Source organism: Lutjanus erythropterus, chromosome 1, assembly GCF_056507025.1.
Source record: "Lutjanus erythropterus isolate fLutEry1 chromosome 1, fLutEry1.hap2, whole genome shotgun sequence".
NCBI lineage: Eukaryota > Metazoa > Chordata > Actinopteri > Lutjaniformes > Lutjanidae > Lutjanus > Lutjanus erythropterus.
Genome location: NC_139317.1, coordinates 26,929,166 through 26,993,154, shown reverse-complemented (window position 1 = coordinate 26,993,154; position 63,989 = coordinate 26,929,166). Strand labels below are relative to the sequence as shown.

General features: G+C 38.4%; 1 long non-coding RNA gene across 1 annotated transcript; it reads left to right on the top strand.

Moving 5' to 3' along the window:
* Positions 1 to 3,520: 3,520 nt before the first annotated feature.
* Positions 3,521 to 60,440, top strand: LOC146333017 (uncharacterized). Its single transcript, XR_014771297.1, has 3 exons — positions 3,521 to 3,624; positions 4,382 to 4,531; positions 60,184 to 60,440. It is a non-coding gene; the product is annotated as an uncharacterized LOC146333017 (long non-coding RNA).
* The last annotated feature ends 3,549 nt before the right edge of the window (positions 60,441 to 63,989 follow it).

Sequence of the window (63,989 nt, the reverse complement as noted above, 5' to 3'; positions counted from 1 at the left end):
GTTACAGCAGACCTGGATGAATTTAGCCTTTTTTGCATTCTGACTTTTGAGCAAACCCTCCCTCTCTTCTTTTATATTCATGCCTGTTGGTGTGTAAGTAGGTACTGTATAAGGAAATACTGTATGTCTTAAACTCAACAAGAACTTTGTTGTTGCTTGTTTTCCCAAGATTCCTTTTACCCATTATTCAGAGGAGCACTTAATGTCTTAAGAACTGTACTAAATACAGTGAAACCATTTTTGTGTATACCGGAAGTGAACACCTTTCCACATTCTCATGCTGGAAAACTTAGTGATATTAAATAATAAAAGGGGTTTAGGTGGTTTATTGGTTTAGAAAAATGATGAGTATTTATTCTATACAATGAAATATGAAGTGAGCTAAATCTATTAAAAATCAATGTCTTTTTGTCTTCCTGACTGGTTTTCTCATTTCCTTTTCATCTGCTTGATCTTGTTATATTTGATGTTCCTCAGAGATTGATCTGACAGAGACCTTGAGACAGATGGAGAATGAAAGAAATATTAGCCAACATGATTAAAATCAAATAAAAGATTTTATTAGAAGAATCAGTCAATCTGTGTCTTCAATACCTCTTATTTTCTGCATGTCATGTTTCCTGATGAACAATATCAAATGAGTTGATGCTCCACTTCTCTGGTACTTAGCTATGCTACTTCACTGTCATTGAAGACCTATTTAGTCTAAGGTTGATTATGGATGACTCTCTTGTTCCATGAGGCAGAGTAATGGTCCAAGTAAAGGCATTCATAGGCCGGTAGTTAGTAAATTATTTGTTTGTTTTCATCCATGATGATGAACCTTTTTCCATTTGATGACACATTACCAGTGATTCAACTTCTCAGTTTTGTTTTGTTTTTTCTGGCAAGCCCCCTACACATTTTTGTTTTTATCAACAACAATAATGATTGATATTTTTGTACTACATAAATCATTTTAATTCAACCTGGTTTCACTCCATATTTTCCCCCTGGTCATCCATGCAGTCGCTCCATGACCCACCAGTGAGGTCCACCCCACAGTTAAAGAAGCACTGTGCCACACTAAGGTGGACAGACAGAACTGAGACGTAGTATACACACAGACTTTTGGTGTACAACTCATTTAATTGTGTTAATAATAAAAAAATCAATTTTGATCACTCAGCCTGTAAGAACTTGTGTAGTTGAAGAAGAACTGGCAAACATACAGCTCTCAGCTTGAACTTGCTTTTTTATTTACTGTGTACAAACACTCTTGACCGCTAGCATTTTCTTTTGTGCTTCACACTTCTGTATTTTGGAGCCATCAGAGAGAGTCAACTTGTTTTGCCTGTGTGCCACTTGGGGCCAGTTAATAAGCAAACATTATAATGACTTTATTTATCAGACAAAATGAATAAATATTAAATAATCTTTTTTTGAAATGGTTTATTTTCAAATTACTGACTTACTGACTTAATTAGTAACTAAGCTGACTTAGTTCAAGAATTAACAGATAAATCAGATATGAACAGCACATAGTCACAAGTTCCACCTAGCAAACATCTGAAAGAAAGAGAAATATCCGTCTTACCAGAGATAAACTTGTAAATTATCTTTTCATAATTCACATTATGACATTCTTTCCCCTGTAGTCCCCCAAACACAGTAGTATCTCTCAATTCGTAGCACCTGTCAATTCTGATAGATTTCAAAGGCCCCAGTCTAACTACCTCCTGATCTGGAGTCTCTGACAGTGTGTTTTTGTTCCCAAGACAGCTGTCATGAATATTCCCTGAATCCACCTCTGGCCTGTGTACCGTCTCACGTAGACCTATTCTGACTGAGTTGGCGCTCTGTCCCGGGCATTCCTGTCATGATGCTGTGTTTGTATTTCCTGATTCCATTTGACCCTCTCAGTTAGTGAAGGACATTTCCAGCTGGGTCCCAATCCTCCAGTTCATTAGCAGGTCAGCAGGTGTGGCTTTTGTGGTGGTCTGAGGGGTGGACTGATATTTTCTCCAACCCATCTTCAGGATACCATTCTAATGCCTCCCTACTCCCACAGAAAAGTACTGCCGGCATGGCTTGGTTAGATTGTCACGTAAGAAAAAAAATGTCTGACTGCATTCATGTTTCAGACTGATTCTGTAGACTAGATTCACCACTAGTGGTGTCATAAAGACACATTTTACTCGTATGCAGTGGAAAGTCTCTCAAGTACCACCCCTGGATTGTGTAGATAACTAGAATGATCATGCCAGTCACTAAGATATCGTCATCTCTTACAGTATAACCTAGTGAGGAAGACATTGTAATGTATTATCCATGGTGAAATATGCCCCTGAAGACACACCATAGAATATCCTGGAATATTGATCGAAACCCCTGATGTGTATTTATTGTGGTGAACCTCTTGGATTCTTCATCCAATTTATGCCCGCCTTGCAAGACAGCTAACAAGTCTTCCGTTTTGGAATCATTTGTACTTTGCCTCTTGTGCATACTTTACATCTTGCCAAGCACCTCCACCATGTCTGTAGTGTAGGTGTACAATTTTGTGTGATGGATTGCCTGCCCTTCTATCATCCTGCATGTGCTCTCACTCAGAGCTGTCATACCTGCCACAGTATCTATTTCAAAGTCAGTGTCCATTCATTGACATCTACTTTCTGTATCATCATCAGCCTCCAAGTTGTATTAACATGAGATCATACTCATGCTGTGACTTACATGCCCACGGCATTTCCTGGTCAATTCACCCCACCTGCAACACTTAGGCTTACTGAATAAACCGGCAAAGACTTGATCATCTTAAACCTGCAGGAAAAACCTGGAGCAACCTTCTCCTTACTACTAATAAACATTTTCTTCACAGATTAGGCTTACAACGGGGTTCATGGTCCATTGCATTTATGGTACCTTCAAATGTTAAATGGAGTTGCTTGCCTGGCTCATAAACCAAAAAAGTTTCTTAGCTTCCTACTTTATTTCTAGTTATATGGTCCACTGAATATGTGCAGTAGTGTTTTCCTCCCTTGCACCTTCGATCTTACACTGTGACAACATCACAGATTTTTAAATAGCTTTTCTCACCTTGAGAAAGGTTTTACACATTTAAAACTCTGTGGATCACAAAATCATAATAGAAAGTCATAATTGACCTTGTTTGCTGTTTGAGGAGTACTGTCAACAGTTTGAGTGACATCTTTTTTTTTTTCATAATGGTGGCTTATGGCGGAAAGTGCTTTTTGGGCTAGTAGGGAATTTTTCACTGCTATACTGCAAGTCGTCACTGGGAAAAAGGCTGCACTACAATGCTCTGTCTAGTTCATATTATATATCTATGGTACAGTGCAGTAAAGTCTTAAAGTCTTAAAAAAGATTCCTATTTTTAACCTTCTTTCCATAATCTTAATTTCATGAATGCTGAGTGATTTCAATGTTGAGGCTCCTTCTTAAGTAATCCAGTATCACGAGTGGACTGGACTCAAGGCTTTAATTCAGTCAGTGGATTCTGCAAATGACCTGTGGAGGGCAGCAACACGCCTTTGCTGAGTCTAGTCTGTCAGTCTGCCGCAAATTGTGAAGAAGAAGAAGAACGAAGTCACGCGTGTACAGGAATAGAGGTGCACTTCTTCGGTAAAATTATCTCAATATTAGCATTATTACACTTTTTGCATATCTTTGCTTTGGTTAATTTAGTCAAAAACCCAGTATTTGGTGTATTAAACTTAATTAAAATATATTTAAGTAAACGAAAATTAAATTCAGCACTTGTCACTCTTACGTAGTTAGCTAGGTTTTGGCACCTGTGAACACTATTGTGAGTTCATTTTGCATATTGATACTTGGAAGAAGTCAAGTCAAGTCAACGTCAGTGTTTAGACCCAGACTGTTGTTGGCCTGCAACACATCGACGTCGACAAGTTCTGTTTTGACAAGTGACTGCCACTGCATCTCAGTATGCACTTTGTGTTTGCTATGTAGAGCAACTCTGGACCCCAAATAAAAGTGTCACCTGTGACTCAAATAAGCTGTCATCAGGATTTCATACGGTGAGTGCAGTGCATCAAAACAGACAGACATGACACGCGGAATAATAACTCAAAATACCATCCTGATGTGACTGATAGTCTCAAAGCTGCTGACAGGTACTAGTGTAAACACCCTGTTGTATCATTTCGACTTTCGAGAAAGTCCTGTTTACTTTACACTCCATCATACCGTTTATTTGACAGCTGAGCTGCAGGGAACCATATTGTGTGCGTATCAAACCAGATCTAATATTGCATTTTACATGGTTACTGTTAACAGTTTGAATCAATGTAAGAAGCATATTCAGAATGTCTCTTTGTGTGTCTGCTTTATTTACCCCTAACTGTCTATATTTTTTCAGGACCTGTGCTTGGAAAAACCCTCCCAAGTGAAGACTTTTATTGTGTATCAAAGGAAGTGAGTGCGACCGAGGATGTCAACCATCAGCCTCCGCTGTGTTCCAGCAGCTAACCCTCAATTTTGCATCTCATCTTTTTGCATGATCTCAACGGTAAGCAAATAATTTTGCAAAAATATGTTGAAATATAAAGGTAAAATCACCTGTAAGCTTAGTGTTTCATACCTTATGTATTTTTTCTATAAATTCTTAGTCTTAATACGCTTTCATAAGAACCAGTTTTACTGAAGGATTTGGAGAAAATGCAGTTGAAGTCATTATACTTAAACAAATTTGACAAATTTCCTGCATTACCACCTCCACACTTAATATGCGTTGAAATACCCAGATGCTTCAATAAGTTTGCTGGGTATTTTAATGGATTCCTATTCTGAATGCCCACATAAAGAAGAAAAGTTGTTGAGATTAAAGACAAGGTAAAATCACAGAAATGCTCAGTCGTGCAGCCTTGTTTTTCTAAACTTGAAACGAACCAGGCAGCCTATAGGGGACATGTTTTTATCACAAGATCAAATAAGAGGATTTTTTTTTTTTTTACATTAATGCGTGATCTCTATACAAAACACTGGCCATTTCTTCTTTTATTATGTTCATGTTTGTGTTGCCAGCAGCAGTGCCAGGTCTGCTAAATTGTCCCTTCAGTGTTTGTCTCCTCTGTGTGTGTGTGTGTGTGTGTGTGTGTGTGTGTGTGTTTGTGTGTGTGTGCAAATAGTGCAGTAAGTCTGTAGTTCAGCCTTTTCCCACCAGGGCTCAGCCTAAAGCCATGCAACCAAATGTTCTCCCTCACCGAGGGAAGCGTATCCTTGTCTAAATGGCAAATTAGCCAAGTCAGAACATGGCTAATTTGATTTTCCTCCAGAGAGAGAGAGCTGTCCATTCAGTGGGAGCACAGGCTTGTATGAAATGCTGTAGGGGATGGACAAAATAAGGGAAACACCAGTCAATACTGTATGATAAACTTAAATGCAGTAACCTTTGATTAACTACCACCTTTTTGAAGCCGGTAATACTGAAATTTTGATGACTTTCTGTCAGAATAGTGTTTCTTGAGCTGTGCATGTTTGTGAGGCTTAAGTGATGGTGATGTATGGAAAACACATTATATTCAAAAGTATTTGAGCAATTATGTACATATATTGCTATCTCCTGTTTACCAGGGGCAGACTGTAAAGACCATTTACCTATACAAAAAACCTATTTTCATTAGTGATTATTCAGCTGATTATTTTCTTGTTTTAGTTTATAATATATTTTCTTCTTTTGTGCCATCAACAGTCCAAAACTTAAAAGGTCTTCTTTTGCTATTATAAATGAAAAAAGAAAATCAGCAAACATCACATTTAAGAGGCTGGAACCAGCAAATGTTTGACACTTTTGCTTGAAAATGACTGAAATGTTTGTACTGAAATGCAATTACTGTAATTTTCTTTTGAGCAACTAATTGCAAGCTTTAATGTGACACACAGACAATGTTTCTAGCCTGTGGTTAAATGTTAAGATGTTTGCACATGTACAGAAGGGACTATATTTTGTTATTTGACTCCTCCTAACTATTAGACCTGATGTCTGTTACTTTGATGCATTGCCTGGATATAAGAAGACCTAATGTTCCACTTTAACATGTAATGAATAGTCTGAAACTAACTCTTGACATTATTATAAGGCTGCTACATACCAAACCGGAAGAGACAGTGGAAGTGATAATTAGCAATAATAATACTGTAAACACCATGATCTCTAAATGCACAATTATTATATTCCAAACAAAAAGAAACCACTTTGATATTGTCACTTTCATGAAATGCGGCCCTATAGCTGCTCATTATGTACATAATAATTATCATCCATTCACATGTCAGTTTCGCGTTACGCCATGAGTTAAGCCATGTCTGTGCACAGAAGTATGAACAATATGTGTCCAAAGTATTAGTCATCAAATAAAAATAGGGAGAGCTTCAGAAGAAAAAACACAGAAGGCCAAAACTGCTGTATAGATCTGATATTTGTGTCGTCAGGGGAAATTATACATTAGTGTGGCAGCATTATTTTCGAGAGGTCTTTAGTTTGCACTCCTCCACTTGTATACAGACACAGATTGTTGCTTCATTTATATCTGTCTGCTTGTGATAAGTCTCTATTTTAATTAATCGACTGGTACAACACTTGTAAAACTCTCTCAGGTAGAGAATGGATATTAGAGCCTAACTTGGCAGCTGTAATTAGATGTGATCTAATGCTGAAGGTCCATTATCTCTAATAAAGGCTACTTAAAGTAATTATAGTACAGGCTTCTTGAGCGGACATCAGCACAGAGATTAGATAATTACCACAATGGTCAGTGCAAGAACAGGTCAAGGGAGGAAAACTGGCCTGAAAGTAAATGAGTGGACAAATGGTCTGTGACACTGAAAGTGATGTTCCCATACTCTGATACTCAGGATACTTCACATCAGTGTCTCACACTGGACTCAGACTGAGGTGTTGCTGGGTAGTCTGGGTAATTAGACAAAGTTTGTGAAATGAAGCTCACCCACAGATTCTCTGGCATTAGTATGAGTCAGAGGGTCTTGATGAGACAAATGATAAATTACCTAAATGATCTAACGACAGCAGATATCCCAGAAGATAACATTTTCTTCTTCTACCAATATCATTTGACATGGATGAAAATGACACATTGTTTTCCACTGACTGAGCTCTTCCCCAGTGGTACAGTTTTAATATGTGAACTCAGTGGGTGGTGCATTGAAAGTCAGACTCAAAACCAGACTGACTGAGTCTCATTAACAGAGGCGCCTCTGAACTACACAGTGGAATAGAACATTAAAATTATCTTATTGCCTGTTGTGCTTCCGCAACAGATGCTCTAGTTCAAATGAATCATGCACGTATGGTAAATAAAGCTTTGCAACTTGTCTGTGTCAGTGCAGCTGAGCTCTAAATAGACAGGGTTTTCGTAACAGCAGTTCTGTGTGGCTCAGCCTCCCATTTCATGTAATTCTATTGATTATTTCTCTGCCTACTCCGGTCAGTGCATCGCAGCAAAGTCCGGTCCACATGAGTTGTCCACCTCCTCGAAAAATGATCAGGCTGCAGCGATGACCTGGTTACTCTGAGTGTAAAACTTTGTGCAGCTTCTCAGTGCGAGCATTACTGCGCAGTAAGGTAATGGCATGCCATTTTCAGTCTCCCATGTGCTGTAGTGTCTGTTTGAAGACACCAGGGGCTGTCCAAGATACTTAACCATGCAGATACAGCATCACCTCAGTACCACCTAACTGCTAAAGAAAGACAGTCAGTTGGAGGCTTTTTGAATCAATGTTTGGTGTACTGATGCAATGTATCTTACATAGTCAAAGGTAGATATTTATGCTCTGATTAAGCAGTGCACATAGCAGGCTCTGCCAGTATTTTTTTTAACCAAACAAACAGTTTTTGTCAGTTGAGTTAAATCACTCCTTTATCTGGCCACAGTGGCTTTTTATCTCCAGCATGAAATCATCTTTTGATGAAGATCTCTGTAACCAATTCTCACCCACCTGTTTGTTTTGTTGTGTTATTTAGAAAAACAGTCTCTGATTGTCATTTAAAAGCATTCGGTGCTCTCTCAGAGTGAAGCGATTAACTCACTGGGTGTTGGCTGCATTATTGCTAGAGGACAGGACAGTGCACAATTTAACACACAAGCATTTCTCTCAGCAGAGCCCACTGTTTACTTGGCTTGAAGCAGTGCAAACAGTCATTTTTGCAGAATAATACTGATTGGGATCATTGATTGTAGTTGCTCAGGATAGTTTCCACTTTTTTAACATCTGGTAGAAAATAGTTTGTGATGAGAATTGTTCACATTTGACATTTAAACCACAGCTGATCTTCTCTTAAGCATCCACTGATTAGTACTACTACAGTAATTCTTGAGTTTATTCATTTATATTTATAGTTTAAGATAAATCTAATTCATGGAGCAGTGAAGCCTTGTTTATGCTCGTGCAAGTCACATAGATGGTGTGTGACCTACAAGCCGGCAGAGAGATGTTTATGCTCAACGTGTTATTCGTTGCAGTATTCTCCAAAATGCCAGGGGGTGCACAGATAAACTGTTCAAATGGGCGAACGTAATTATTGAACATGGCTGCTCCCGCTTTCCGAAGCTTGTCGCTGTTGAGAAGAATTTATCTGCTTATTACTGTTAAAACTGACAAAGTTGACGCAAGATGAGATGTTCTGACTATTACTTACATGCAGAAAGACGTCTCAGTGGAGAATACAGCCATATTTTGAGGCTGATGCATCCTATCAACAAGGAAATAGAGCTGCAGTTAGATGTAGTAGCTAAAAAGCTTTATGTTTTGATTCAGATGAGTTGGTCAAGACCAAAGACTTGTAAAACAGAGTGAGTAATAGACTCAGAGTCATCAGGTAGACACAAACACGACTAAATGACATTTTATAGAGCTGAATGTATAAATAGTAAACTGCTTCCTAATATATCAAGTTAAGGTGCACTGTTTGCACACCTGTCCATCAAAAATTCAAATGAAATACATACAAAAGAGCACCTGTCTGGTTTATTCCATTAAGTCTGGTGCCTGAATGCTGCTGTTTTAACGTTTTTCTCCATATGGTAATCTTAAGTAAGTTCTCAAAGTACACAAATGCTCAGGTAAACCAAAAATATTTTAGTATTTCAACTGAAATGATCTCGTTGTCATATTTGTCATTCATGAATAAGTCCTGTTGATCTATACTGTGTAAAAGAGTGCAGACATCTGTAAATCTTTCTGTAGTTGAGACATAGTGTCCAATCACTTCACAGCAGTCTTAACATGTGATGTTTGTGAATGTGATCCTGCTTGCCCAGTCTTCCTCCATGTTGAAATGAGAGGTGCAGCTTGCGCTGGGGCTGACACGTCACGAGGTGTACGACCAAGCAATGTGACACCTTGGAGCCCTCGAGCCTGAGCTGACACAGGATATGAGTAAGTTTTGTTGCGCTCCAGCTTTGACTTTAATCCAAAATTTAAGTACAAGTTTTTCTAGCTCTAGCCCAAAGAAAAAAAAGTGTTGTTGAGAGGTAGTCAGTTTTCTAAAAGCCTCTGATATTCCCAATATAATCATTTCCAGATCTGTTACCTGCCTTTTTCTTAATGGCCAACAGGGGATGAGTCCACAGGCCACAAAAAGGTGTCTGATTGTATGTACCCTAAAGATGTACCATAATGATTTTTTTTTTACCTCAATAAATAGTCCTAATGAGTTTATGGCCTCAATCCCTACTTTCAAGTCTTCCTGAAACAGCATGATGTTTGTTTTTTAATGATGGTCCCATTTATTGTAAAATAGACAATAAAGCTAGGTGTGCTTTAGGGCGTGGTAACCCTCTGATTGACAAATGTCTGTCGAGTGTAACACACAGGACTCATGAAACGCAGATCAAACTGTCAAACAAGGCAATGTGTATCAAATATGAATCAAGATTCTATGACTGGATTGTGCATTTCTTGTCTAAAATGTTATTAGAATCATGTTTTAGTGTATTGTTACGCTGTGATGTGAGAAAGATCATGATCAGGCAGCCGCCGCTGTTGTCCAGCTGTTAAACCAGACAGTGTTGATCATATATGGATCAATATTCTGTTACAACTCTTTCCTAAAATGTTGTCAGAAACATATGTTACTGTACTGTTTAGTTGTAATATGACAAAGATTGGAACCAGGCAGGCCGCCATCAAAGTGGTAGTTCACAAACCAATGGGTAGCATCACTTGCAGGCTTGTGAGATATGACAAGGGGTAAAAAAAATAGTTTATACTTTTGTAATGTGTTTAAGCTGATGCTTAGAGACTGATTCAGTGCTGATCCTGATCGTGTTGCTCTCAGATCAGCTATCAGAAATATCTCAGTATGCTCCATGAGAATATTTTTTTAATGCACATTTAAACTGGACCAAGAGGTTTAAATTAATACATATGTAGTTAGTGCAATGCAATTTTTGCATCAGGGGATGGATGGGGAGAAAAGACAGGTACCTGTAGTGTTTAAGTACACCTGGAATGGTTACTTTGTGGCATTGGCATCTTAAAGGAATACTCCACTGAAAACATAGCTTTACTCACAGAGGCTGACGCACACACCTCCCAAGCCTCAACAGTGTGTTGTATAAACCTGTGCGCCAAGTAAGTGGATTGGTTGATTTAGTGCCTATCGGGAGACGGGTCCAAAATGGATGTAAACATTCAACATACAAGCATAAAAGAAACAGCCACACAAATGTCTCTGAGCAACCCTCAGGCATGTTTACTTCGGTGCAGCCTGGAGAAACCTAAGCATAAGCTTTATTCAGCAATGATTTATGGTGGTTGCAATGGATGCTGTCCCAGTGGCAGTTTTAAACCACTCCCGCAGCATAATCCACTTCTACATTTGTATGTTTGGTGTGTTGCAGGCACTCATAATTTCGTTATGATACGGCTGAATACACAGATTCCTTTTTTTTAATCATCAGCATGATAACCTATTAGTTTCAGTGTTGTATGCCTGCCTACATGCTTGCATTTGCAAGTACATGGAGTAAATATTATACATTATGTGTGTTGTTCTGTAAAAGACTCTGAGCAATAGTTCACTTTCATATTTCTGTACAAGTCTACTGTGTGAATGCTCCAGTAAATACAAAACAAAACAATACACAAGGTTTGTACAGGTGCTACACATCCTTGAAAATACTTGAATTGTACTGTTTAAGGTTTGAAATGTTCTTGGATAGTGGATTAAGTGCTTCAAACTGTTTGGAATTGCAATTGTATTACTTGTCATAGTAAATCGCTACATGACTGAATTGTTCATGACAGGTCATAGAAGATACCAGTGTGGTACCAGGGTGGCTGGACCTCCCTGAGGGACACATTATGTTTTACTTTGTGCACATACAGTTAACGTGGTCGCTGAAACAGTTTAGAAGAGTTTATAATTCACAGAGTGACACAGAGAATATGCTGGTCTGATTTTCCAGGCCTTAAATGCTTTTAGTTAATGCTGCTGTCGGTAACAAGTCACATATAAGCAGTAAAGAGCTGATATTCAAGTGATGACTCTGTTCTCTGGAGCCATGCAGTGGTCAACACCCTCCCACCACGTAGCTCATAACCACCCCGCCCTTCCTCCTGACAACCTAGGTGTCCCACCAAAGTGCCTGAATATGACTTTAAAAATGTGTGGCAGCCCTGAATGCAGTAAGCCAGTACTTAGGAGTCCAGACAATAGGGCCTTATTTATTCACTTTAGTGTGTATGATCATTTTGGCCTGATGATGCTCTGGTAAAGGAACAGACTTGCTGTTAATTTACTTGAAGTCATTATTTAACTTTATTTTTTTTTGCCAACTTCTTAAGTGATAATATTTTCAGCTCACTGTAAGTCAAGCAAAGAACTGAGTAGAAGCTGATCACCTGTTAAATATGCACATGTGTGACAGACACACACTCACATGTACACACTCTTCTACCTTGTTACCACTTAATAGCAGACAGAAAAAATGGACTAGACCAGTGCTTCTTCAGTCTGCCCTCGTTCTTTCAAAGCGCTGATGAGGCAAAGCCGCCAAACTTATAATTCTTCTCAACTGCTAACTCTGGCCCGTTCTCCCATGCTATCTGTGGGATGAGTGCCTCGAGAGTCTGATTTGGCTGAACAGACAGTGGAACAGATGTAATGTTTGGGTTCAGATGTGTTATAAACCTCCTGCTGGTGCAGCTGTAATGTAATGGCCCTTTAATTCAGATCCCTGGTCTGTACTATTCTCCATCATATGCTTCTTCTCTTTACGACTTGTCCCTGCTCTGGGATTTTAACTATTTGGCCAGACTGCAAACAATAAAAACCTAGAAGAGTGCTCTCAGTAGAGTGAAAATCCCCATCAGGCAACAGACAGTGAAGCACTTACTGCAATGCCACCACAACTGTCAGATGCAGCAGGATGAGATTTGCAAAGTTCCTTAACATGACCTCCTCCTGTGTTGTCTCTAGCTGAAACAGATTGAAGTAGCCGGTTAAGAGGAGTTAGAATTCAGCTGTAAATAGTTGTATACAACAGAGCAGTCAAAAAGTAGAATTACTGCCTTGCAGTTGTATAACTCCACCAACCAGTGAAGTTACAGTTTACATCCATGTCTGTCTGGACTCATATAACGTATGTAGTGAAGACTCTGAAGAAGTTTAATACAGTTGTGCCACCATACTGACCTGTAACTTTCAGGGAATTTAATAAAAATATTAGGTGTATATAATGGAAGTTATCACTCTACATGTATGATTCTAGTGAATAATTTCCAGTGAGAAGAGACTGTTTTTTACAGAGGAGTACAGATGACTGATAGACAGCTGAACATTATGATGTTGCAGTGAAGTTGATAGTAAATGTCATCACCTCATCATTTTATCCTATTAGACATTTGTGTGTAATTTTGTCATAATTGTTATATGAATTTTTGAGTTATGGCCACAGACGTGTTTAGTGAGGTCGCCTTGACCTTTGACCACTAAAATCTAATCAGTCCAGTGGACGCTTGCACCGAGTTTGAAGAAATTCCCCCAAAGTGTTCTTGAGATATCACCTTCATGAGAATGGGATAGACATGAGGTCACAGTGACTTTGGCCTTTTACCACCAAAATTGAATCGGTTCATCCTTGAGTTCAAATGGTCATTTGCATCAAGTTGAAGAAATTCCTCCATGCCATTCTTTGAGATATTGCCTCCACACAACATAATGCCTGTGGCCATAGTTGTTGCTGGTGTGGAGCCATGAAAAAGGTTTTTCGAGGTTTCTAAAAAAAAAATCTGAATCACAGAGGTCCTTCGGCATACACTCATAGATGTGCACAAAAATCGGTCCCATCTCATAGTATTTGAGATAAGCTGCAGATAAACTGCAGGTCCACTGGTCATGCACGCACACATGCAAAAGATCGCCTGGCAGGGATAATAAGATGATGTCTTCTTTTAAATGTTTGAAATTAATGCTTATAATTATTGTATCTATTTATAGTTATGCTCAGGCACAGATCTATAGATCACAGACCAGTGAGGTACAATTTTGGATTAATTTTAGAGCCATGTTGTAAGCTCTTTTGTGGTGAATAGCAGGCTGGGTTCCTCCTTTGTAGCGTGGTCTTTAAATTACAACTCTGTCCGAGTTCTAATTGAAAGCGTCTTTGGCTGGATGGGATATGCAGAGCTTTGGCTGGAGCAGGAGCAGAGAAGCTGGCAAAGCTTGGCTCTTTTATGTGGATTAATATCCCCAACACCTGTCTTTGGGGAAATTAATGGGTGTTACTGTAAGCAGCTTTCTTTCTTCCTCAAACCTTTTCTGCTGATTTCTTACTTTCTTGACCTCTTCTGCCAGCTCTTTTTCCCTCTCTCTGTTGTCCTTCCCATACTTTCCCTCTGTAGATTAATTGCTCAGTGATACCGTATGTTCAGGACTGCTGTGAGTTTCCATACCCAGCTGTTTGAAAGCGGAATAGTCAGCAGGATTTGGCTGCTTGGTCTTCAGTTGCCACTTCTTATGCACTCCCTCATCTCTTTTCCAGTACTCCTTCAAGGCTCCTCCTCTTGTCCTTTACCCTTCTCACTCATCTGCCTGCTTTCAGTGCAATTTTCCCTGCTGGCACAGTCATGATGTGGCCAATTATAGATTTATCATAGCTATTTCTGTTGCAACCAAATGGTGGCCTAAAATAAAAAGAGCTCGCTCTCTCACATTTTAAAGAATAAAAAGGATTTTCAACCATATTAAATGAACATTGTCGTCTTATTATAATTCTCTTTTCATTATGACCTCCATTTTACTGTGAGGGTGCTTTCATAACCAACCATTTTAGTTCAAATGAAAACTGGTATGTTTACCCATTTGATTTGGTGTGTTTAGGCTGGCGTGGAACCTGTCAGATGAACCTGGGTGCAGAACAAAGCAAAAGGAGGATCTGGGGCACTTTGTTTGTTGACTGAAAGCATAGTAGACAAACAACAAAAAATTCTGATGGTAGCTATAGTTAAGTTCATACTTGGCCATTAACTATCAAGAAAGCAACCTTTTAACAATCTGTATAAGTGAGTTATTTACTATTGAAAATCATTTGGTAACATTTTTAACCTTTAAGACTGCAGGGATTTTCTTTGATACATTAGAAAATGAAAATGAGTTACAACAGATGCAGATTGTTTGTTTCCTGCGACATTGATTTTGGCAGTTCCTCATTAAAAAAGTAAGTGAAACATAGTGACCACACATGTTATCCTCCCATAACATGATGCTAAAAGACGCCTCATCGTTACCTGTGTTTCATTTTTCATAATATGAGGTAACAGTCTCATCTACAATTGCAATCTGGACTAATGAAGCTCATAATCAGTCATTACTTGGTGTGCTCCTGGTGACACCACAGTACATAACACATAAGGTTGAGTAATGTACTGCATGACACACTGTCAGTCACCTGACTTTGATTACAGAAAGAGGATAACACTGAGCTCACTCCAGGCACACTCATGCAGAGCCAAGGATGTAGTTGAAAAGTGTTCATTAGTATGTCAAAGTCAAAGTTTAAAAAAAATCACTCAATCAATCTAAATAAACAAAATGTTCAGTCTCCTTGCTGGTTTTTCCAGTTCATTCAGGGTCATTGCCCCTTTTTGTCCAGTAACATTTAACCGGCGGCTTGCTTCATGCCCCCAAAATATAGTATATTTAAATAATTAAATTAATATCGTAAAGGTGCAACAACTAGTTGACTAATCGCTTGAACTTACAACTACTTTAGTAGTTTAGTTGGGGGCAGCCCTAGTATTTTTATTGTATTCATCTGCTTTGATTTCCTTCTTGTATTTTGTATAATGCTTTTACTCTGAATTACCCATGTTATTATTCTGCAGCTCTTTTTTAAATAGCCAGCGTGAACAAAAATACAAAAGGAAACAGTGTATTTGTTCTGGACTAAATGAGATGAACTACAGGTGTGAAAGCGTCCCAAGTGTTTACAGTTTAGAGTAACTGCCTTGCAGCCTTTTAAAGTTAACTTACTGTATCGCTGAATAACTTTGCGTTTTTTTTTTTACTGAAATACTGGTGCAGAGCAGCCAAAGCAAACTGCCATAACAGCAGGTTCACCTACCTAGGACACTTTGCTTAGCAGATTCCACTTTCCATGCTGTGGCTTTTCTTACTGCTGCTGTCAAGAATAAGGAAGTGAAATGAGGGGAAGGAGGGAATGAAAGCCAGAGAGCCTTATTGAATACATAAATCACTTCCTGGATAGAGGGTATGTTGTTTCATTGCTAATGGATCTCTGCCACTGCTCCGTAAATCACAGTACACACGACCAGACATGGTACCACTTGGAGGCAGGACTCCTATGTAGGGAAAGAGAGATAGAAGACATTACTCTGTTGCTTTCTATTTTGTTTACCTCCTCTCCTCCCATATTCTGTTGCAGGGATTTTAGGTTCACAGAGAATTGCAAAACAAGCAGTATTTAGGTTAGCGCTCTCAGTCCTGCCTCTCTCCTCTCGGGGTAAATGGGCACTTACTCAGCTCAGTTGGGGTGGCATTTATCCCTGACGCTGAGCAAAGTCACTAAAAGTTCATACCTGACCAGGCAGCCATAGTGTCCCGTCACTCGTCCTTGTGATTTTTTTTTTTTTTAACTAAAGGAGACCAGATCTAAATTCGAGTTATTTTCAGAGACCAAATATGCATCTCATGAAAAAAAAAACCCCTCTATCATTAAAAAACACTACAGTTCAGTTTATTTTTTCTGATTGAAGTCCTGAGGCCATGGAGGTAGGGGTGTTTCTTTTGTATGCTAATGTAATCAAGGAGGCCATGTGAATATTACCAACAGTTGTGGTTGCAAGGTGAGAGTAACAGAAGATGCGTTATGTTATGCAGGCCCATATTTGAGTGAGAGCAGCTGAGGACTTAAGCACATGAAAGCAAAGAGTAAGTTGATCGACAAGTGAGTATTTTTTTTGACAGCCAACAGAACGTGGGCGCATCTTACACACAGGACAAGCTTTATATGCATGAAACATATTCAACACCAAGTGGTATGCAGTATATGTATGCAGAGAAAGGAAATATTACCGTGTATAAAATGTAGGGATGTCAAGCTTTTGCTCTTACAGTACATTCAGTGCTTCAGTTATAAAAGTAGCCTTGTTTGGCAAATAATAAGGAAATATCATATCACTGCCAAACCAGAGTCTTTAGGGTAGCCTTTCATATTGGGGTGGTGACATACCAATGAGAAAAATGAGGGGAGAGCATGATTAACGGTAAGGCATGTCCTTAAAAAAATGTAAAGGCCATAGGTTAGGTTAGCAGTTGTACTCACCGCCCTTTAAATCAATAGCCTTACATTTAGAAATCTGCAGATGATTGGTAAACAGCGAGACCTCTGATTGTCTGTCAGCATTTATACTTATTTTGAGCAGAAATCTCAGCAGCTTTACAGATGAGCATCTTATCTTTCATCCAGTATTCAGTACTCCTCTCATTGCATTAATCAACACTCTTCAGGCAAGTCGCCATCTTAAGTGTTAAGTAGCACATTAACAAGCGCATGAATAAATGTGTTTACATGAAACAAACACATTAAAGGCAGCACCAATGGGAAGAGCAGTCGTCCGTACAGGGAAACCACCTCACCGTTTCAACGCAATCATTCAAGATTATTTATGATTGCCTGATGGTTTCAGGAACAGAAATGAAAAATATTTAATATATGAATATGAAGTGTTTTACTGGTTTAAAGTCTGTTGCACCTCTGATCATGACTAACAGTGATGTCACGGTGTACTGACACAATGTGGAGAATCAATTTGCATCACAGTGAGAAGTTAACATCTTGGTGGTCAGCAAAAAGCAGATTTTTAGGGGCCATCAAGATGGACTGTGCAACATATATGGCCAAGTGCAATATCCCAAATAGCATAAGCTGTAATTTTTTGATAAAGGAAAAATGTGTGACAAACAGCATTAATAATGAAGTACTATAGTGCTGCAGAGATGCTCTTGTATACAAATCTTGTTCTCTCTCTCTCTGACCCCAACAAATATCACATCATGATCATGATTTTTTCAGTGAAAATGACAACTGTGATTCAGAACTTATCATTCCCACAAATCGTGTCATTGCAATCGCAGTATCTGTCAAAATAATGGCAGTATGATTTTTTTTTTTTTTTTTACCATATTTTAGACTCTTTCCCAGAACTTTAAATTTTTATGCTCCTTTATCATGCCAATATGTTTCATCTGCTTTGTGAATCACTATGAGCTCTAACTGTGATCTGTAGGTCGGTTCTCTTGATCCTGAAATTCTTTAAACACAGAAATTGAGGCATTTTCTGAACCTTTCTGCACCCCAAATATTTTTAATTAGCTCATGTTTGTCTCTGCGGTGAGGATTTTAAAATAACGAGTCAGATTCAATCAGATGTGTTTAGTTCCTGCCTGCCGCTTTTCAAAGGTTGACGTTGATCCTGACCCAATCTGTCTGCTTTCTGTGAGGGGTGACTTTGGCTTTGTGTTCCTTGGCTCCTGACTGCTCGTGCTGCTGCACTAGCATTACTGCAGCGATTGCTAAAATCTCTCAGCCGGAAAAGGCTTCATTAGAGGGGGGAGCTAGTTAATGAACTCTGACCCCATGTCTACATCTGACATGGTGCCATCACTCCCAACTTTCACTACTAAGCAACCTTTCAACCCTTTTCACCTTTAGGCATCACTCTTCCTTTTCCTTGTGTGGACCATAGCTACCTATGAGGTGGCACTTCTTTAAGTCGGTTGTGTAGACTTTTCTCAGACAGAAATGCTGGTAAAAGGTAAAACGTGACAGTTAATCTTGGTCTTTGGCTGCAAGGAATGTGGCCATTAAGGATGTATGAGTGGAGCTACCTCCACAGCCTTCTACACAGAGTTGTAATGGTTTAGACAATGCTGTGTCCACCCTACAGAGCCTGGCAGGTATCAGGTGTAACATGTTTATCATTTGTATTCCAAATGAGTCATTTGTACACTTAAATAAATGGATCCCCCCCTAAAATTACCGAATTCAGTCCCAGACATTAATATTTGCTCTTTTACATCACTAAAGACACTAAACTCAAATTAATTACTGACTTAATTGCCTCTGATTCATAGTCTTAAGATATTGTGGTTGCTGAGACTTACATTATTGTAGAGGCAAGTCCAATTTGTCAACAACAAGCCAGCAGCAGTGTTTTATTGATGAGGGGAATTATGTGCAAGCAGTTTCCACAAGATCTAAAGAACCTTCAGTCCACTGTTTGTGATGGGCAAGATGATTGTTTCACCCCAAAACTGCTGATTGAGGCTGTCACTAAGATTCATCACAAAAAAACCTCCAAAAACATACACTTAATGGGTGAACTGATTTCGGAGAAACAAGATAACAGAAAAACACAGAGGACAAAAATGAAACAGTTGGACAGACAAGTAAGCCTGACGTTTTGCCTTTTTTCTTTTTCCCTGTGTTTTTTTTTTTTTTTTTTGTAATTACATTTTTAAATCACAATATAGTAAAATAGCCAAAGACTGATGGGAACTTAGACTACAATATATCTGAATTGTACCAGTAATTTTGAAGAGAAGTGATTGTAAGCTCTTTTTTTGTAATTTAAAGTAGTTTTAACAAAGCTGTGATTAAATTTGCCCCCTTAAAAGATGAGTCATCAGTCAAAAAGACCCAGAGTTGACTCGCATCACTGCACTTTCTTTTTTGCAGGTGAAACAGCATGAGGGGCTGTAAACTTGACAAGTCTTGTCTCAAAATGTCCTCTGCACAAAACTAGCTGTGATGGAAGTATAGAAGGTTAATGGAAACTGACTGGCATCGCAGTGCTGGTACAGCCTCCTCTGCTGACGTCCAGAGTGAGTCTTTGTTGTCCTCTGTCAGCCGAACAGTCAGGCTGACAGCAGCCCAGCGGGAGCGGCGTCCCGTGGAACGCTGGGATTATGTGGAAGTCTGATGTTTTCACATCATAGATGATGAGCTAAGGCGTTAAAAAGTGAGTCTTAAAGGTAAAACACAAGACTAATGCAGCTGATGCAGGAGTGTGGGGTGTCTGCTCTGTGGATACACTGAACTGCACCACTGCAACCCTTCAGAGATTATTATACAGTTATGGTTAATGAATGAATGAATGAATTAAAAAACACAAGGCGAGATATTTAATGTTTACACTGATAAGCTTTATGGTTTTTTGTGAATATATATTCATTCATGTGTGCAACTTGTTCTAAAAAAAGTTGGGGCAGGGAGCATGTTTACCAGTGTGTTAGATCACTGTTTCTTTTAACCACATAGGAAATGTTTGGGATTGGCCCGAGCTATAAATCGATGTCTGGCGACAGACACATCATCAATAGGAATAACAATGAGTGAGATAAAATGTTTGATAGTTTCACTTAAATGCATTAAATGCAATCCACCATGAAAACATGAATATATCCCTTGATAATGGAGTGAGCTATGAGTGACACACAAACAGCCAATCATTTAACAGACAAACCTCACATGCACTCCCGCCGGGCTCATAAACAGCCAATTGTACGAGTCAGGCGCTATGAGTCTCAAACACCTAATCTGTGTTGTTCGGTAGCCCCGTCGGCACTTGAGAAACAGTACGGAGTCACAAGTGACACAACAAACAGCATGAGTGACATGAAAGACAACAGCGTGTGAAATGAGTAAAAATAAAAAAGGGCCTGTCAGGTCGCTGGTGTGGCAGCGACTTTTTTTTTTTTTTAGATAACAACTATCAGAGGATGAGTAGCTTGGAGATTTGGAGAGAGCTCGGAGTGGAACTGCTGCTCCTTGACAAATGACAGATAAATATTCTGAATATGATTTTCAGTCAACTGTGGTATATAGTATATATACTATCTCCACACATTGCTGTAGGGTAATTTGTGTTACGTTCAAAGGGAAATGAGTTGTGAAGGGATAACCTTTTGTCCTGTTACTGAAAATACAATGTAAATGGATTTTAATTAACATTTGTTGGGCCAACTCTTGTTGGAAAACCTTTCTTTTGTGAGACCTCAATTTTGCAAAAGTTTTTTCCACAATACTCTAATGTCAGGGGATGGACTAGTGAATGGGTTGAAGAGAGCAGCACATTGAGCCTTTCCTGTCCATTGTAAATCTAGTAGCACTCACCCTTTTGCTTCGCTGGAATGATGATTTATTGAATAAGTAGGCAAGTACAAAGACTTACCTGCCCCTGCTGCTCTTAATTATTACAGTATATTTTACCTCTGCTGTTGCTCTTTCAAAACACCTTTGTATTTTTTGTAAGACTGACATGCACTTTGCTCTTTAATTCATATAGAGACAAAAGCACAAAAGAAGTAATACCTGAGAACGCCTGACATTTCAGGGTTGTCAGAAGGTGAGCCTGATTAGTTCAGCCTTTTTGAGGACACAGTACAGTTATCAGCTCTTTTCAGGGTTCTAGTTTTATTTTGAGTACATGTGTTCTCATTAAGGTTTGTCAAAAACAACAAAAGGTCTAAAGAACTGTTAGGGAGGGAAAAAATTGCTCTGTGTGGACCACACACATCCATATACAAGCATGAATTTGGTTTGTTACTTGTATTTCTTTACAGTTGTACAAATGAAAGTATAAAGTAGCAACTTATGATATTTTTTTTATTGATTATACTGTTGGCCATTTTCTCAATTAACTGATTAGTTGATTAAGCTGTAAAATGCCCCCAAAATAACAGAAAACAGTGAAAAGCTCAAGGTGATGTCCACAAATGTCTTCTTTTTTGTCCCCAAACCTATTGAGTTTACTATCATAGAGAACTGAAGAAGTCAGAGAATTGAAACTTTTTTTTAATTTTATTTTTTATTGATTCTTTGGTAGAAAAAGACATCAACAACAACAACACCACAGCTAACTACAATAAGACAGGACAAAGGAAACAAGGTCAGAGGGAAAACAAGATACAGGGCATTATATACATATATATGTGTATGTGTATGTGTGTGTATATACTCACATATATACATGTCTGATACATATTCTACACAGTACATATCAAGTAAATATCAGGTTGTTTAGCATATTGTGTAGACCAGCACTTCAGATTATAAGAAAGCGTGCAACTCATCAGTAAGTCAGGTAGTAGTAGAATAAGGGCTCTGTATTTTCTTGTGGATGTCTTGCCCCTCTATCATCTTGTAATGCAGTCTTTCACAGGAAGAAATTTTAGCCATTCGTCAAACCACTCCTTAAACCATACATCTCCTTTAGTTTTCCAGTGTCACAACACTATCCTCCACCATGTGATCTGGTGAATATCTAGACCACTTCCGCTCAGATTTACAGAAATGTATAATGAGATTCCTGTCTCAGAATACATTTACTGAAATGAGACATTTTCCTTCTGTATTCAGAATCATGGGTGATCAGCAAAGAGCTGTTACTGCACAGATTTGACTAATTTTTGCATGTATAAACAATGTCAAATGACAGCCTTGAATATTTACTGAAGGGCATTGTGCTGCCACCCTTTTAAACTGAAAAAAATTCCCCTACACTTACAATCGACTGACCCTTCACACCTCTGACCTCATTTGGCCTTTTACTCATTTTGTTGGAGGGCAAGAAAGATGAGTGACTGCATATTACCAGCAACCACTAGAGTCATTTTAAAGTTTTGATTACCAATCTACTGCCTGTGGAGCCAGATGGGTTTGGAGCTCAATGCATGAATTAGTCTATTAGTCTTGAACTGAGTTTTTTTATTAGATGTTTTTTACAGCAAGGCACCCTTCTAGGGCGCACTGTGTGGTCTGACCTTCACATCATCATATTTCCTTTAATTTACTTTAGCCTGACTCATAGCAGGTAACTAGCTAGCTTTTTATAGTTCGGACAAACTCTGCATAGAAGAATGTAGGAAGACGCTGTGGTAAGGTTAACGTTGCATTGCTTGAACAGAAACTCTTCTGTGTCAGTGAACACAATGCATTTACATGATAGTAACTATCAAGCCGCAGCCTGAACTGTTAGATACTTTATAGCTAAAGTTATGTTATGACTTAAGTAACTTAACTACCTGTAATAGCATTGACTTCTCTGTGCCTGTGGCAGCATATTGGTACCTCTCTCAAACACTGGCTCATTTTCCACAGCTAGTCCTGCGATACCAGACGATCGGAGATCTGGACACCTAAGGATAAGATATAGATTTCTAAATGCAAAACAGTTGCTTGAACGGCAGCGAGACTGGCCTCTTACAAGGGCTGGGGGATTTTTCAACATAATTGCTGTCATCGATTAGGGAAACACATTGACCTGCATAATATGCTTTGACATGTCACAGTGAATGGCTAGATTCACCTGGAGAACAAGCTGCCTGTGATCATGTAAAGGGTGGGACTATTTAAGATAGAGTATGGTAAGTATGGTCCTCTACTGTATAAGCTCTGAAAGTTAGACGTGGTTTACCAGCAACGAGACAGCAGCATCCTGTTTACTTTTTGTTAGCAGCCAGGCATGATACATTAGAATTACCAACACGTGGAACGTATTTCTCTTGGTAGTAATGTAATTCACCTATTTTATATTTTCATTAACTGCCATGTGTGAGTGAGAAAATGGCTTAAACTAAGGTTACAGACTGTTGTTACAGTTACGACACAGATCAGTAGTGGTAGGGGGTTCAGGTGACCAGGCTTTATTGTTTTTGTAGCTGAGTAGTAAGACCGCACCGGAGTCATTGTCTTATGTTTAACTGTGTCAGTTTTACCATTTTGTCTCTAATGTTAGTTTGCCATGTAAGAGATGTGCTCCCATTGAAGAGGCAATTCTACGCATGGCTGACTCCCCCTCTCTTTCATGCACCCCCTCCATCTACACCGAACTAAAATGGGAGATAGCTTTGATCCCTCATGAACACATTATTTTCATCTTACACAAATTTTGTCCTTTATTTTCCCCTTTTCTATCTGAACTTAACAGCGTTCCTCTCTGAATAGTTCCAAAATATCTATCCTCTCTCACTACAGTAGCATTTCAGCTGGTCCAGGTTCAGTGATTCGTACAATAGGTGGCCTCTTTCCATAGGGGGAGGAATGATTTCTAATTTCAGGAGAGCCTACAGCTTGGAAATTGCAGTTCTATCACACCACAACCCTCGCTGGTGAATACTGACAAGCCCATATCTTACACTCAGACGAACTGACGTTGCTGCGTAGTGTAGAGAGGGAGGGATGTAGATATGAGAGATTTGTTGTACACCGTTGTATCAAAGGAATGGGAGGACACTGCTGTGTCCTTGTGGAGCTCCTCAAGACTGACTATTAAATGTCACTGCCCTTTAATCATCCACTGCATCCTGGTGCCAGCTCTTTATGTGCTGTCACTTTCCATCCAGGGACAATGGACTGTTTTAACGTCCCCCTCAGCCACTGTGTGAGCATATGGTCCTAAATAGTGAGACGTCGGATTGAGCCTAAACTGCTGCGAGTGGAATACTTAAAGTCGGGACCATGACACAATTTTTATTGATGAACAAATGGACTTGCAAGTGTAGTCACACACACACACACACACACTCTCACACACACTCATACAAGTCTTCTCAGTCTAAAGATGCCTTTAGGCTTAATGCAAAGTTAATTTATGAGGTGGAGGAGACATTGGTCTTTTCTATGGACCGTGAATTGATGTCAAGACACATTTCTGTGAAACTTTTCAACTTGAAAGCAAAATTGTTTCCATAAATCAACACATATTTCACTTTAGTGAGAAACTTTCTACATTCACAGTTTCTAACATTTTAACAAAGTTAATTACATGGCTGACCAAGGCATCATGACTCTCTTCCGAGCGGTTTTCCAGCCCATGTCTTGTTAGGTGTGAAATGTGTAGTCTTCTCTGTGCATAGATGACAGCACCTTTTAAAATGCTTAATTAATGTAGGGGCATATGATGGTGCTCGACCAGTATGTTTTTTTTTTCAGTAGCTTATGCAGATGCTGATATTTAGAGAGCAGTGTGGCTGATGGTGGGTTTCTAATGCTGATATCAAAACAAAGAAAAGTCACATTTAATTCCATTATCCTATGCACATTACAATCTAGTATACATGGTTATCTTAGCCAGTAACATGTTATTCTAGATGAAAATGTTAATATTATTATCCCCGCTAGGCATAAGCCTTGCATGTTTGTGCATGATCAATGGACCTATAGCTTGTCTGCAGCTAGTCTCAAATGCTATTGGATCGGTCAGCCTAATTTTGTACTGTAAACTGAAGGGCTCCTGTGATAAACAATTCTTGAAAACCCTTTTTTTATGGCTTCACACCAGCGACAGCTGTGGCCAGAGGCATTATGTTTTCAGATCATCCCATTTTTGTGAATGTCTCAAGAACACCTTGAGGGAATTTCTTCAGACTTGGTACAAATGTTTATTTTGGCTCAAGGATGAACTGATTAGATTTCCATGGTCAAAGAACAAAGGTCAGGGTCACAGTGACCTGATGTCTGTTACATTCTCGTGAAGGCAATATCTCAGGAACGCCTGGAGGTTATTTCTTCAAACATGGTACAGATGTCCACTTGGACTCAAGGTGCAAGGTCATGTTGGCCTCACTAAACACATTTTTGGCCATAACTCAAGAGTTAATTTGCAAATTTTGAGAAAATTACACAGAAATATCTAATACGATAAAATGATGAGGTGATGACAAAATTGAAATAAAATTGAAGTAAAACTAAGACAAAAGCAAAAAACACTAAAACATGACAATAAGAATAAATGAAAATAGAGGGAGGAAATTGAAGAGACATTACATGATGTTGTGTGCTTATAAATGAGTACAAAATAAAAGAATATAATTAAATATGTTAAAAAGAGACAACAACATCACATATAAGCAAGTTTTTAAAAATGGGTTTTAAGAAGTGATTTAAAAGATGTCACTGATTCTGCAAACCTTAGCTCCTCGGACAGGTCATTCCAAAGTCAAGGGACCCTGATGGAGAAAGCGTTGCCACCTTTAGACTTAAGCCTCAACTTTGGAACAGCCAAGAGGGCTCCTCCCGAGGATCTAATGCCCAATAATTGGCCTGATCACTGGTATATGATCAGTAATGTAAGGCCTCTAAAACATAATTATCATTATAGAGTCTTACTTTTGATTGAAACATATTATACATTGCCACTACACAGGGGAAACTGCTCCCTTCTGTTTTATATTTCCATATGGCATTTTAAGTAATTTGAGGCATCCCATAAATCACACTGCCCTTCCAGAGAGATTTGTCAGTGATCACTCTCACGACTGCAAGTACGCACACATGAGATCAGGCACCAGCCTGACTCATGGATTGTGTGTGTGTGTGTTGTATAATGACAGCCTGGCAAAACCGGTTGAATTTTTTTTTACATATGGTCTGTGGTTGGTTGGGTCTTATCCTAATTTCTTTTCCAGAAATCTTGTAGCGATGTAGCTGTTTTATTGTTTTATTTTCTAGTAAGTCTAGTAATACCAATGTAATTGCATCTTTCTTCATCAGTGTATGATAAAAGAGATATTGTCAGTACATTATGGTGATTTTACTGCACACTCTTTCTTGGTTCTTATGACAGGATTCCTAAATGGACTAAAGGGAAGTAGGCAAATATAATAGAAAAATAAGTTCTGTCTTCTTCATGTCTTTTTCTTTTAATATTTTGACTGTTGTTTTGTGTGACTAAGCACAGAAAAGCTGGTCAAGTTGTGATTTGTGTTTTTGTCAGATCTGTCTATTATTACACTGACCATACAGTGTTTCTGTATGGGTGAAGATGTGGTTGGCTGGACTATGGGTGATGAAAATGTTTCAGTAGGTGCACCTCTTTCTTTCAAGGTAATAAATATACTGAATCCTGTAAAGAAAAAAACTTTTTTATTCAGCTTAGATACTAGACACTCCTCTACTGGAGGCTCAAGGAAAGTCCTATGAATTACTTAAGGATATACTTTAGCGGTAGGAGTAAAATGCATAGCTCTTGTCTCTGTAGTTTTCTCAAGGTGCTTAGATTTTTCTCTCACAGTCCAAACACATGCAATTTAGATCAAAAGGAGTCTATTACTGTGAATCACCCTGTGACCTGACATAAGGTGAACCGTTTAGAAATGGATGTATGTAGGGCTGCAGTCAAAGATTTTCACCTCAGTTCAGTTTATTACTCTGTTAGTCTGTGTAAATAAAAAAATATATGCCCACCACAACTTAAGAGTCTAATGTGATTACCTCAGATATCTTTGACCAGTAGTCTAAAATCTAAACATACTGTACACAATTTACAGTGATATATGACAAAGCAGAGTAGCAGCTGGAATCAGAGAATGTTTGGCTTTTTCACCATTTTGGTTGAATGAAGACTGAAGAAAATCACAATACATTGATTATCAAAATAGTTGCCGATTATTTTCAGTATTGATTAATCTGACAACTGTTTCCTCAATTAATCCATTAGTTTTTTTTTTGGTCCATAAAATGTCAGGAAATTGTGAAAAATGTTGATCACTGTTTCCCAGAGCCTAGGATGATGTCTTAAAATGTCTTTTGTCCACAACCCAAAGATTACTGTCATAGATGACACGAAGACATCAGAAAATATTCACATTATTTAACCAAGCTGTACAGGATTTAGTCTGGCCCGAGACCCTTATTCCATTATATCTTCTTTTATCTTCACCATCTGTCCTCTTTCTCTTGAACCAAAGGGAAAAATAACCTAAAAATCAGTGGGCGTTGCATTTGTACTGAAACGCTGTGTCTTAATTGCCCTGAAATTCTGTAGTATTGAATAACTGGTTCAGTTGGCACCACGGAGAAAACTTTTTAAATTAACATTCACTCTGGACTCTAGTCAAGGTCATTGCACCATTGGCAATAACCATCATGTTCTTTGAATACGACAGTGCTGTGATCCACAAATTTACCTGAGACATGCCCGACACAGATCCCCTGGTTAGTATGGAACAGCTGGAGTCGTTGATTGCTTTGTCCTCTGCACTCATTTTCTCATGAATCTAATTTAGTATCTCGGAGGTGAAGAAGAAGCAGTTCACAGTTATAGCTCATTTGAGTTGAATATGCTTTTTATGGGGTTTGAAATACATGCAAAGAGGTGTACTATAACGTGTGTTAAGATTTAAAATTTTTACTGGTAGCTAAGTTTTCTCAGTTTTTGTTATTCCCATATTTGCAAACTATTGTATTGTTGTATTAGGGTTCAGTGATATAAACAAAATCAGACATTATGATTTTTTTTTTACCAAATTCCTTGATATCAATATTGTGGCAATATTGTAAAGATGACTTTTGGTGCTAACCCAAAATATGAACACAGTGACATTATTGATACACAATGTGGATATAATGACTAACTGATTAAAGGCAAATAATAGAGCTGCTAGAACAGTCTGGTAAGTTCAGAAAATTACGTCACTTCTTTTCAGCCTTGAAAACAAGGAAAAACAATACTTAGGTTATGACATAATCACAATACAATGATATCCAAATTTTAAAACAATAGTCTAATTAATACAAAATCACATGAGGAAGTGCTGGTGTGCTGACTATCAACGTGGCTGTGATTTGGTTGTAACTATAGTTGGTTGCAGCTGTGCTGATATGTAGTACAACATATAGAAATATGATCTAGAGTGTAAAACTAAAGTTCAACAAATTTTATTAGAGAGATTAAGATCAGTTTGTTTATCTAATAATTTCTTTGCTCTGCTAACACAAATTACTGACACACGCACGTAAAAAAAAAAAATGGCTAACACAAAAGACTGGGACTGTTGCCAAGCAATACATGAACATTTCCCTGCCCCCTATGGTTTGCTTGCTAGCTACTCTGTGTAGGTCTACATGTTGCTGCAGTAGGGCTGTCCTTTACTTTTCCAGATTGATCCATAAAACTGCCTCAAGACTGTATTTCAGCTCGGCCCTTTTAGTTAACCACCTTTTTATTTCTACCACATCTGCGCCGGTGTGGTGAGAGTAAAAGGGTTAACGGACTGAACTTCCATGTTTAAATTTTTGAAACCAAACAAATGGGCCGAGACCACTTGAACAGCATGGTCTCTCTCCACGTCCAAGTGGACTCTGGTGTGGTTTGTTTGTGGTCTGAAAGCAAACGAACCAACCGCAGGATTTCATGATTAGAGTTATGTGATTTTATCATTATTTCAAAGGCAAAACTACTAATAAATCTATCTGTTTAATAAGCTATTAATGGGACACAAGCTGTTAAAATTGCTGCTCTTGTATCATACTTGTGTACTTCTGTACTTTGTCAGACTAAAAAGGGTATGATAACAATCCTACTGAATCATTACTGTACAAGATTCTTCCTTTTGACTCTGTCTCTATGGTCTTAAGTCATTTTACCATTTTTAATTTAAAGGTTCCTTGAACACCTGTAAAGTGGAGTGATACATGTAGTTAAAAGTCCCATTATTGTTGAATTGTAAATCAGCACTCATGAAATACCTCTTGTCAAATCAAATTACTTGGCTGGAACTAACTGTTTTATAAATCACCACATCAATATAATATTAATATTTTGCCAAGCCCAGTGTTTTATTGTTACAGTAATCGAAAAGAAACTAAAAATCAATTCAGCTGAGTCCTGGTAATGTGAAATGGTCACCATGCCGGTCATCAACACACCAGCCTGCAGCTCTGTGAAATTTTCAGCTCATAGTTTTGGTTTGAAGGTGCAATCGACCAACACAAAGCTGGTTCTACACTTATTAACAAGTTCTCTTTCTCTTGTTAATACGGCACAATGACTATTTCTCTGCCATAGTTGTTGAAAGAAGTGCCAAGTCTCTTTCCATGCCTACCCATCACCGCTTTGTTGACAACAGTGACAGCAAAGCGCTGCCTGTTGACAGGACATAATGGGCCTCTGTGGCCTTGTGTCATGTGTGATTGACAGAAATTGGAAGCTAGATTTCAGTACAATATTCTATAAACATTCACTTACCAACACTGGTTATATGAACAGGAGCAAATAACAGATTAAAGTCATTTGTGGGATACTTCCAAATTCTCCTCAGTGTCGAATACCAGCCCAGAGTCTTACGGAAAATCTGTTGGTCCTGGACGATTCTGCAGCACATTACCAGACATGAGCTAAATATGGATGTAGGATTATAAATATAACCCTCGTCAGCCTTTTCATGCACAGCTTGAGGATCTTTCTTCATTTAATTTTATGAGTTACACCCTTGCGATTTGTACTTAAAGTTAAAATAAAATAAAATAAAATATTGTGTATGTAAATAAGGTTATTTTTAACATATAAAAAAATTAAAGCAATGATCTTTGCAACAACGAAGCCAAATCTATTGTGTGGATAATGATGTACAACTGAAAATATTCATCTTGACTTCATGCTATTACAATCACTGTGCAGATGCTTGTCAATACCCCTGCAGACATGGAATAGAGGAGATGCAAATAAATGAGAGGAAAAAGAAAAGACAGCATGTTTGCTTTTGTTCTATCAATCCGATAGAATACTTTAATAATAGGCATTTGAAATGCTGAAATTGTTTCATGTTTATTTGTTGTTTAGTATTAGATTGTTACAGCGATAATACTTATTATTAATTACTGGAGCACAGAACTGACAACGTTGTAGTTTTTTAGATGATGCCGTGGACAGTCAAGGATACAAACAACATAAACGTTTGCTGTCAAAACACTCTATTAATAGTAATGTATACGACTCTAGTTTAAAAACTCTTGCCAACTTGTTCCCATGGTTTCATGTAAACCAAACAGGCTATTACATCTCACTCCCTCCAGCTGCAGCCCTCCCGATGTTTGAATGAGCTTTGCCAACTGCAAACCCAGCAGGAACACCAAACCTTGCATCAAAATGAGCCTCTATAATGACCACTTAGTACTCTAAAGAAACTCTGAGAGCCACTCTGCTGCTGCTACTGCAGACACCAAAATGCATTCAGAAATAATTTGATATGAACTTTTCTTGTAAGTGAGAATAAGTTATGGATGTCCTGTTGTGTTTAATATTTTTGATGACTGTTTTTAATTATGTTAATTACTTGAAATAAATATTGTGCTCAAGATATTCAGATCCACCAGATAACCACAGAGTGACTGTATTATCCCAAAAAAAGTGTATTTATTCTAGGAGCCAGCAATTATTGTGCAGGCCTATCTGTCATACAATGGTCTACTGCAGTCATGTTGATGACAGTGTTTCTTGCTCAAGCTTCAGATTACAGAGTTGGAGATTGCATTATCCACCCTATAGGTTCAATTAGAGAGAGGAAATGCTCAAGAAATGACAAGACTTGTCTATTTTCAGGTTCCCTGTTTCACATGATGTACCAAAATGACATCATCTGGTGAAACTAGGTTTCGCTCCAGCTTCTGCATTCTTCCTGTCACAGACACTCATTTGAATTTGGACCGCGCACACATGCTTACCTGGTGCAACCACAGATTCATGTGAGGAAGGAACAGATCAGTGAGGTGAAGTGTGGGACAACTTTTCATTTCACTCATCTGTCTTTTTTTGTTGTCTTGCTGTTGTAATCAGTCAATCAATCAACCAATCAATCAGTCAGTCAGACTTTATTTACATAGCACTTTTCATATAAACAGAAAGCAACATTAAGTGCTTCACACAATAAAAACTATAACAATCAAAGTCGCAGGTGTCATACCTGTAATGCAGGAGATATACTTTAACTACACATTTGCATACGCACCCCTACGCTTCATGCCTCGTGTATCCTGCGTCCATTTGGAGCGATGGTTGTGCGCATCCTCAGAAATTAATGCTATGTGAACGCCAACGCATGGTTAAACAGCAAGTATATCTCCGGCCTAAGTGTGTTGTGATTGAGGCCATCATCCCCCATTACCTCTCATTTTATCATGTTTTTGTGCTCATTCATATCTAGGTGGACCACAGTATCTCAGCACTTAAATACTGCAGAACTTAAATACTGTTTGGATCGGGTGTAAAAATGCACACAAAATGTTTGAAAGTGAGTGTTGGCAGTGTTAGAAAATCTTCAACAAAGTAAAATAATGTGCTGCCAAAGGTCACGGTAAACTAAAATCAATCAACAATTTATCATCCATCAGTTCCTTGAGGAGTCATTCCACACTCATGCTTTTATTTCATTCTCCTTTTATGCTTCTGCGCTGACAACAGCTGTGGTGAGAAGGCAGGATGTTTTGGTTTCTCTGCCCATCCTGTTTTCATGGAACCTCAAGTTCAGATATCCCAAGAACTTCTTATAAATAATATTGTTGTCATTGTTGTATTGTTATTATATTGTTATAAATAATGTTGTTTACAAAAAACAAACATCAAGGTCAATGTGACCTTACAAACAAGGTTTTCACCATAACTCAAGAATTTATGTGATAATTCCATCAAAATTTCATGCAAATGGAAAAAAAAAAATAGATTCAAAAGGTCAAGGTCAACTTCATTGTGCCATCATAATGTTGTGAAAAAGCACTTGAAGCTCTATCAGTTCACTGTACTCCTGTAGTCTCTCAAGTAAAGACAGCATGTTTCTTATTTCAATTATTTTACACGTCAACATAGTTAAAATTTCAGTTTCACCCAAAATACTCGAAATTATTACTTAATAATATTAAATTCTTTCAAAGTCTTCACTAAATATATTATATGAATCTGGACAGACATGGATGTAAACTCGGGTTAGTGGCAGTATACAACCGCGTGGCTGTAATTCTGTTTTTTTCTATAAAATGGTACCAAGAAAATACAAAGCATAAACCAAATAAAAGTTGCACATCCAAATATTCAGTACATACGTACATCTTCAGTTCAGTCTGACAGTTTACCTTAATAAAGCATGTCTAACAACCTTTCCAGATTGATTAAAAAATGTTTAAAGTCCAAGCCTTTTTTCCACTGAATATGTTCCCTTGCATCTCATTATTGGACTCACCCCCACAACAAAGAGGTTATCGATTCTTTCACAATGTAACAGTTGCCTCCACATGCTAGATTAAAGAGAGAAAAAGTACCTCAAATGAAGCTCTGTAATTTCTCTCATTACCACCCACCTCAAGTGTTAGGCAAGTGTCTTTGAAGAAAAAAAACAAATTAACTAACTAAGGTGATCCAGAGGACACAAACTTCCTGAAGGGACCTAAAAAAAGAAAGAAATTCTGATGTACCAGCCTGCTGTCTTTTCTCTCCACCTGTTATCAGTGATAACGTGCAAGATACTGATGACAGCCAGCCATATAAGTCAAGTCAAGTTTATTTATAAAGCACATTATATAAGAGAATGAAACATTGAAATGATCATCAGTAAACCACCATGATAGAAATGTACTAATTAACCTTAACTCTGATACAATTATAGTGTCATCCATCTTCTGTCCAGCAGGTTATTCTCCATTTTAAAGGGTGTGTAGCTTCAGTAGGAGTGGGGCAGGATGGCGCCCAGGTGCCATATACATTTGTTTGAAAGTAACATTATACAGCATACTGAATATGATGTAGCTTTAAAGACTGCCTTTTATCTGTAGAAGGTATAATAAAACGATGCCTCTTACCTGTGCCAATGAGGTTATGTTTTTGTGTCAGTTTGTTTGTCTGTTTGCCCGCCGATTTACAAAAAAACAATTTAATATTATAGAAGACTGGACTATTGGCCTTGGCAGAGGTCTCTGCTCTCTGAGTGCCCTTCTAGTTTTATGTGAAAGCGCTTAAATTGTGTGCTTTTGAAGGAAAATCATATTTTTGAAGTTTTGGCCATCATTCATACTTTGTGTTTTTCTTGTTCACCTAGTTGTGCAATGAATATAACTCAAAAGGGAATGCATGATGAATTGAGTATTGTTACATCTTGTTGCCTTTCTTTGTGGATCCAAATAGCTTGACTAGAGCTTATGATCACAGTGACCACTTTATTCACTCTCCAAGGTTAAAAGGCCTTCCCTGACTACTAGTGTTTCCAGATATTTTGCCCTACAGCAATCAGCCTTATTTATGAAAAACTAGAATATGCAGGCAATAATAAATGTGTATTTCCATGTTTTTTAAATGAGAGGAAAGCATAAAAGGTTATTGATGGCTGGACCATAGAACAGATAGCTTGAAGGTAAAAGGGAAATTATATCCGTTCACAACTTGAGAGAATTTATGAAGTCATATTTTTGAGAGAAGGCTAACTCGCCAAAAGGCAAAACTTCATTCCACACTCACTTGCTGAAACATTGCAGCTTCACAGAAGGGTTAAATGTTAATCAATTCAACACAGCTATTAGCTATGCTTTCAGTATAACCAGAGGTGGAAAAATGATAAAACCCAGTGCAGTCAGTGTGGTGGCTAAAGGAGAGCACTGGTGTCAAGCTAGGTTTCTTGGTCTTGATGAATGTCTTTGTAATGCATGCTTTGAAACTCATTAGTCCTCTTAAATGAGTTGCATGGTAACCCCACTGAATTGGTTTAAAGTAATTAGTTTCCATAAATTATTCACAAGAACCCATCAGACGTGACAAGGAGAGTGTGTTCTCATTGAAAGGACACACTGTTATATACATTCTTAGAAATAAAGCTTCCAAAAGGGTTCTTCCGGAAGTGCTTGGGTTCTACTGAGAATCATTTGCTTATAAAGAACTTTTTTTTTTTTTTTTGAAGAAAAGGTTTGTCAAGGGTTCTTTGTAAGTCTAAGGGTCCCATCCAGAAGCATTTTCATTCAAAGAACTCTTTCTGAACAAAAGAGTTCTTTCCTCATGTAAGTTTGTGGTTGGTCACAATCTTATGTGCGTGCCTCAGGGTCCTGGAGGCATACAGGATTGCAGATTGCAGCCAATCATCTTCTCAGCAGAGAGAATGATACACTGCAGTCTGCCCTTGTCCCTGGCAGTGGCAGCAGCGTACCAGATGGTGATAGAGAAGGCGAGGATGGACTGTATAATGGTGGTGTAGAAGTGTGCCACCGTCTTTGTCTTTAGTAGGTTGAATTTCTTCATCTGTCCCAGGATGTACATCCACTGCTGGCCTTTTTTGGTGAGGGAGTTAATGCTGATGCTGAACAGCACTTCAGGTCTTGGGTGATGATGGTGTCCAGAATGCTGTGTTGACTGAGGTGTCCCACAGGGGAAGTCCACAATCATCTTGACTGCCTTTAGAGCGTTGAGCTCCAGGTTGTTCTTGCTGCACCAGGTCAGCAGATGGTCAGTCTCCCACCTATAGGCGGACTCAAGAGTCCAGTGGAGGTGGTGTTTTCTGCAAACTTCAGGAGCATGATGGACTGATGACTGAAGGTGTAGCTGTTGGTGTACAGGGAGTAGAGCAGGGGAGAAAGAATGCAGCTGTGGAGGATCTGGTGCTGATGGTCTGTGGGTTAGAAACGAGGTTTGCATGCTGACCCCTACAATTATACAAGACTACAAATAGGAAAATAGGAAAAAAAAAAAATAGGTTGGGAGAGCTTAGAGTTATGATTGGGAAATGCAATCGATTAGTCCTATTACAAAGAGTAAAAAATGCTGAAATTTTGCATAAAAACATTTTCAGCATGGGGTTATGTATGGGGAGAGTTTAACACTTTAATTGCACTTGGGACAAATGTTGTCATATAGATATTTTTGGTGGCTTGTGGCTGTCAGAAAGGAAGTAGTTCAAACTGTGAGTACAAAGGATGGGGCGGATCACTTATGTCAAGTGCTTTGTTTTTTTGTTTTTACATTCAGTACATGCCTGATGTGTAGTTGCATTTGTGGTGTCTATGATTTTACTGGCCCCTATTAAAAACTGTTGACAGTTTTTCTTTACTCTTGACATCCAAGTGTCTTTACCATGCAACCATGTTAAAAGACAAAAATGTTGTCAGTATTTCAAGAATACTGTGGTTTATTTATTCAAGAATACTGTGGTGTATTTATTCCCCAAAGCCATTAAGCTTCCCAAGTAGGTATAAAGAATGGAGGCAGAAATAGAGTGAGCCCTCGACAAATGTCAGAGCTTTAACATTCACAAATGGGCATTTATCTTTTTACATCTCTGTGAATGTCTGAAGATATTTTTTATATATTTTACCAGCTAAAAGGCAGTATACTTAGGGGGCCCAATCATAGCGATTTCATGCAAAATTGAGTATCAGCATTTGTTTACTTAGACGAAGTGTCCCAGGTTGACTTTTACTTGGCATTTTATTGCCTGAAACATGACTTGTTTTATTCAACTGGGGTGTTTCCAACATTAGTCAGCCCTCATTTATATTAAATGGGTGGACACAATAGTGACAAAAATAGTGCATAGTATAACACAATACAATTCAACAGCTAATAACAAACTACAGACATAGAGTTGAATTAACACCTGTCTGAAACAGTTTCAACAGGAACTGAACTTAATTAATGAATGCTTTATTTCAGGGATGTTGTGAGACTTAGAATGCAAATGCGATGCTTAGAATGTATAGCACTGAAATCCATCTAATCCAAACAGTCCCTTTAAAGATGCAGTCAGGGATTCTGGAGGAAGATAGTTGATTCTTGAGTCTTATTCCCAGGTTGCCTCATACTTACATTTTGGGAATGAGACTTAACAATTAACTATCTCACTGACCTGTGGTTGGCAAAAGTCTCCTGTCATGGGCTAGATTTTCAAAAGTCTAAAACCTGCTAAGAGGAGGAGCAGAAGTCTAGTTTGATCTCAGATGACCTGAATTAAATTATGCTTAAATGTTATTATGGGACATTTGCCCAATGATGCCAAAAATAAATTGTCTTCCCTGGTTTCAAAGCAATGAGATTTACTAATTAGTTATTTTTCTTCACCACACACGCATGTAATTATTTTTCCTCAAAGTTTTAAGGATAGACAAGCACTTTTTCTTTCTGGAGCAACTCCATGTGCATGTGCATGTGTCTGTGTCAAACTCATACGTCTCATATTTCTTAGTCAAATATGGCTGGCCAAAGTATAAAGTGACCAGACTGAGTTAATAAAAGTAGCAAGTTCAGGACAAGTTCAGAGACTTCTGGCAATGACAATCTTTTATTTCTTTTCCCATGTTCAAGGACATGTGCTGCATACAAATAAGGAGTAGCACTAATGCAGCACAGATTGTCAGAGGTTTTTAAGATCTAAATTGGTCAAAATTGGTAGCCAGATAATTCAAGTGAACTGAGAGTCAGAACAGCAGGTGTTATTTCTCTTTTAAGACTCATATGACGGTCATATACACCTTCTGGGGACCAGCTCACTGATTGGCAGAGTATTGGCTTTGTTAATTATTCATTCTAAAATTATATGGCACTGTATTATAAAGAGTAAATGGCTGTCTGGAAAGAGCTTTGCGCTTTGAAGACCTGACTTAAACACTGAGAGCATGCTGTCCTTTATCAAAACTTTGCATGACCTCTACAACTTTTATAAACTTTACTTTGAAAACATACCTTTGCAGGTCAGTCATTTTAGATGTTTAGACAGTCTTACCTCTTTTTACTGATCACATGTGATGAAACTGTGTGTGAAATATTTATGTTTTCTGTGATACTCTTTGCTAGTAGTTAATAATGAGCAGCTTTCAGTATATCTTTTTTTTAGGAGCTTGTTATTCTGTTGTCTTCCAGGGGAAAATATCTGGCATGGTCTTCATGTACTGTGGGTTTCATAATGACTGTGATTTTGTGTGACTTTTATGCACTGCTATACAGTAGCTTCCCTATGTTAAAGCCTTCAGGCTGTTGTTCTGTAGCTCTCACAATGTACTGTTTTGTCAAACTGCCAGTCAGTTTATTTGTCCATGCCTTTGCTAACTACTTGTTGCTCTGCTTATCTTGGTCTGTATGTGTTGCACGGTGTGCTTTCCATCTGCTGCTCTCTGTTTAATTTTATGCAATTGTATTTATGGGTCATGTGTGGCTGTTATATTCTGTGTACTTGGCAAGATTTTTAAACTGTGCTCCTACTAAATTTTCAACATGCAGCCAGCAACAAACATGTAAGTAAGATTTTAAACTCCCATGTGCATATTTTTCTTTTTTTCTTCATATATAAGATGCAAATAATGCATCACTGATATAAATTGTGTGGTAAGAGAATAAGCTGATGATGATTGATGACCTAGAGCTACAAAATTTAGAGATGGTTGATTGTGTTACCTCCAAGGGAAACATACCAGCCAGCAGGCCTGGGCAGTATCTATTTTTTCATACCTGCATACCATGCTGATGACGATAGTTTCTGTGGTTGTTTTATTTCCACGCTCTGTGGGCAAATTTGGCTGGACAACACACCGATAATTAATTTTGAATGATATGAATAGTATATTAGCCTATATGTGATATAAATGAAATGATTCTGATGAATTACAAATACTCAAATTACTGTAATTAAGTCATTTTTTGAACACTTACTTTTCTTCACAGTTACAGTGTAGGATTGTGGGTAGATTAGTATTTCTCCATTACATCACACATAAAATGTATTTTTCTTAAAACAAGGTTGATATTATACTGACTTGTGTTGGTCTCAGAAGCATAAACCATCGTTTGACAGTCACATAGCTTGTGGTCAGTTTGTTGTGCGCCATGTTTCTCAGCTCAGCTGCACTGCGTTGTCCACCAGTAGAGAGACTGACCTGTGGTGCTGCACACTGCCTTATCTCAATACAACCAAGCACACACTACCTTTAATAGACGAGGCTGTGCATGTATGTGTGTGCATATGATGTGTGTGGACGAGTGAGCATGTGATAAGGGTGATGGTGGATGCCGCAGTGCAGAGCAGAAAAAACGACCTACATCTAGCAGCAAGGGTCAGTTTTAGCAGTAAATGTGCAGTGTAAGTTAGAGTTGGCAGTTAATAAAGGCTACAGCTTCTCAAGACTAAGTGGAACTTGTGTCACTTTCCGACTGCTGGTAAAAGTGAAGGGGGTTAACCCCAAAACATTACCTTTGGCCCTGGAGGTAAACTAATCTCCCTTGACCTTTCTATGGTCAGTGAGCTGAGGCAGGAATGGTTAACACCTGGCATACTGTAATACCTTGATACTGCACAAGTTTCCTGTAGTGTAACCTTATGTGGCACCTTGACACATTGTATTACACTATTCTGTTTCCCAAGTTTGAGGAGGATAACTACTCTTCAGCAGGGCAGAAAATTACATCACTATTATCAAAGGACATGCCGTTCTACCTGTGTTTGATGCGGAGTGATTTTGTCAGTGCTGATGAGCTACATTATTTGAGAGACAATGAGAGAGAGAGTGAGCGTGATGCAGAAGATTGGTCTAATTAAAACCACCTTTCCACTGGGATTTAATTTATCTTGTATCTTATATTGGCTAGACTGCGAAACTTTTTGGTGTAAATGCATAATTTAAAACCTTGTAGAGTGTATACTGTGTGTGTGTGTGTGTGTGTGTGTGTGTGTGTGTGCAACTGCTGTCTTTGTGGGAATTTTAAGGTGAGATCCTTCTCAAAGTGACTGTTGTAGAGTAAGACTTCTTGGGTTCATATTAACCTTAAGATTATGATAAGAAATTGGGACTTATAGTTGTCTCAGTTCTCAATAGTATAAAAATGTGTGTGCTTGTATGTGTATGTATGTGTGATGTACTGTATGCACTCAGTAGGAGGGGAGTTGTGAGGAAGCAGATAATTTTTATTTTAATGGAGAGCTCATTTGTCACATGTAGTCGGCCCGCTTCTGTCTCCTCACTGGGTGGCTGTATTGTGCTGATAAAGCTCTTTGCCACAACACTGGATCAGCTGCCTCGGGTCCAGGCGTTTCTCACTGTTTTCATCAGTGGATGGAGTTTGCTTAGTTGTCATGGACCAACCCTGTCTAATAGATATTGAATTAATATAGTATGAAATTGTTTTCCCAACTATGTTGTGCTGACATATGTAATTGCTGCCTGAATTACACTCAGGGGCAGTGTGTTTTTGAATGAATGAGCTGCTACATTTATCAACCATGAAGTCACAGGATGGTGGTCGAAGTGGATGGCGGCCATGCAAAGTGCAGAAATTTGATATCAGAGACCGGGATTTAGGCAATAAGCAGTTATTGTATTGCAAAATCTAATACTGAGGTTCAAAACAAATGAACCACATTTTATTGATGTGTTTAGTATCAATAAAATGTAGGCACACTACAATACAGCAGCTCCCCATCAATTTAATGGAAAGAGGAGCGCCTTTGTTTATGACAATATTTGAAAATCACACAGTTGAGATTTCTTAATACCCTTGTGTACCGTAACACCTGTCTACCACCCAAGTCTAGTAACGTTAACAAAGTTAGCAGTGTGCCAACAAAGGCAGAGAAGAACAAAGCTGTTAATGATTAAACATGGATGTAAACAATGCTGGATTTAAGTTCCAAAGGCATTGAAAATGATAATTGATGTGTGTTTAATTTATGGTATTATGGTGCAGTGTAGGCATCAGATTTGAAATGCCAACAGTATTTTGGAAAAAGGTTGCTATGTACAAGTAGGCAGGCACAAGTTTGTATGCTTTACAGATATACTCCATTACTTTCCTGTACATTGCTGTTTGAGTAGCGTGTAACGTTACGCAAGATAGGAGGGTAACTGGGTGCGTGCTGCTGCTTTTGTCAGTTGGTTGGCAGTAGCACACCAGTAAAGCCACTGGGGACCAGCCATCTCAGTCCTTCTGTTATTTTTTCACCCAGGTGGGTGAAAGTCACATAAAGCACCACTAATCCTTACCATTTTAGCTCTTTTTCAGTGTCTCCAAACAGGTATTGCAGCTACAGAAAAAAAAACAGCTTTGAATTTTGGGCCCTCATTTGATGCTCCAGAATTGAAAAGATAACAGTAGATGTGTTAAGGCAGTTTGTTGCCCCTCATAATGCTTTTGGTGTGGGTTTGGTGATGTAAAACAATAGATGCACTTCAGAACATGCACATCAGGCACTTTCAGTGTTTTGGGGCTTCAGCAAATGTAGTGTTAGGGAAAGCATTCAACATGTTTGTTAGACCTCAAGGATACACAAAATGCATTTTGTTGTTGTTAATGTCTGACAAGCCAGAGATGTACAATTGCATGTCATCAGCATGCAGTGGTAATTGACTTGTATTTCCTGATATTATAAGATTGGGAACATATATAAAGAAAGCAGAACAGGGCCCATAATGCGCTCTTGAAGAACTCCATACTCGATATCAGCTGTCCTGGATATAAAATGACCTGAACCAATAAAAAACTTTCTTGCTTGACACCTATGAACAAAACTAATGACACACTAAACCCAAGAGACCCACCCAGTCACACTGTTTACAGCACTGTAATCAACTGTGTCAACTGCATGACTTAGACCTAAAGCAATGAGGACACTGACTTTATTCACATCCACAGTAATTCTCAGTCAAATTCTCAGAATGGCTCCTACAGTGTTATTGATGGTCAGATTCAAACTTTTCTCATAGAGTTGGTTAAAAACAATGTTCTCCAGAAGTTTACCTAGAAAAGAACTGTTAAAGAGAGGCCTGCAATTACCGAGGTCAGTGATGTCTAGCCTGCATCTCATAAGCAGATGTTTTACAATAACCGTTTTAAAGCCTTAGAGAAAATGTGTAATTACAAGAAATGTTGATTACTTACCTTGTTTCCTTGGTGAGGTATTCACACTGCATTGTTGATAGGGATGCATAGTTACTTCATGACTGCCTTACCATCCATTAATTAACAAGAAATTAGACAACCAGTCAACCCAAATAGCATCTAACTACTGAGTTTCAATTGGGAGTGGACATTAGTTCATGAATGACACAAGACAAAAAAAGTGTCTTATTATTCTGGACACATTTTTGTTTTTATGGCCACATGTCATACTATTTTTGTTGTTCTGTGCCCTGTTTTAAAGCAGACATGTTGAAGCCTGGTTGATTTGTTGTTATTTGCAGACCAATAACTTCTCACACATTTAAAGCAATAGTTCATCCAAAAATGAAAATTCACTCAATATCTACTCACCCCTGTGCTGATGTGAGGATGAGTGAAGATCTCCAGTTCACAAAACACTCCTGGAGCTTCAGCAGAAAACAGTGTTGCAGTCAAATCCAGTACAACTGAAGTGTGAAAACACAAAATGTCTCTATACTGCTCGTGTGGTGTGATCCAAGTGTCCGTAAGCTGCGACATTAAAATTTGACCCAAAAAGACGCCATTTACACCATGTTTTTAGCCTAAGTGGGTACACAGGCTGTTGCCCAAGTGGCGCGGCTGCAGCAAAGAAATGATGTTCCTCTTCTATGCCAAAGTCCTTGGATATTTTCTTCTTTGTTGAAAGTTTGTGAAGTCAACTCTGTGCCTAACAAGTCACTATTTCTGACTTTTTCAGATCTCTCTGTTGTCTGAGTCGCTTCCAGGTAACATGTAAACACAGATGTGAAGGTATCGCGAGATCTTGTATATTTCGTGTCGTGCCATTTGGGCAACAGCCTGTGTACCCGCTTCAGGTGTGTGGACGCGGATCAGGTCTGCGAGGCTACACTTGACATTTAGGCTAAAAACATGGTGTAAATGGTGTCTTTTTGGGTCAAATTTTACAATTTTACACAAATTTTTCACTTGGATCACACCACATGAGCAGTATGGAGACATTTTGTGGGTTTTTTTGTGTTCTCTTCTACATTTTAAAACTGGTCACCAGTCACTTCAATTGTACTGGATTTGGCTGCAACGCTGTTTTCCACTGAAGCTCCAGGAATGTTTTGTGAACTGGAGATCTTCACTCATCCCCACATCAGCACAGGGGTGAGTAGATATTGAGTGAATTTTCATTTTTGGGTGAACTATCGCTTTAAGACCACACTGGTGGGAGTTTGCAGGACAACCATAACTAATGTTGCTTGACCAATAACTTATATTACCACTCTATGTGACAGTGTGTGGCTGTAGCAGAACAGTTCAAAATGGCATTGAACTTCACCATTTCCTGTGGTTCACAGGATCAGCATAAGAGAAATGTCTGTGTACACACAATTATTAACATATATTTCCATAGAAAAGCAATAAGGGATAAATGTTTTACCACCCACGGGTTGAGCTTGTTCTTCACTGTTAACTCCTACAAAGCTTTGAAAATCAATCACCTTTTTTTTCCAGCTTAAATTATGCCTTAATGGCAGGCTTCTAAAATCAGCATTAGTACTGGTCAATCACAAACATAATAACTTCTGTTCCAGTGTTTTTTCTTGATGGAATATCTTTAGCTGCTTCAATCAGCTCGTATCGTCAAGAGAAACTTTGCTGTTCTACATGTTTAAAAATGACAAGTTAGATTTTCTGCTCAAGTGCTGCAGCTTAAAGAAATCAAGTAGAATGTTGCCACCAGCCATCACTGTTCAGTCTCAGGTTTATGGTTTGTATTCCTCAAACCTATTGTTGCCGATGATTCATATTGCAGTTGTCTAATGGTACAACTTGTTTTCCAAGACTTTCTTTATTATATTGTTACACTCCCATATCATAAATAAAATTTTAAGAGCACAGTGCAGTTCTGTTTGCCAAACATGCCAGCAAAAGTATTGATTTTGGAGTTACTATGGGTATACAACTTTCAGTAAACGACAACAACAACAAAAGATTTGTAACTGATTTTTTTTCCTCATCAACTCGCCACACTGAGTCACAATTTTTAAGAAAACATCGTAACTGCCAAGATCACAAATGATGGGGCAACAAAAAGAATTTCATTATACATTCAGCCGTTTGGATGGTATCAAGATCTTTGACCTCTCAGCATGCATCCCTGTGTAGCTAATGTGTTTACTCCTGTTACTTACTGCAAAAAAAGACTTTGACAAAGATTATTTGGTTCATGTTTAAATAGTTTCATGGTTATTTAATTTGTTCAAGTTAAAAGTGGACAGTAACCCATTAGAATCCTTTTTTTTCCAAGTGAAGACAGAAGGATGATATTGAAATTGCGTTTGTCCTGTCCTGTCTTCATAAAACCAGGCATTGCCAATAAAATTGACACAACTCTTTAATTAAAATATAAACTTGTAAGGTTTCTCTGCTAATTTAGTTTTTTTATTTGTTGTTTGGTTTTTTCCTCTGCCTCAGTCATACAGTGTATCCCTGTTGTGTGTTGTGGACGCTGCAGAGAACCAGGACTAATCTTTAATAGAGATTTGATGTGCTCAATCATATGCTGAGTATAAAACACACTCTAGAGTGCAGTGAGAGTGAGTGGGAGACAGTGTGGCCAACAATCGACATCCACGTCAAAAGACCATGCTAAAAGAAATGCTGGCATGTTTCTAAGCAACACACAAATGCACAAAGACATACAGATCCAACCAGGAGTGGGAGATTTTTTTTTCCTCAAAGTGTACTTCAGCTTCCTCTGATCCATGATGGTCCTCCATTTTTCTGTTTCCAACTACAAAACATGTCTAATGCTCCCTACAGAGCCCTACGCCTCCAGTCTCAGGGGGATGAGTCAACCTTACACACTTTCAGTTCAGCATCTAGCACTATACAAACTCCCCTCTCTCCCACTTTCTTTTATTGCAATTGAAATAGAAATGTAGTTTAATTAACAGGAAGTTTAATTGTAGAGTATATAGAGGATCAAGTGCTTGTTCACTGGAGTGCACATTGAGATAAAGATGAGAGAGGAAAAAAAGGTTTGCACAATAAGTAAGCTGGCCATTGAACAGATGTAACACAAGATAGTATCACATGCTGACATTTCCCACTTGCTCACATCACTCCACTCTGCCTTCTACTATTTCTCCTGTTGATCCTCTGTAGCCCGCTCTCAGACAGCCCTTGGATGTCTCTATCTCAGACCAGTAGACTGCTTGACATTGTCTGATCCTTGAAGGCAGGTTAAGATCACAAGCTCTTCATTAGTATTCAGGTTTAGGAGAGCTCTGTGGAGCTGAGTGGGCCTCAACATTTGGCCAAACCCTGGCTCAAACAAAGAGCCACTGAGAACCGGGAAGCAACAAGTACCTCAATTCATCATTCACATCAGTGCCAGTCTGAAATATATTTTTTAAACTATTGAAATTCTACAGTATGATACAGAGCCAGTGATAATTTGACAGAAACCACCACACTGTACCTACTTATGTGCTACAAAACCCACTTCCAAAAAAGCTGGAATGCTGTGTTAAATTTAAATAAAATATTATGCATTGAATTGCAAATACTTTTCAACCTATATTCAATTGAATACATTACAAAGACAGCATATTTAATGATTAACTATTGTTTTTTGTAAATATACACTTATTTTGAATTTGATGTATGCAACACTGGGCAAAATGTTGGGACAGTGCCATGTTTACCACTGTGTCACCTTTTCTTTTGTGAGAGACGTTCTTTCTCATTCTGGCTTGATATGACTTTAGGGGCTCAGCAGTCCAGGGCCTCTGTCGTCATGTTTTGCACTTGATGATGCACCACACAGTTTCAGTGGGAGGCAGGTCTGGACTGCCAGCAGGCAAGCCTAGTACTTGCACTCCTTCACTACAAAGCCACACTGCAGAACGTGGCTTGGCTTTATCTTGCTGGAATAAGCAGGGGCATCCCTGAAAAAGATGTTGTCTGGCTGGCAGCATATGTTGCCCCAACAGGTGTTTTTGAGCGTTCCATAACTTTCCCAGTCTTTTGTTGCCCCTGTCCCAACTTTTTTTGAAATGTGTTACAAGCATCAAATTCAGTCTGAGGGTGTGTCTATGTGTGAACATTTTGCATTCTGTTTGTTTGTTTGTATGTTTCACACAGCGTCCCAGCTTTTTTGGAAATGGTGTTTATAATAGCTGACAGTTGCAGGAAATAAAAGTGTGTATACAACACACACATAAACTCAGGTAAATAGAATAATTTTGTTGTGTTCGAAGCAAAACTTTTATCTTGTAAAGTTTAAAGGGTCATATCACCCAGATCAAATTGAAAAGAATATTTTCTCTCACCCCTAGCCATGTGAATTGTCTTGGTCTTATCTACTAAGATTTTAAGATATCCATCTCTGATATTCTTCTCTGTAAGAAACTACCTTTTTCCAAGCTAAGAGCAGCACAAATGATATTCCGTTAACCCCTATTTCTGGATTTCTACCTCTCTGTTAAGGTAAAGTCTGTAGATAAAACAGAACTGTCTTGCATGGCTTGATGTCCCCAGTGATAAGAAATATCAGAATTGTTAAATTGGGTGAACTGACCCCTTAAATAGCAGGGCATGAGTAGTTACAATCCAGACAAGAACATCTTGCACCACGTAGACTCGTTCTATCCTATTTTGATGCAACTTTTTGTTTGGAAGCAAGGTGTGTGATGCTGATAAATGGTGTGATTAGAAATTAGAATGCACTTTAATTATCTGACTGAAGTACATTGTGAAAAGGTTCTGCATGTACCACTTGTGCAGCACCCTCCTCTATTCACTTGTAATGCCGCTGAAATAGAAATTATGGGACATCATTACTATGTGGAAGAGCAGAGAGACAGACTGTGTTGTTTGTACAGATGGATGGGGCAAAGAAAACCCATAAGTGGAGCAGATTTGCCTCTAATAGTAGTAACATTTCTTCTTCTCAAGGTTAAAAAAGAAAAAAAAAAAACAGACTATTGTGGTAAAGTGGCATATAGGCTGAAGTCAAAACTGGTCCAGGGCGGTAGCTGTGCAAGGGAAACACAAATCTCATTATATCAGGATCAGTTTATGTCTCTCCCCAACCCGACTGTCTCTTTTTTCAGTTCCTTAATTTCATCCTGATCTGGACCACATATTAGGTTTTCATTTTCTGCCTTATTGTAGGCCTGTGTCATTTTTCTCCCTCCCGGCTTTGAGCCCCTGTCCCTATTTGATGTGGCAGTCAAGAGCTGAGAGAGCCAGCAGACCCGCACTGTATTAACACATAAATCTTTAGTGAAGCTACTCTAACATCTGCTGCCATCTCAGAGGTTTTTTGTCCCTACTTTCCTTGTTTTCCCCAGATCCCACACAATCGGATTCTCTCTGCAGTCTGAACCACATCTGTACCCTGGATAGTAATTTCAAACTAATGATGCCTGGAGTACGAATTTAGTCCTAAGTCTCTCTTCTTGTGTTTGTCTTTCCTACTTTCTTTCTTTATCTCTCTCTCTCTCACTCTTCTGACCATGAAATTCAGTAAAAGAAAAAATATGGGGATGTGACCTTAAAATGTCCCCCTGGCTCTGTGAGTCCGACTGACCTCTGGCTGTGGAAATAGTTCAAAAACAGATAAAGATTTGGACTTCATATTCTTGCTTCTGGACTTATCCTCATGAGCAACTGTATTTCAGCTCTGAAAAATTGCAGGCACTGAGGGCTGTTAATGCGATGGATCTTCTGAGAATCTGTCTTTTAAAGCCTAGTAGGAGAACAGTAGAGTGCAGATGTCTGCCAGGCAAGCAGGAAAGAATATTTGGATATAACTTCTTCATAATCACCAACATTTTGATTCATAACTGCAACTTAATTATATATCTTTTGTCAGTAACTGTAACGAATTACAATTACATTTTGTAATGTTATTACATGTAACTAGTTATATACATGAGGTCACAGTGACCATGACCTTTGACATTTGACCACCAAAATCTAATTGTTCATCCTGGTGTTCAAGCGGTCATTTGTGTCAAGTTTAAAAAAAAGACATCCCTCAAAGTGTTCTAGAGATACATTGTTCACAATAATGGGATGATGCGAGGTAAGGTGCAAACAAGGTCCAGGTCTGTTGATCACACATGCATGCATGCATGTAGGCAGCACACACATACACTCAAGTGATCGCATGATCCACTTCAGACAAACACCTGGTGGAGATCATAATAAGTTAAGCTGTTCTGTCTTTGTTTTGGTGTTAATAACCTTAGCCAAGGTTCACTGTAGCTGTCACCCTCTCCTTCCCAAAGTGTCTCTTTGTATAGGTAACATTCTCATTTTATTTGTCAAGAGAACTTGTTATATATCCACTCTGTAAGTTTTCACTTGTAAATTTAGGGTTTATAGTTTCGCAGATTGACAGAAGCAGAATATGAGTTTATGATAGTTTATAAATGCCCTTATGCTCCATATCAAACTCCCTAATCTGATTCATCATTCTGTCTGGATTGTCATCAGTCTGAATCTGTTTTTGAAGCAAATGTAAGTGAAAAAGTCACAGGCTGTCAACACACTGCTGAGAGCATCTTGTTATACTTCGACTGCAGTTCAGTATCGGACGCAAACGTGCCATGCGCTTCTTTTGTCCTTTTCTAAACACGCCTCCCAACGTGCCAGGGCAGAAATGAGTAACGTTCCAAGACGAGATTATATCAGGAAAGAGGGGATTGGAAGAATGGTTTCATGTGAAGGCACTGGGATTTGAGGGAGTGGATGGTGCGATGGAGAGGGAGATAAGGTCCCACTGTTGTGATGATCTCTGAGACTTAAGAACTATCCCCACACATAATAGAACTTATATGCTAGAGAGGAATACATCTGTTTACTGCCTGGGGGTTGGTGTGAAAGCCTGTGTCTGCTGGTATGCACTCTTAAAAAATAAAGGTGTTAACAAGAACCATGAAGGGTTCTATGGCATGTCCTCATAGGAGAACCCTTTGGAGTTCCTGGCAAAACCTTTTATAAAGGTTCCACTTGGAACCCATTCAGAGAGTTCTACCTAGAGCCCAACATAAAGGGTTATGTGAGAGGTTCTAAAGGAGAACCATTCTTTGGGTTCTATCCACTCTTTCCACCTTCCAGGGGTGCCACCCAAGAGGTTCTACCAAGAACCCTTTTATATTGCAAGGGTTCAATCAACAACTCACCCAAGGGGTACTACCAAGAACCCTTCTATATTCCAAGGGTTTTATTCAGAACCCTCCCAGGGGGCTCTACAGAGAACCCTTTTATAATATGCTACAAAGAACTGCTGACGATGTTCTTCAAGATTTTCAACAATTCTTGATGAACCTTTTCTTCAAAAAAAGCGTTCTTCAGAAGCATATGGTTCTGGGTTGAACCTCAGTCCACCAGGAACCCTTTTGGAACTCTTATCTCTAAGGGTGTGTGTGTGGGTAGGGGTGGTGGATGGATGTGTGTAAGCTCATCTCAGAGCGTAAAGCGCTTATAGCCCCGTAGCTTTTATGTCTATGACAATGTATATCGGAAATTGACTAGTGTGGGTGCTCTGTGAAATGAAAAAATGTTTTATTGTGAGATGTCTACGAAACGTAGATATGGAAATAAGGAAAGAGGGAGGAAAGCCGAGGAGAAATCTGATTGCTGATACACAAGGATTATATTTTCATTTTAAGTCTGGCAGACAATAAAAAGAAAAAAACATCCTAGGTGGAAATGCCTCCTTTTCTTAAATCTCCTAAAGGATCAACTGGCATGTTTCAGTCCATTATGCACAAATTACACATATATATATTGGTGGTGGTGATATTTAAAAGTGCACCATAGCATACTTCCTTGAAAACCCTTGGCTTCTCAGCCATAAACCCAGAAGGAGTCAAGATGTTGGTGTGGAGAAGGTGGTAGTTAGATGTAGAACATCAGCAAGAGAAACAGCAGGCAACAGCACTTAAGATTTACATCAAGCATGCTGATTTGGGATTGACTCAGATGAAATAAGAAGCTTATTTTGGGTTTATTGATTGTAGATGGAGTGACAAAGGAGATTGCAATTTTAAAAATTGTAACAAGAAGCAGGAAAGTGTATGAAAGCACAGGAGCCCGGAGGTGTGGTAAGAAATAAATTAAGGTGAGGAAAAGAGAGAATGAAGTTGTTTCCTTGATTACAGTTTTATTGAACCCGGTTTTCTTCAGATTGATGAAACGCAGTGATCTGTAAAAAACTGCTCTGTTCAAATCTTTTAAAATTCCACAGTAAATAGTTAAATTCTCAGTCTTTGTTTTGTTTGACATGCATATGATAATAGTGCAGTTTCAAACTAAAATTTTAAAACGTAACATTCAAAAATATAAACAGAAATTCTGAAACCAAATTCATATTCAGCGTTGTGGAACTTTTTCATAATTCTTCATCTTGGCCAGTGACTTTTTGGCATTGTCTATGCATCTGAATGTGGAGGTCAAAGATACAAGCTTCAAAGTTGTTGTGGCCAGCAGGCCTCCTTTTTTTTGCTTTTTGTTTGCTGGAGATGGCTGCTCATGGTGTTCAAACACTCTAGCAGACAAGTTACCATACCAACACAATTTTTAAAAGGCTTTTTAATACAAAAACTACCACTAATATTGATAATGGTTGTTCTCATTTAAGCAGCCTGGATGTGGATGTGGAGGTAAAACTAAAAATAATTTCTATCAGCTAAATAAGCTCCCAAGTTGCATCATGTATGTATCATGTTAGGTTAAACATGGCTCATTATTTTTTTTGGTTATCATTTGGTTGGTTCGTCCTCCGCTTTGGTCCTGATAGAAATATCTACTGAATGGATTTCCATGAAAGTATTGACAGAGGATGAAGCTAAGTGGAAGCTAGCCAAGCTACCACTAGCAGCTCAGAAAGGCTGCTTGCTCAAGTGTGTGTGTCTGCAGGGAGTGTCAGTGCATAACCCTAGTCCTGCTGTTTATTGTAGGATTATCATCAACAGAAAGAACGCAGTCCAGTGGAGCTTCTACGGCTCTCAAAAGCAAAAAAACTGGGCAATATATGAATATTACATTGATATCATATTAATGAGACCAGATATTGTCTTTTCCTGGTTTTAAAGGCTGCATTACAGTAAAGTGATGTCATTTTATGAACTTATCAAATGGTTGTAGCTGTTCTATTATTTGATTTTACCCACTTAGTCATTATTACCCATATTGCTGATGATTATTTATCAAAAATCACATTGTATTAAGATTTTTTAGAACACACCAATGTCCCTATTGCTCAGCCCTAACTACTTTATATTCTGTTTGGTAATTTAATCTACAGCAATGCAATCATTTATTGTAATTTATTGTATTGCATGTTAAGAAATGTCAATATCGACACCAGCATTGATGTCTTTCATCACAGTACATTGCTATAAATTAGATTACAACTCCAAAAATATTAGGTGTACACTAACCCTCCAAGTGTCTCAACAACTATTGTATGGATTGCTATGCTTTCTAGATCCTTTACGCAATTAAATATTTGATGGTGAATTCCTATTTAACATTCACTCATTGTAGTTTTTGAAAAATTATATTTCAAAGCTGTCTTTTAGGACGGTGTTGGAGGGATGGGATTTGTGAACTCAACCCTGCCAACTGGAAACATTAAGGAGTAAATCCTCCTTGACATGGTTCCAGATCATCCAAATGTTCCTCCAAGAAGTATAAATCCATCCCTTCAAACTTGCACATCAGCTGATGCAGACTATAAGTAGAATTACAGTGTGTCTGCTTTGCTGAGTATCCAGGTGTTATAAAGAATGTGTTGGAGGAGAGGATCTGATGGTTATAGTATATGATATATAATATCTGTAAATCCTATATACTAGACTGTACTTCATCTGTTCTCCACAGCTGGATGGCTGTTTCAGTTTCTTGAATAACTGGTTTACTAAGTTGGGAAGATGAATATTTTGTCTCTGTACTCATTTGAGAATAATGAAGATATTATATTCATATATGTTTATATGAAGCCCAATTATTCTGTCTGCTGACATATAATAACCATAAATGTGTTGTACTGATGTATGATTCAAACTATTTCTGGTTTTCAAAGAAAACCTGACTGGTTGGTGCTTCTTACTATATACCACTGTATTGTCTGTGGTAGAAACATGAAAAAAAACAAAAAAAAAACATTACTTGTTGGATATCCAATTATCCAGTCTGCAGGGTGACTTGAGAGTTATGATGTCTCCCATGCAGTAATTTATTCTGATGATTGAAAAACTTGTCAGTGACAGTTACACAATGTTCACATTTTCACTGCTGTCCATGACATTTTCAGTATGTCATACAGTTCTGTTCATACTTGAAGATCTCGTAGCTGCCTTAAAACCAAGCAAGTTCAGAAATTCTTATTTCCCCAGGATCCATATAAAATGCATACTTATATTAAAATGTTTATGTTATTTTCAACTGTATATAGTTAAAAATGCTTCCCATTCTAGATTAGTGTACACTGTATATGACCCCCATAAAAGAAGATAGAAGTAGACTTCTGCACCATCTTTACCAGATAATTATACATGCCATTGGAGGGTTTAAATATGGGAATAAAGGTGCACATCTTCAGACAGTCTGTCCTTGAGGGCATTCATAGTGTTCCACTCGATTGTTCACAGGAATATTGACAGAAATAGTTGTGTCAAGAATGAAAAAAGAGAGCTTAGAGAGAAGTTCAAACCATGGTTTCTTTCTGACCTCTGCATAGTTGACCAATCGTGACGTGAAGTGGGTGAATGTCAGGTTGTCAGTTTCAGAAAGTTATAGAAATAGAAGGATACAGCCTCCTTATCTGATGTTGGAAAGGTGAGGAGGTAGAGGGTTTCCAAAGCAATTCAACCATCCAACAAGCACTTCTGAGGAAGCATACTTTCAGCTTGACTGTAGGAAAGGTCTCAGCCTTTGGCACCACTGAAAGAGTAGAGATGTACTGCTGTAATTTAACAAATTACATAACCAATTTCTGATGACTTTTTCAAACTTGTGAAAGGTGCCTCTCAAACGAAGCTGGTGCTTTAACTCACTTGAAACGGCAGTGGAGTTTTTCGTGAGATGGACTCTTCATTCTGTGGGTAGCCAATGATTCATCTAGAGTTTCGCTTTTCTCTCCAATCCGGATGTAGTTTTGGTAATTACAAGCTCTTCATTTGGTGTCAATGCTGTCAAACTTGAATAATTTTTTTTCACCTCCTCTTTTTTATTCCCTCTCACACCTTTTTTCTCTCCTACTCTGTCCACTGAATGTAATGAGATGAGCATGTGCTGGATATATGTGTGATTAATGGAAATTTTCTCACCCCAGAGGAAACTTTCCTGTCAGAGGCAGCCCTATTTCAAAGGCACTTCACTAGATATGCGCAATTATTTGGCTTTTAGCCTTTTTCTTGCTCTCTATCCCCAGCAAAATGCCCAGTTCCAGGTAAGAACTTTAATATGTCTTAAAATGAAGATGACACAACATATTTAATATTTCTCTGCCAATATAAAGTGCCAAACAGATATGTCGGCGGTATAAGTACTACCTATATAATTGATGTTAAAGATGACTTGTAAATCAGCTTAGAGTGCTGTCAGGGACATAGCAATTCAAAGCCTGTAAGGGTTAACTTTAATGTAAATTTTCTACCTGCTGTTGTTTACTAGGAGAGCAGGTGCAAACAGAAAATTTCACATACACATACCTAACATATAACATGCTCAACATGTACGTAAACATCATTAGACTCAATAATGAAAAAAAAAAAACAGTTCAATAAATTGTTTCTGCAGTAATGAAAATGGATGGCTCTACTGCTTCTATAGTGACAAACATGCTAGACATATAGTAGTATAGTATTAACAATTGAAAACTCTGTCCTTACTGGAAGTGAGCAAACAAACTCAAGAGGTTGGAAGGCGATATAATACGAGTGATGCGCTGCTTGTGATTTCCCCCTCTGCAGATGAATGTATTCATAACTAACAGAATTTTCTTAGGTAGATCATATTTCTATATATAAATGTAGTTTTGGGACAGTTTACTGACATAAAACACACAACAGCTCCTTGCTTTCTTTCCCAACCTCATTCTTTCCTTGAGGTTAGTCCCATAAAAAGGCTGATGTGGTTCATATAAAAAGGTGCTGCTTCTCAGCCTTGTTAGTTATTCTCTCTTCCGTATTGACTGCTTGATGGGCAGAAACAGAAACGTCAGCGATGTCAGCATCAGTTTTGACTAAAGAAAATAGGTTGGAGGTGAAGCAAGTGCATGAAACAAGGCAAGTGTTTTTTTTTTTTCAAAGTGACATGTCACATTAGGCACAGTTAAACTTTGTTTGTTTTCAAAATAGGAAAAATATTACAGTAAAAGAATATATTCAGTTGTCGCTAGCTGCTGCTCACTTTACCTCCAAAAATAAAATGGTCAACTTTTTGGGCTAATTTTGTCTGCTTGCTGGTCACAGTCATGGCTGGAGGCATTATAATTTTTGGTTGTCTGTATGCGTGTGTGTCTGTCTTACCATCCGTCCATCCCATTCTTGTGAAATTGATGTCTCATGAACACCTTGAGTGAATTTCTTTAATCTTTGCACAAAAGTCCAATTGGACAAATATGGTCAGAGGTCACTGTTACCTCCAGTCTGTCCCATTCTTGTGAACTCAATATATCAGGAACACATGCAGAAGGGAGTTTTATACTTTATTATACTTTTTATACTTATCTGGCACAAACATCCACATGGACTCTTGACATAGACATCTTGAGCAAACTGTTGACTTGTCCAGGGTGCAACCCGCTTCTTGCCCAGTGTCAGCTGGGATAGGCTCCAGCTCCCCATGGCCTGTCAAGGATAAGTGGTTACGGACAATGAATGAATGAATGAATCCTGAGAGAATTTCTTGAAATTTGATACAAAAGTCCACTTGGACTCAAAGATGAACTGATTACAATTTAGTGGTCAAAATTCAAGGGTCACTGTGACCTCACAGAACATGTTTTTGGCTGCAACTGTAGACATCATACATTCATTTTGACAAAATTTATGACTAACTATTTGGATGAAATGATGAGGTGATTATGTTTTGGAATCATTCATGTCAATATAGTGGTAAAAAAAAAGGGCTTTTTGAAAGGGCTACTGCAAATTCTGTCTTCTGGCAGTAATCCAAACAGAAATGTGCATTCTCAACATATTTCATTACAGTCAACTACATATTCTTTGTGTGCATGTTTCTTCTATTGAATTTGAGCTGTGAAATGTTCATAAAATATTACACATTCTCAGCTGAAGCACAGTGTTGGAGTTGGCACCACTTTCTCAACAGTGTTTTTCAAGGCCGTATAAAGAACACCTGTACCATATAATGCTGTCCGATACAATATCCCCGCAATAAATGCCACTTTTATAGCTTATAAACGTCAGGCAGAATTCAATTCTGGTGTATTTTTTCAAGTCCAGACCAGTTTGTTGTTGGGCAGGATTGCATTATATTGAAATATGCTTCTGTTATTTTATCCAACCTATCAAAAAAGCTGAGTCATCGTCTCCCTGACACAGAGATTTTATAGGTATAGTATTCATGCAGGGCTATTGTGTTGGATTGTACAACATGTGAATTTTACTGTGTCCACCCCTCTGTGAAGTGCGGTCTATATACGTCCATGTGATGCCTCAGATTGATCTGTGAATGTTAAGTCATGATTTGAACCACTGGAGAGACTGTAAAGGAGTTTTTACTATTAATTGTTTTGCACTTTTACTGTTTTCAGTACTGTACTAATGAGATAAGTAAGATTATGTTACGAGTAGAGACATTAAATCAAACAGTTGTTTTAAAAGAAAATTTCTTTTGAGTCACTGATCTTCATTAATTTGAAAGTTGTGTATGGGTTAAGAGATTGTTAACTTCAGTTATAACTATGTAATATTTTCAGTCTCATAACATGAATAGAAAGATGTTTAAATTCACTAGAATTATCTTAATTTTTTAACAGACAAAAATGATCACTGTAAACAACAATTTCTATCACTAAACTTGTGTCATGTCATTTTCCAGTTGCATGTGAGATGTGAGTGCAACAGTACGTGGTTGTGTTGTGTGAGGTGTAGTGAAAATGTAAATCATTTATACTTTTATTTTTAACACTGTAAACTATGAACATACACTATACATTAATGTCACTGGGTCAAAACTGGCAGTTAAAAATTGGCACATCTCTTACAAATGTTATTGTTAGTTCATTGTAGTAGGGCCTTTTTCTGGGTTTTTTAAATAAGTTGGTGTCGTGATATGGTTTCGAATGGTAATATAGTGGAATGTGTTTACATGGGAGATACAGGACCTGAAGTGCTTACGGGCATGACATTCGAGAGAAGAGAACACAAGCGTCTTCAGCTAACGCGTGTGATTTTCTAGCTAAAGGTCAGCAGCAAGTAGAGGGCTGCGATCGAGAAAAGGTCAAAGCCTCTTTGAAAATGCTGGTAACAAAATAGTAAGTATCATAAACAAGTGGAACACATCAGGTCCCTGAACTCATGATAGTACAAACAGTACCAGTACTTTTATGAGGAAAACTTACTGAGTTGTGAATTATGGTGATCCATTTACAGACCTGTTGTACAATAGGATAGGAGATTTGAATGATGTGCCAATGAGTCTGTTGCCCAGACCACTGTTGGAGAATGTCACAGCTCTTATGGCACAGACAGCATAAATGTTAATGTGACATTTAAACCAGGCCACACAGTTGGATGTCTTGGCCTTCAACTTTATATGGACACTGGGTCCCATAGTCCTTTAAGAGATATAACAAAATGTCTGCTGTCACAAGCATAACCTCACATGGTCAGCATTTACATATCATCAAAGATTCATATTCAGTTTTACATCTAGTATTTCCATGATGTTTAAGAAGTGTAGCTATAATGTAATCTTAACTGATGTTGCTGATTACACTGGACATTTACTTACCCTCAGTTTAGTGTTATTTTTTAAATAATAAATGTCAAGCTCAAAGTGGTAGGTCAGGTGCACGACCTGTGTGTCTCCATGCACACCTGCTTTGGTTCTTGTGTGCAGCAGTGCATCGTGCAAAAGTGCTGGGTGTAGATGAATATAGATCAGCAGGTGTGGTGATCATTAAATAATCTCTGGCCATTCACACCACTGGTTTCACCAATCAAAATCAAAATGACTTTGTTATATCTGAAATTTTGTTACATCTTCTGGAACCAAGCTTGTTGGTATGTGTGCTAAGCACAGAATTAATTTTGCCCAATTTATCATTTTAATTTACAATAATATAACTTTATAAACATAATTTTAATTTATGCTGATGAACTTATGTGTGATGCATGCATAATTGCATGCATGTGTGTCCTAGTTTCGGGGTTTGAAAATATGGTCTCTGTAGTTTTGAGTCTAGCAAACATCCCCCATGCTCACTGACTACAATAACAGTCCCTAATGTCCACAGTCAAGTTGTAAAGTAAAATTGAATAAGGTTTGCTTGGTTTAGCCAAGTTAGTCTTAGTTTTAACTAAAATAAATTGGCCTATAATGTTATGTTGAAATCTGACTTCTCCTGCGACTCAACTGCTGCTGTTTGGAGTAGACGCTTTCAGTTAATAATTGTAGCATCCGTTGTCTGATTAAGTATTGATAACATGCTTAGACTGGGGGCAATGGGCAAGAAATGTTGGTGTATGCCTGAACACTGGGTAACAACAGTAACACTTAGGCTGCGGCAAGCCTAGTTCTTTAATTTATCACGTATGGGTTTCAGTCTGTGTATTGATCCCTTCTAATGCTGTTTTGTTCTATCTGCTGAAGTGCTGTGAGATGGCTTGAAATAGTGGCTCACATCAGGTCTGAGAACACCTGAGTGCCACATCTGGTTTCTCTAAAATGTCTCTGTAGTTGTCAGAGTATTTCTTTGCTTGACTTGTGAAGAGATATAGTCTACAGACAGAACTCATGGATACCTGGCTGTCATAGCTGCTTTGGAGAACCAGAGTATTCTATTAATAGACTGTGTTTTCTGTTTGTGCTGTTCACATGTTGTGCATTATTATTCAAACACATTCATGCATAGGTCTCACTAAGCAAGTCTTCAGTACCTAAACACTGTACTTTGCCTTCCATAGACTAGTGGCAAACTTTGGTGGAGACGGTCTGTTTCTGAGACAGAAACATAATAGTTCCTGACAGGGTGTGTGATTTCCTCAAAGCCATTTAGATATGGCCCAGGTCTCCTAAGAGCTAAAGACAGGATTCAATAAGTAATGCCTCAGCAGGCCCAAGCACCTGGCGATCCCCGTCACCCTCTGGCTGACTGTAATCATTTGTGATAGCCCCCGTACGATAGCTGGCCTCCCAACAGCACATGTTTCACTCAGGCTTTTAGACGGGCATCAAAATGCATTACCTCCTAAGCAGTAGATGGGGGCCTGGATGCATGAAGCCAGGGTGGAAATAAAGACATTAACTCTGTCTGCACACCAAGATTGCTGAGCTGTGCTGTGTGACATCAGTGCCTGTTAAACACACACATCAAGGACCATTACCACTGACATTCAGGATATATCAGTCATTGTTATATGTAAATTTAAGCCTGCAGATATGAAATATATGCATGAAATGAATCTAAACTATACATTACTGCAATTAATGACTAAGGATTACAACTTTGTGCCTGGAGAGGAAAGAGAAGTAAGTTTTCTGTCTTCTCTCCTGTCTGTATCCTCTAACCACTTCTCTTTCTCCTTCAAATTAAGTGGAAACAACATGGTAGATCTTCTCAGGTTCTGTGCATATAGTGCTATCGCATGGTAAATATGGCCTTAATGACTCGGCAGCGGGGGGCTCTGCGGTTTAATGAGCAGGCTCTCCTGCTCCACCACGATCAAATGAGAGCCTAATTTGATTTTCCCTCTTGACCTCTATTCCTCCCAGAAAACAACAAAGCACCGGGGGATTTTTTTTTTCAAAGGCTTGTGTAGTAGACTACAGAAATTCAGGGGTGTGTGGAGAAGAGTGGATAATGATCAGATTTTGCTCACAAGGATATAATTTATATTATACTCTCGCTAACACACATATGCAGTGTGTATGCGCATATTGTATGCAGTTACACCTGCATATATAAACAGGGTTCATGGGCAAAATTAATAAAGAGTTAAAAAAAATACTTAGAGGAATAATTTGACATTAAGGAAAACATAATTATTCACTATGAAGCTCACACCAGCATCCAGTTAGCTTAGCTTAGCACAAAGACTGGAAACATTTCTTTTAACAAAACAAAAAAAAAAAAAAAAAAAAAAAAAACTGGAAAAATTGACAGTTTGCTGTTTTATGTGGAGTTATGTGTGGAACTATTTTTTGGCCAGGCACAATTAGGTCTGTGATGGCATTACCAAAGTGAAAAAGAACTTCATGGAAGGATACAGTTTAAGTGTAACATAGCTCTTTTAAGGAATAGGGCAGTGCATAGCATGTGTGGTTAAGATAGTGAGGGAGAGTAAGCGAAGGAGAGAGTTAACAGCAAGCTGTCAGTCTGGCAGTAGAAAAACCTACAGTATAGGTTACATTATGTTAGTTAACTGATGCTGCAGCTACTCAAGACCAAGATTATTATTCCCTGTTATTTCCAGACTACTGGAAAAGTGAAGGGAGTTAGTATTTAATAGATTTAGCCATATTAAATTGCTGTTTTTAATCGAGTTGTTTTAACAGTTTTAACCTGTGTTGTATCTGCTTCTCTGTACAGCACCTTGAATCTACCTGTATGAAATGTGCATCACATTCATTGTATGACTCTGACTTTTGGAAATAAATCCATAATGATAAATCAAATACTGAATCACTTCTGTTGTTCAGCCATTTTTCTTTGTTGAAAACATTTGTTGTTGTTATAATTTTGTTAGAAATACACTGGAAATCCCATAATGCCTTGGTCTGAAGCTTTTGACCTACCAGAGGCTGTGTCCCTGACTTTTCAACCAATTAGTAGCCGTGAAGAAAAAATGGGGAGTGCTGCAGTATCTAAAAAGTAGAATCAGGAGTACAAAAGATGAAAAAATCAGATGCTCTTTGATGATGGGGCCAAAAATTAGATGAAAACAAAACAAACACTGACTGTCAACTTACTGATGATGAAAGTGTAAAGTAAATGATGGTGGTCTGGAATGATTTTAGGCACTCTGATAATAAATTTGAAAATACACCATCGCATTTCCACTCAACCAAGTCTTCATCAGGACATGATAAAGCCCTGTAGCTGCCCAGATAAAGACTCGATTGAGTGTTTTATTTTCAATCAGTAGCTGTTTTCCTGGCATATGTGTGACAACTCTGATCTCAGATGTGCAGCAGAATAACATGAGATTGACCCTACAAAACAAAATACGCAGTGATGGCCATAATCAGCTTAACCCTGCAGTAGTCATTACAGTGTGGTATTGTGGTTATTTGTTGTCAACACAGCCCAAGGCACAATAATTTCTGAAGTTTTCATTAGTTGCCTAGCATCTGTTCAGACCCAGGAAATAGCCTGTTACATAACCCTCCCCAAAAGGCTAATTGTCAGTTTTACACTTGGGTTTTTGCATGGAGGAAACAAATTAGATAAAGGAGGGTACTGGTAAGCAGATTTTGTTGCTACAGAGCCAGGTTAGCTTCAGTCTCCAGTCGTGGGTGTTAAGCTAAGCTAACCACCTGCTTGCCGTAGCCCTCTATGCAGTGGGCGGCCATCAGACTGGTATCTATCTTCTCACCAAATCTCAGCAAGACAGCATATAAGCATGTTTCCCAAAATAATGAACTTTACCCTGATGTGTATGTTTAATATTGTACTCAGTAATAAACAGGACACTAAATGATTCATAACACTTATTTTAAATGACAACCAAAAGGAAGCACAAGCTTTTTAAGGAGGTGGTGGGTAGGGATTAAAGTCAGCATTTGTGTGTGTTTTTGCAGGACTCCTGTTGGAAACCGTTCCCATGATTTGATCCCTCAGATGTGGCAGTAGAAGAGACCACTTCACAAGCAACCAGCAGACCATGGCATCGCTACAGAGGAAAACGCACAGTGGGTGTCTAGACCAACAGCAACAACCTCATGTGCTGATACCACCACATCCACAAACCACATGTGTTATGTCAAACGGGTGCCAGACATGAATTCTTGAAACTATTTCTCTTTTGAGGCAGGAAATAAAGTGTGTTGTGTGGAAAGTCTAGTGAGTGTTGTATTTTTTATCATTCTTTATAGACTCCTCTCTTATCAGCGTGCCACCCAGCCCCAGACTTTTTACATATAATACTTACTTTCCATCTCAGCCAGTGGAATGGTAATCAGTTGTAATATAATAAAGTGTTAAGTAACTTTAGTTTGTCCAGAAAGGGCCAGCTAAAAGCAAAGGCTATTTTCAGCCTCGCTGTTTTTCACATCCCTAGTTGCACACATGCATACCTGGGTAGTGATGCAGTACATTCAGTCTCCCGCTGCCTCTGAGCAGCTCCCCTGCAGCTGTTGGAGCCTAAGTGCCCCACTCAAGGGCAACTCCAGAATAGTTGTTGGGGAATGGCAGCTCATAACTCATTCAACTTCAGTAACCAGATTTTATTGACTGGTTTTGTGAATTCAAAGCAGGTTCTCCTGGTCAGGTGGTGCATCTCTAGGTTTTGGCTCACAATTTTTTTAGAGAAATGTGTGTGAGGAGGCTGGCGAGAACCCGCACGGACACGAAAAGAACATGCAAACTCTGCACAGAAAGACCCTGCCCCTGCCACACACTCCCTAGCCACCCAGCTAGCTGGGGGATTCAAACTCAGAACCTTCTTGATGTGAGGTAACAGTGCCAACCATTGCACCACTGTGCCACCCAGATACAATTAGTAATCATAAGAAAATTACAAAATGAAAAAAGGTTAAAAAAAAAAAAATAAAAAAATAACAACAAACAAACAAAAACAAATTTTCAAAAAATACACATGGGTTACATATATATGCTGGTAGTGGCCCTGCCTTCTACAAAGGAAATAAATGATTGCCAGGTCAATTTTCTGGTGGACTTCCTCGTGGTATATCTGGGTTTTTTTTTTCTAGCTGGATATGACGCATAACCCTTCTAATACATTGGTCATGTTGGAGGGAGAGCATCCTTCCATTTGAACAAAATAAGCCCTCTGGCCAGCAAAGAGCAAAAGGCCACCATATTTATACAGCACCCAGTGAGAGGAGCATTCACTGGAGCCACAACAAACAGTGAAATTAGTGGAGATAGGTCTATAGGTCAATTTCTCAAAAAGGGATCGTGAAAGACTGCACAGCTTGGGACATGACCAAAACATGGAGCGCAATGTGCCAGGAGCTTCCTTGCATCAATCACATGTAGGGTCAAAATCTTACTTAATCTTACATAATCTTCCTTTGGACCGTTGAAGATGATGTACTATTTTAAACTGAACCACAGTGTGCCTAATGCATTTATATTTTCTTAATGTAGAGAAACAACACATATGCACATGTTTATATTAGGATGTATGCAATTAACACTTTAAATTGTTGTTTTGTTTCAGAAAATGGAGTGACCAGCCCTACAATACAAAAGGTAACTGGCTTTCAAAATTCTGGTATGTTGAGCGCAGCTACACAAGTCAACAGTTTTTCTCAGCTTTTTTACTTTGATTGGTAAAAGGGAATCTAACGATCTTGCAGAGGTTGTTCTGGTGTACAGTATATTTTGTAAAAAGGCAGGGGAGCAACCTGAGGGCTAAAGGTAGTGAAGAGATTCAGCTCAGCAGGGCTGTGAGACAAAATGCTTTCATGACACCTGCTGGTGCAGCGTTCTGCCGTCCAGACTCTGTTCCTCTCTTCCCCCATCATCCATCCATCAACCCAGCGGTAGATTCACAGAGCATAGCCACTCTCCATTTGTCAGTGCCCATCAGAAGTTGTTACATTCTCATTACATGCCTGCTGACCCTTTTGAAGACCGAAATAAACTCTGGGGGTGTTGCAAGAAAATGTCACAAAGGATAAAATGTTTCCTGCCTCCTGAGCGAGATTAAGAGGCAAAGAAACGAGAGGGATTACGTCAACACTTCTCAGTTTATCGTCTCACACCCCGCGTTGTGTTGTCGTTGTGTAATGTGTCATGTTTTTTTTTTTTATTTCAGTGATCACAGAGCTTGCAGTGAACAGACAAATATTAAAACCGATATGCTTTGGAAGAAAAAAGGAAATGAGGCAGAGTCGAAAAGGCAGAAAAGAAGGTGAGAAAGATAACAAGAGAGGGAGGGATTAATAATATTTTATTGCTAAGCCTGTTAATGAGATCCAGAAAGTCAAAATAAAGCAACAGGATAGATTAAAAAGTGATTTGTCTCCTGGAAGGTAGCATTTTTCCTAACATGGTTTTCCAAAGTTTTCCAGCCTTTAACAAGGCTTTGAATGTGCAGGAGGTGGTTGAGGATGGGTGAAGTTCAGCTTTTGAAACCACCAATAAGTCACCATCTTCTGCTACTGAGCAAATGCATGGCTTATTTTAGGAGCTGTTCATTGGTGAATCAACCATTCAATTAATCAATATTTGTCAATATGTAGTGGAAAAGAATGGATCAAACGTGTTCAGATTTTTTGATGAAATGCCCCTTCAAACACTCATGCATTCTTCATCTTTTATTTAATTATATCATACCTGAAGACAAAGGACAATTTCCCTAATGGAGAGCACTTGGGCACGATCATGAGTAGCAGCTGAACTCTGTTGACATTTGGATTACCCATTCTGCTTTTTAAAAACGTCTAAAGGTGAGTGAGCAAGCGTGAGTGCACATATGTTACTCAGAGAGACACAAATCATGATAGAAGAAAAAGAAAAGCAGAGACTAAAGACTTAGGAGAGCTAGAGTTTACATTTCACTACAGTATCATCATCATCATCATCATTCAAGTTCTGCTGGAAAGTGTAAGAACACAAACTTTCTTTTTTAACACTGGATTTACAAAGAACTAGCAGTTTCAGAAACCTTGCTCTCTCCCAAAAATCTCAAACTTGATATCCTTTTATTCACTCAGACAGATCAGCCATCATCACAACTGAGGGACTCTTAAAGGCTTCGGATTTCAGCTGGGTTTTTGAGGGAAATCATAAAGCACCACTATTTTCCTTAAAAACACTCCTCCAACTATACAGTTATACACACACACACACACACAGATAGATATATATATGTGTGTGTGCGTGTATAAGATATCTTTGAGCTGATGATTTGGAAACCATATAATTATCATGCAGGTTATACTGCAGGTTCCCATGCAGTATAGAATTATATTAACTTGGTTTGCTGCTTTTCTTTGGATCTCAGAGCTCCAATAATAAAGTAAATAAACACGTTACTTAATTATCTTTTGTTCATATTCTGCATCAAGTGCCATTAACGTCTCCCTTGTAGCCTTACACTGTAAATAATTTAATGCAAGTGATAGACAGGTAATTTAGAGCACTAGGGTGTATTGAGTAATATATGATCTACTTGTGTTCTTTGGACAAACTGAATGTTTAAATGATGTAATCTAAATGTATATGGTGCTATTTGACTTGGTTGTAAAAAAAAAATAGCTGATGGTCAGTTTCTTTCTTCAACTTTGTGTATGAAAAGACAGTTGATAAATTTAGATAAATACAGAGAATACAAAGAGAATTAATGATTAAATGTATAAAGAAGAAGAATTGAGTAAAACATAAAGTATGAATTAAAAACGTGTGCACCAAATTT